Source organism: Chanodichthys erythropterus, chromosome 3 (assembly GCF_024489055.1).
Source record: "Chanodichthys erythropterus isolate Z2021 chromosome 3, ASM2448905v1, whole genome shotgun sequence".
In the NCBI taxonomy this organism is placed as follows: Eukaryota; Metazoa; Chordata; class Actinopteri; order Cypriniformes; family Xenocyprididae; genus Chanodichthys; species Chanodichthys erythropterus.
In genome coordinates this window covers 41,585,722-41,657,810 of record NC_090223.1, presented here as the reverse complement: position 1 = coordinate 41,657,810, position 72,089 = coordinate 41,585,722, and the positions used below count along the sequence as shown (strand labels likewise).

Sequence of the window (72,089 nt, the reverse complement as noted above, 5' to 3'; positions counted from 1 at the left end):
GACAGTGATATGTACAAGATAGATTATTTCTTGTTAGGAGCATTCCTGTTTTGTGATTTTGGAACACAGACATATATTTTGAGAAATGTTACAATTGAAATCAAAACATTAACTTTCATTGTATAGACAAAAAAGCATTTAGACAGTTCTTAAAATGTCGTTTTATGTTCCATAGAAGAAATAAATACAGGTTTAGGATGACATGAGGGTGAGTAAATGATGACAGAATTTTCATTTTTGGGTGAACTATGCCTTTAAATAAGTAGGTCATGTATTTTCATAAATATTATTTTCTGTTGCTTAGCAAATGTCCTTTATCCATAATGGCTTACATAGTTTTACATTGATTACTGGTTTATGCGTTACCTATTGGAACACACACTGATGCTTAGCTCCTTTGCCTTGAGCAAGAACACATTTCTATGAATTTGCTACCTTATGTTTAGCTATGCACCCTTCTAGACCATCATATGAAATATCAAAGGAAGGAAAAAGAGAAATGCATTAGAACAGTGGAGTGTTTTCATTTTAAAAGACAGGGAGCAATATAATAAAAAGGTATTGTCTGAAATGTTTCTATGAGTGGGTGAGTTGGGGGGGTTGGGGGGGTACGATGGCACAGGGTAAGAATTTGGAATGTGAAATGAGTAATGTTATTGCTCAACCCACATCACAAAGCCACAGTGCCTGGAGCTATGACAAGCTGAGTGCATATCTCCATTCCTTCATCCATCCCTTCATTCCACCATCTCTCTGTACTTTCTACATTCTTTATCCTTTCATTTGTCTGACTCTCTATAATTATACTGTATCTGTTTTAAGTTAAAGATTTAATCTCTTAATATCTGCTGATATAATAATGCAGATAAGGGAATCGGTCCATATGGTAAAGCAGCAATGTTTATAAGAGCACTAATATACAGTTCAAAAGTAGCACTGTAACTTTCACTGTTTGTATCACTACACTTATCCATGTTTGCACGTTAAAGACAGATTATTTGTTTCTGTATTTTAGTGGTGGAGACTTGACTCTTTCTATCAGTTATATAGTTATGCCATACTGTCTTTACAAGACAGTCATTTGAATTATTCACTCAACTGATTCATTGAATGAACACTGATTCATTCAGGAAGGAAACACTGCTATGTGTGTTGTTCAGTGACGGGTCATTCTGCATTGATTTCCTTTGAAACTATTTTCATTGGTGGCAAAATATAAATAAAATAAATAGTCATAATAACTGCAAGTTAAAATGGAAGTTACTCAATGCTGAATTCTTGTTTATTTAATTGTTATATATAAGCATATATATATATATATATATATATATATATATATATATATATATATATATATATATATATATATATATATATGTCTTGACTGCAATATTGGTCTGAAAATGAGCATAGCTGTGATTACCCGCAGCATCATATCTGAGGCAGCTGTGCTTTCAGTGAGATAAAGTCGGCATGAAACGGAAGTTGCTATCATCTTCACTTCCTTATTGTGAGGTGTATCTGAGGCCCTGTACACACTGTAAGTTTCAGGAGTGACAACCGCATTTAAATACGGGAGTGAATCCCCTAAATTATCATTACATGTGTGTACGGAACATGACTCACTCTCGAAAATGCGATGATTGACAGCTTGGAAACCGTAACGACGTTCTGGCGTCTCTAGTGTTTGGTATCCGTTATTATGACCAAAGTAATATTACAGGGACAAAACACTCGTTATTTTCAGCAATTTAACTAAACACACTAACACAGTCGACGGAGGCGTCGTGTTTTGTTTATGCTTGTACAGCCTGTTTCACACAGAGCGCGCTCTTTCTGTGTTGCCATGATCACTCGTTATAAGCTCGTCTCATAAACGTGTTTATGGAGTTATTAAAGTGAGCAGACATGAATCGTGATATTTTGGTATTATTTTCAGCATAAAACATTTGGATTTATTTAGCTTTATCATGGGCTTATTCTTGTTCTCTGATTTTTCTAGCAAGATCTGGCAACTCGAATGAGAAAAGGCTCGCGCTTTCCCTGTGATTGACCGCTCATACAGAAGAGAGACACATCTCCGATGAAGGTTAAAAAACGTCATTAACAACTAGTTGTTGAGTTCCGTACACACTGCATTGAATTTCTGTAAATGCGGTTGTCACTAGGCTACCTGTATTTTGCGGGACTTAATTCGGTTGTAGGATATCGGTTGTCACTCCCGTATTTTACTGAACTGTGTGTGTACAGAAGGAGATTAAGCACTAAAAGGTGAATTGACAACCGAATTTAGCTGCAGTGTGTACGTGGCCTCAAATGACTTATTTAGAAAAAAATGTGCATCAGGAACTGATTGGATTGTTTAATGGTTGTGGTTTGCTATTGCTGTGAGATCATTTGAGTGACAGGTTGTCCTGCCCTCGCATCAGTAAACATATCCGAAGAGATGTTGCTGCAAGAGGAAGGGGAATTTATTTTGATTAAAGATTACGAGGGCATATGAATTGTAAAAAATGGATGTAGATGAATAAATGATTTACACTATGGACAAAAGTGTTAATTAATTGATAATTGACTTCAGGTGTTTCAATCAGGCCCATTGCCACAGGTGTAGCCTATGGAATCAAGCACCTAGCCATGCAGTCTGCATTTACAAACATTTGTGAAAAAGGGTTGTTTTGAAGTGCTCAATGAATTCAGACATGGTCCTGTGATAGGATGCCACCTTTGCAATAAGTCAGTTATTCATTCCTGAAATTTCATCCCTGCTAGATATTTTAAGGTCAATTATAAGTGGAATTATTGGAAAGTGGAAGTGTTTACGAGCAGCAGCAACTCGGCCACAAAGCAGAAGACCACGTAAAGTCATGGAGAGTTTTGGCATTCCTTTCGACTTTGTAAGTAGAATCTTCCTATTTTCTAAATAAAAGTCCCAAAATGTACACAACTTGAAAGAAATAACAATGTAAATAAGTCATAAGGTCATGGAAACTCATTCCATGAAGCTCTCACCTCAGTTTTTGAGCTGATATTAGTGTGTGTTTTAAAAAATGTATTTAGTTATCACTTGTAGCACACTATGGGTTCAGATGTACTAAGTGGTATCTAAATACATTTTTTAAATACAGAGATGGTATATTAAAAGCACAATTTAGTTCATATTTCATGGTGTCTCAAAATAACACAGTTGAGGACACTTAGCTGTTTTTAAGATTATCTTAAGAAGTACTAAAGAATATATTTTTAGTATAAAGTACAAAATTAGTGCACAAAATTATAGAAACATCCCTTTTTTTTTCACCTGGGGTACCACCATATTCATAAACCAGCTTGATGTTCCAATGGGCCAATATACTGTGCACAATCAGACCACTTCGTGGTCGACTCAGAGGGTACTTTACAGCTAAACATGCATGGTTTATACTGGTGACAATGGACTAATTTCAAATCTTGAACAGTTTTATAATAGCCGAGAAAAAAAGTGGAAGCATTTTTGTTGCGTTGTGGCTTGATTCCACAGTGTTGTTGTTTTTATATTTGCTTTTTGTTTTTTTTTGTTTTTTGTTGTGCAAAAATGGGCCACCTTTCTGTTATTTCTGCTATTATGAGTGCCTCGACCATGCATAGGCGAAGACTTACTTGTACTCGTACTCCTATATTCACTGTGAAACACCCATTCAGCGCTATTGCTTCAAATGGACCAGCCCACAATGCATTACATGCTACAAAACCATAATACATAAATACGATAATTGTATTTATGTATTATGGTTTTGTAGAACAGTGTGAAATGGGCTTGAAAATTAACAGCAATTGCTTACCATGCAAAATATTGCCCAGAATGCATTGTTTTTAATGGCATCCGCTGTAAAAAAAAAAAAAAAGCTCCTAGATCAACTGTAAATCAAAACATGATCATAAAATTAACAAATTAAGCTGTAAACAAAAGTTGGATTGGATTACATTGAATTTTGTTTGAAAATAAAAATCGGGTTGACGTCTTGACTCAACGTTTGTTTGATACAAAGGTCCAACGTTAGGCAGATGTTGAATTTTGGTTGGAATAAACACCAACAAAAAAAAAAAAACTGAAATCCATGGCAATACAGGGTGTCAAACGTTTACCATTAATGGAACTAATGATTGAAGACGTTACAACTGACTTCAGCCACAGCCTTAGATGAAATCAACCAAAGATAAACGAAGACATTAATTACTAACAAGATTGACCTGATTTCTGTCAGATCCTACAGAAGTTCTAATTGAGAATTAGGTTTAAATTATGTTCTGTTTAAAAAGTTTAGTTTGAAGTCACCATCATAATTAAAAATTATATAATTTTAAAGAATCCTAGATGACACCAGCCAACTATACACTGATTGTATCTTCTTTATCAAGTAGACGACACCATCAGCTTCCACAACAAACACAGTCAAGCAGCCAAAGTACAACTAAGGCCTGGGACACTGACTAGACTATTATCAAATCTTAATAACACATTTTAAATCTGTGGGAGACCACAGACATAGTTTCAGCCGATTTTTAGCATTTTAATCCTCTGAACGAACGCTAGATGATTCAACCGGACCGCAACACCACACACCTGTTGACTGCGGAACGATATCACGGAGACTCGAGACATCAAACGTGAGAAAAACAAATGGAGGACAAACGATGTTGTCAGCAGGCTTCTGTAACACGTTGTGCTTTACAATGAAAAATAAAAGAATATGGGTGGTCTTCTTTCTCGTTACTATACTTTCGTGGAATGTTTGTGGCTGCCCAGAGCCATGGCTCTGTGGCTGCCAAGCACGCAACATCCGGTAGGTGACACTTGCTTGCTCTCATTGGCTATCGCGGTTATCACGTCAGCGGCAGCCCGCTTATTTGAGATCTGGGACGTTCAGTCTCGTTTGGGAGCAGTTAAATAATCGTAGTGACACCACACAATAGAGGATTTTTTTTTGGACAAAAAAATCGTTTGCGATAATCCTCGAATCTAGCCATTCGACGTTTGCAACATTCATTATGTAATATATCACATTATATTTTGCAGTATATATTCCCATATATTTTTGCAACATACGAGGTCTATGAAGCCCTGCACACCCACTGAAGCTAATAGGGTTGAGTCCGGTCTATATCTGGGTGGGAGACCTCCCCCAAACTGCTCATAAAATTTTCTTGTGCGTGGATGCGCGAGGCGAGTGCTCTGTAAAAGAATGTGTATATGCGCATGCGCATAGTCTTTATTTACAAAGTGACATCGCCAACTACTTCTCTGGCATGCGCAATACAGCATTTTATTCGTTTGCGTGGATCCATGTGAATGGGGATTTTTGATAATGTTGTCGTCTGTACAAAGAAAAAAATGTTTTTAGTACATAGTTGTCGTGTAAACATACCTTTAGTGTTTGTTTTTTCTCTTGCTGCTGAAATTGTTAACTATGGCACAAATAGCAAGGGAAAAAGTAATGTTGACAACATGATGATGAAGAGGTTGTCATCATCTAGTCATCTCATCTTACACAGTGTTTTTTTTTTTTTTTTTTATCATGTAGATGCAGTTAATTTCAACTTAATAATAGTCTGTTAAAGAATACATCGCGGCATCAAGCATGTCACCATTGTTGAGATTTGTATTCAATGTAAAAGGTTATAAAAGAGTTGGAAAAGCTGTTTGAGGAGCCTTGCAGCGGTCAACCTGAAGCTTTCACCTGCACACCCACTGAAGCTAAGCAGGGTTGAGCCCAGTTTCTATCTGGGTAGCTGCGGGAAGAGGTGTTAGAAAGGCCAGCAGGTCTGATCAACCTGTAGGCTGAGTGGGTCCTAATGCCCCGGTACAGTCGCAATAAGCTGTACTGTATAAAGGGTGTCACCCTGGTGTAAAATAGTCCACACATCACATACCGCCCAAAGCCCCCGTACAGTCGCCATAAACTGTACTGATAAAAGGGTTAAAATAAACCCCAGAAAATAAGGGGTGTAACCCTGGGGCAAAAAATAATCCCTACATTATTTTCATATCACAAATGGTTCTTACATTTTTTTTTTTTCATTACTATTTTTAATGTTTTTGAAAGAACTCTCATATGCTCATCAAGCCTGCATTTATTTGACTAAAAATACAGAAAAAAGTAATATTGTGAAATATTAATAATATTAGTAATATTGTGTTTTTCTTTTTTAATATACTTTAAAATACTTATTTCTTTGATGCAAAGCTGAATTTTAATATATATTTAATATTTATTTAATATTTTTTGGAACCTGTGATTTTTTTTTTTTTTTTTTTTTTTTTGTAGGAGGAGTAGGATTTGTATGGTAGAAAATGGAAAATTTGGTATCATAGAACTCTGCATAAGCCAACAAATCTAACAATGTAAGTTAAATGACAATATGCTGAATTTTTCATATGTTAAAAGCATTTTCATAATTTTCATTATATCTCTTAACCACTAGGGTGTTATGTGCTCACAAGAACGGATTGGCCGATCAAAGCTTTTAATAACTTTTTGCCTGAAGTGTGAGTAGATGCTATATAGCAAATTTTGTGCAAATTGGACAAATGCTCTAGAAGTTAGAAAAAGGTTTTTCAGAAAATTCAAAATGGTAGAAACATTTTAATGATGGAAATTATATCATAGCATTCAAATCAGCATGAGCCATGGAATCAGAGGAAAAAATAATTTTGTTTGTAGGAATTAACGTGTCAAAAGCATAAACATGAGTGAATCTTTGAACTGTTGGTGGCGCTAGAGGGTTTGAGGTAGAGTCTCCAAATTTGCTATGGTAACATTTCAGACTGTTCTCTATCTGTGGCCCTTTTTAAAAATTTTACCATATTGTTCTATGGGCTGCCATAGACTCAAGAGCGGAAGAATAATATTAAGAAAACTAACAATTTAGTCCCTTCCCTTTAGTCCCTTTGATCGCTACAGTGAAAGTGCCCTTTACGGTCACATCACGGTGCTCCCGCATTCCCATTTCATTGAAAACTGACAGTCATTGAAATCTAATAACCGAATAAAACCGACCATCATTGAAATCTCGTAGTGGAAAAAAAAAACAACTGTCATTAAAATCTCATTAAAGAAGAAAACGTACCGTCATTGAGATCTCGATCTCATTGCAATCTGACAGTCATTGAAATCTCGTAACCAAACAAAACTGACTGTCATTGAAATCTCGTAATGAAAAAAAAAACAACTGTCATTAAAATCTCATTAAAGAACAAAACATACCATCATTAAGATCACAATCTCGATCTCATTGAAAACTGACAGTGATTGAAATCTCGTAACCAAATAAAACCAACCATCACTGAAATGTTGTAAAAGAACAAAACTGACTGTTATTAATCTTGTAAAGGAACAAAACTGATTGCTATTGAGGTCTCCTAAAGGAAGAAAACCTGAACCATTAAAATATCGTAAAAGAACAAAACATTCCACATTCCATCTTGATCTCAATCTCACTGAAAACTGACAGTCATTGAAATCTTGTATCTGAACAAAACCAACAGTCACTTAAATCTTGTAAAAGAACAAAACTGACTGTCATTGAAAACTCATAACCCAGCAAAACTGACCGTTATTGAAATCTCGTAACTGAACAAAATCGTCATTGAAATCAACTTAATGACAGTTAAAGACAACCCAGCAAAACCGACCATCATTGAAATCTCGTAACAAAAAAAGTCATTAAAATCTCATTAAAGAACAAAATATACCGTCATTGAGATCACGATCTTGATCTCATAAACTGACACTGATTGAAATCTTGTAACCGAACAAAATCAACCATAACTGAAATCTTGTAAAGGAATGAAACTGACTGCTATTGAGTTCTCCTAAAGTAATAAAACCTACCATGAATAAATATTGTAAAAGAATAAAACATAGTGTATTGAGATCTTGATCTCATTGAAAAGTGACAGTCATTGAAATCTCATAACCGAATAAAACCGACCGTCATTGAAATCTCGTAATGGGAAAAAAAAAACAACTGTCATTAAAATCTCAAAGAACAAAACATACCGTATTGAGATCTCGATCTCGACCTCATAGAAAACTGACAGTGACTGTTCGTTGAAATCTCACAAAGGAATAAACCCTTCCATCATTGACCATCCATCTCGTAATGGAAAAAAACAATTGTCATTAAAATATCCTAAAGAACAAAACATACCGTATTGAGATCTCGATCTGGATCTCATTGCAAACTGACAGTCATTGAAATCTCGTAACCGAACTAAAACAACGGTCACTGAAATCTCGTAAAAGAACAAAACCGACTGTCATTCAAATCTCATGACCGAATAAAACCGATCGCCATTGAAATCTCGTAATAGAAAAAAAAAACTGTCATTAAAATCTCATTAAAGAACAAAACATACCGTCATTGAGATCACAATCTCGATCTCATAGAAAATTGACAGTGATTGAAATCTCATAAAAGAACAAAATCAACTGTCATTGATATCTCGTAAAGAACAAAACAAACTGTATTGAGATCTTGATCTCATTGCAAACTGACTGTCATTGAAATCTCAACCCAGCAAAACCGACCTTCATTAAAATCTCATTAAAGAACAAGACATACCGTCATTGAGATCACGATCTCAATGTCATAGAAAACTGACAGTGATTGAAAACTTGTAACCCATCAAAACCATCCATCACTGAAATGTTGTAAAAAAACGAAACTGACTGCTGTTAAGATCTTCTAAAGTAAGAAAACCAACCATGACTAAAATATTGTAAAAGAACAAAACATAGTGTATTGAGATCTCGATCTCATTGAAAACTGACGGTCACTGAAGTCTCGTAAAAGAACAAAACCGACTGTCATTGAATCTCATAACCCAGCAAAACTGACCGTCATTGAAATCTCACAAAGGAACAAACGATTGTCGTTGAAATATCGTAAAAGAACAAAACATACCGTATTGAGATCTCTATCTCATTGCAAACTGACAGTCATTAAAATCTCGTAACCAAACAAAAGCAATGGTCACTGAAATCTCGTAAAAGAACAAAACATACCTGCATTGAGATTACAATCTCGATCTCATTGAAAACTGACAGTGATTGAAATCTTGCAACTAAACAAAACCAACCGTCACTGAAATGTTGTAAAAGAACAAAACCGACTGTAATTGAAATCTTATAAATGAATGACACTACTTAAATATCCAAAGCTTGTTCTAGTTTGTTGTAGATCATTAAACTGTCACGCCGCCTCAGAAGTCTGTCTGACCGCTCATTTAAGATCTGGGACGTTCAGTCTCATTTGGGCACAGTTAAATAATTGTAGTGACACCATAGAGAAGATTTTTTGGGACAAAAAATCGTTTGCGATAATCCTCGAATCTAGCCATTCGAGGTATGCAACATTCATTATGTAATATATCACATTATATTTTGCAGTATTCCCATATATTTTTGCTACATACGAGGTCTATGAAGCCCTGCACACCCACTGAAGCTAAGCAGGGTTGAGCCCGGTCTATATCTGGGTGGGAGACCTCCCCCAAACTGGGCTCATAAAATCTTCATGTGCGTGGATCCATGTGAATGGGGATTTTTGATAATGTTGTCGTCTGTACAAAGAAAAAAATGTTTTTAGTACATAGTTGTCGTGTAAACATACCTTTAGTGTTAGTTTTTTCTCTTGCTGCTGAAATTGTTAACTATGGCACAAATAGCAAGGGAAAAAGTAATGTTGACAACATGATGATGAAGAGGTTGTCATCATCTAGTCATCTCATCTTACACAGTGTTTTTTTTTTTTTTTTTTTTTTATCATGTAGATGCAGTTAATTTCAACTTAATAATAGTCTGTTAAAGAATACATCGCGGCATCAAGCATGTCACCATTGTTGAGATTTGTATTCAATGTAAAAGGTTATAAAAGAGTTGGAAAAGCTGTTTGAGGAGCCTTGCAGCGGTCAACCTGAAGCTTTCACCTGCACACCCACTGAAGCTAAGCAGGGTTGAGCCCAGTTTCTATCTGGGTAGCTGCGGGAAGAGGTGTTAGAAAGGCCAGCAGGTCTGATCAACCTGTAGGCTGAGTGGGTCCTAATGCCCCGGTACAGTCGCAATAAGCTGTACTGTATAAAGGGTGTCACCCTGGTGTAAAATAGTCCACACATCACATACCGCCCAAAGCCCCCGTACAGTCGCCATAAACTGTACTGATAAAAGGGTTAAAATAAACCCCAGAAAATAAGGGGTGTAACCCTGGGGCAAAAAATAATCCCTACATTATTTTCATATCACAAATGGTTCTTACATTTTTTTTTTTTCATTACTATTTTTAATGTTTTTGAAAGAACTCTCATATGCTCATCAAGCCTGCATTTATTTGACTAAAAATACAGAAAAAAGTAATATTGTGAAATATTAATAATATTAGTAATATTGTGTTTTTCTTTTTTAATATACTTTAAAATACTTATTTCTTTGATGCAAAGCTGAATTTTAATATATATTTAATATTTATTTAATATTTTTTGGAACTTGTGATTTTTTTTTTTTTTTTTTTTTGTAGGAGGAGTAGGATTTGTATGGTAGAAAATGGAAAATTTGGTATCATAGAACTCTGCATAAGCCAACAAATCTAACAATGTAAGTTAAATGACAATATGCTGAATTTTTCATATGTTAAAAGCATTTTCATAATTTTCATTATATCTCTTAACCACTAGGGTGTTATGTGCTCACAAGAACGGATTGGCCGATCAAAGCTTTTAATAACTTTTTGCCTGAAGTGTGAGTAGATGCTATATAGCAAATTTTGTGCAAATTGGACAAATGCTCTAGAAGTTAGAAAAAGGTTTTTCAGAAAATTCAAAATGGTAGAAACATTTTAATGATGGAAATTATATCATAGCATTCAAATCAGCATGAGCCATGGAATCAGAGGAAAAAATAATTTTGTTTGTAGGAATTAACGTGTCAAAAGCATAAACATGAGTGAATCTTTGAACTGTTGGTGGCGCTAGAGGGTTTGAGGTAGAGTCTCCAAATTTGCTATGGTAACATTTCAGACTGTTCTCTATCTGTGGCCCTTTTTAAAAATTTTACCATATTGTTCTATGGGCTGCCATAGACTCAAGAGCGGAAGAATAATATTAAGAAAACTAACAATTTAGTCCCTTCCCTTTGGTCCCTTTGATCACATCACGTCACGGTGCTCCCGCATTCCCATTTCATTGAAAACTGACAGTCATTGAAATCTAATAACCGAATAAAACCGACCATCATTGAAATCTCGTAGTGGAAAAAAAAAACAACTGTCATTAAAATCTCATTAAAGAAGAAAACGTACCGTCATTGAGATCTCGATCTCATTGCAATCTGACAGTCATTGAAATCTCGTAACCAAACAAAACTGACTGTCATTGAAATCTCGTAATGAAAAAAAAAACAACTGTCATTAAAATCTCATTAAAGAACAAAACATACCATCATTAAGATCACAATCTCGATCTCATTGAAAACTGACAGTGATTGAAATCTATCGAAATAACCAAATAAAACCAACCATCACTGAAATGTTGTAAAAGAACAAAACTGACTGTTATTAATCTTGTAAAGGAACAAAACTGATTGCTATTGAGGTCTCCTAAAGGAAGAAAACCTGAACCATTAAAATATCGTAAAAGAACAAAACATTCCACATTCCATCTTGATCTCAATCTCACTGAAAACTGACAGTCATTGAAATCTTGTATCTGAACAAAACCAACAGTCACTTAAATCTTGTAAAAGAACAAAACTGACTGTCATTGAAAACTCATAACCCAGCAAAACTGACCGTTATTGAAATCTCGTAACTGAACAAAATCGTCATTGAAATCAACTTAATGACAGTTAAAGACAACCCAGCAAAACCGACCATCACTGAAATCTCGTAACAAAAAAAGTCATTAAAATCTCATTAAAGAACAAAATATACCGTCATTGAGATCACGATCTTGATCTCATAAACTGACACTGATTGAAATCTTGTAACCGAACAAAATCAACCATAACTGAAATCTTTGACTGCTATTGAGTTCTCCTAAAGTAATAAAACCTACCATGAATAAATATTGTAAAAGAATAAAACATAGTGTATTGAGATCTTGATCTCATTGAAAAGTGACAGTCATTGAAATCTCATAACCGAATAAAACCGACCGTCATCGAAATCTCGTAATGGGAAAAAAAACCCAACTGTCATTAAAATCTCAAAGAACAAAACATACCGTATTGAGATCTCGATCTCGACGTCATAGAAAACTGACAGTGACTGTTCGTTGAAATCTCACAAAGGAATAAACCCTTCCATCATTGACCATCCATCTCGTAATGGAAAAAAACAATTGTCATTAAAATATCCTAAAGAACAAAACATACCGTATTGAGATCTCGATCTGGATCTCATTGCAAACTGACAGTCATTGAAATCTCGTAACCGAACTAAACCAACGGTCACTGAAATCTCGTAAAAGAACAAAACCGACTGTCATTCAAATCTCATGACCGAATAAAACCGATCGCCATTGAAATCTCGTAATAGAAAAAAAAAACTGTCATTAAAATCTCATTAAAGAACAAAACATACCGTCATTGAGATCACAATCTCGATCTCATAGAAAATTGACAGTGATTGAAATCTCATAAAAGAACAAAATCAACTGTCATTGATATCTCGTAAAGAACAAAACAAACTGTATTGAGATCTTGATCTCATTGCAAACTGACTGTCATTGAAATCTCAACCCAGCAAAACCGACCTTCATTAAAATCTCATTAAAGAACAAGACATACCGTCATTGAGATCACGATCTCAATGTCATAGAAAACTGACAGTGATTGAAAACTTGTAACCCATCAAAACCATCCATCACTGAAATGTTGTAAAAAAACGAAACTGACTGCTGTTAAGATCTTCTAAAGTAAGAAAACCAACCATGACTAAAATATTGTAAAAGAACAAAACATAGTGTATTGAGATCTCAATCTCATTGAAAACTGACGGTCACTGAAGTCTCGTAAAAGAACAAAACCGACTGTCATTGAATCTCATAACCCAGCAAAACTGACCGTCATTGAAATCTCACAAAGGAACAAACGATTGTCGTTGAAATATCGTAAAAGAACAAAACATACCGTATTGAGATCTCTATCTCATTGCAAACTGACAGTCATTAAAATCTCGTAACCAAACAAAAGCAATGGTCACTGAAATCTCGTAACCGAACAAAACCGACTGTCATTGAAATCAACTTAATGACAGTTAAAGACAACTCATTAAATAAATCTCATTAAAGAACAAAACATACCGTCATTGAGATTACAATCTCGATCTCATTGAAAACTGACAGTGATTGAAATCTTGCAACTAAACAAAACCAACCGTCACTGAAATGTTGTAAAAGAACAAAACCGACTGTAATTGAAATCTTATAAAGGAATGACACTACTTAAATATCCAAAGCTTGTTCTAGTTTGTTGTAGATCATTAAACTGTCACGCCGCCTCAGAAGTCTGTCTGACCGCTCATTTGAGATCTGGGACGTTCAGTCTCATTTGGGCACAGTTAAATAATCGTAGTGACACCATAGAGAAGATTTTTTGGGACAAAAAATCGTTTGCGATAATCCTCGAATCTAGCCATTCGAGGTATGCAACATTCATTATGTAATATATCACATTATATTTTGCAGTATTCCCATATATTTTTGCTACATACGAGGTCTATGAAGCCCTGCACACCCACTGAAGCTAAGCAGGGTTGAGCCCGGTCTATATCTGGGTGGGAGACCTCCCCCAAACTGCTCATAAAATCTTCATGTGCGTGGATCCATGTGAATGGGGATTTTTGATAATGTTGTCATCTGTACAAAGAAAAAAATGTTTTTAGTACATAGTTGTTGTGTAAACATACCTTTAGTGTTAGTTTTTTCTCTTGCTGCTGAAATTGTTAACTATGGCACAAATAGCAAGGGAAAAAGTAATGTTGACAACATGATGATAAAGAGGTTGTCATCATCTAGTCATCTCATCTTACACAGTGTTTTTTTTTTTTTTTTTTAATCATGTAGATGCAGTTAATTTCAACTTAATAATAGTCTGTTAAAGAAGACATCGCGGCATCAAGCATGTCACCATTGTTGAGATTTGTATTCAATGTAAAAGGTTATAAAAGAGTTGGAAAAGCTGTTTGAGGAGCCTTGCAGCGGTCAACCTGAAGCTTTCACCTGCACACCCACTGAAGCTAAGCAGGGTTGAGCCCAGTTTCTATCTGGGTAGCTGCGGGAAGAGGTGTTAGAAAGGCCAGCAGGTCTGATCAACCTGTAGGCTGAGTGGGTCCTAATGCCCCGGTACAGTCGCAATAAGCTGTACTGTATAAAGGGTGTCACCCTGGTGTAAAATAGTCCACACATCACATACCGCCCAAAGCCCCCGTACAGTCGCCATAAACTGTACTGATAAAAGGGTTAAAATAAACCCCAGAAAATAAGGGGTGTAACCCTGGGGCAAAAAATAATCCCTACATTATTTTCATATCACAAATGGTTCTTACATTTTTTTTTTTTCATTACTATTTTTAATGTTTTTGAAAGAACTCTCATATGCTCATCAAGCCTGCATTTATTTGACTAAAAATACAGAAAAAAGTAATATTGTGAAATATTAATAATATTAGTAATATTGTGTTTTTCTTTTTTAATATACTTTAAAATACTTATTTCTTTGATGCAAAGCTGAATTTTAATATATATTTAATATTTATTTAATATTTTTTGGAACCTGTGATTTTTTTTTTTTTTTTTTTTTTTGTAGGAGGAGTAGGATTTGTATGGTAGAAAATGGAAAATTTGGTATCATAGAACTCTGCATAAGCCAACAAATCTAACAATGTAAGTTAAATGACAATATGCTGAATTTTTCATATGTTAAAAGCATTTTCATAATTTTCATTATATCTCTTAACCACTAGGGTGTTATGTGCTCACAAGAACGGATTGGCCGATCAAAGCTTTTAATAACTTTTTGCCTGAAGTGTGAGTAGATGCTATATAGCAAATTTTGTGCAAATTGGACAAATGCTCTAGAAGTTAGAAAAAGGTTTTTCAGAAAATTCAAAATGGTAGAAACATTTTAATGATGGAAATTATATCATAGCATTCAAATCAGCATGAGCCATGGAATCAGAGGAAAAAATAATTTTGTTTGTAGGAATTAACGTGTCAAAAGCATAAACATGAGTGAATCTTTGAACTGTTGGTGGCGCTAGAGGGTTTGAGGTAGAGTCTCGAAATTTGCTATGGTAACATTTCAGACTGTTCTCTATCTGTGGCCCTTTTTAAAAATTTTACCATATTGTTCTATGGGCTGCCATAGACTCAAGAGCGGAAGAATAATATTAAGAAAACTAACAATTTAGTCCCTTCCCTTTAGTCCCTTTGATCGCTACAGTGAAAGTGCCCTTTACGGTCACATCACGGTGCTCCCGCATTCCCATTTCATTGAAAACTGACAGTCATTGAAATCTAATAACCGAATAAAACCGACCATCATTGAAATCTCGTAGTGGAAAAAAAAAACAACTGTCATTAAAATCTCATTAAAGAAGAAAACGTACCGTCATTGAGATCTCGATCTCATTGCAATCTGACAGTCATTGAAATCTCTTAAAAGAACAAAACCGACTGTCATTGAAATCTTATAAAGAACAAAACATACCGTCATTGAGATCTCGATCCCATAGAAAATTGACAGTAATTGAAATCTCGCAAAGGATTAAAACCGACTGTCATTGAAATCTATCGAAATAACCGAACAAAACCAACCATCACTGAAAAGTTGCAAAAGAACAAAACATAGTGTATTGAGATCTCAATCTCATTGAAAACTGACAGTCATTGAAATCTTATAAAAGAAAAAAAACTGACCATCATTGAGATCTTGTAACCAAGCAAAACTGGCTGTCACTGAAATCTTACAACCCAATAAAACAGACATAAATTAAATATTGTAACCGGGTTAAAGTGACCCTGATTGAGATCTTGTAACTGAACAAAACCGACCATCTTTGAAATCTTGCAAAGGAACAAAACTATTATCCATCTATTTTCTAAATGCATGTTATTGATCTTATTGTGAACGATCGATTTAATGCATTTTTTTTGTCCTCTTAAACCCCATCACTTTCTAACAATCAACCTCAAACTTGCATTCAATATTTCTCAATATTTTTCAGTAGCCCTGATTTTTCAATCAGATGTACAGTATATCACAATATGAGTGATAAGATCTGTCGCTACTTCTGTTTCAGAGTAAGTGAGTGTGTGAGTATAAAGTGAATGATGAGGTTGTCTCTTTGAATGATGCTATTGTGAGATATTCGGAGGGTGAAGGGGGTGGGTGTTTTTGTCTACAGACATAAACTCACTTTCTCTCACACATGTACACTTTACACAAGTAACTGTGTGTGATTTCTTCTACAAAGACCACAAGGATAAACAAAAAAATGAAACACCTTTCTCAACCTGTTGTTCGCCCTTGCAATATAAGCACACTTACCAGGGATTCATCTCCTCATGATCCTGACTGGGTGGCTTAGGGCTGGGAAAACTGTGAGGGAGGATTTCCCATGAGCCTTGCCATGGTGTTAAAGAAACACCTGTAGGGTTAAAACTCAAAGCCACTTAGGATAACTTTCATTCCACACATATCTTATACTACACTGCTTGACAAGCACAAAAATATCCTGTACAACCAAAGATATAACTAAAGATCACAAAACATCATAATTATTCGGTACCTGTGTTACTAGATCCAGACTTGGATCTGACCTCCATTAGCAATGGAAACAATAGTTTCCCAGACTGATCAACAAGTGCACTGAAGATAACGACAGATAGGAGGCAGGAGCAGCCTTCACTCCTCTTCTCTTCACATCAACATTCTCTCTGTTTCATACACATACAAGACATGTGTTCACCTAAACATGTAGTGTGATTAGAGTTTTTTGTGTGCTCCCTTTCTTTCCCAAGCCTATCTGTAATGCAACCATCTGTAGTCTTTCTGTGGACGGCCAGCCATCTGCACACTGAAAACTCTATTACACGAACAAGGATATGAAACATTCTTAGTGTTCATGTATCAAATTCTGCTATGTTCATGACTTCACACAAGGTGCTTATTGCAAAGTTAGGGGTGATTTATACGGAATGCATTTTTGTGTTAAAAAAAAAGGAAAAAAGGGGGGTGAAAAAACACTAAAGTCTGTAAAGATGAACCTTTAACTTGAGTGCTGCATTATAATGTTGTGTTGTGCACAAGATGCTGCAAAGATGCAAGTGCAGCAGTCAAACATGTGGAAAAGTGCTGTGGAATGCAAAAATGCATTTTGAATTAATGGCCGCTTAAGGCCTGTTCACACCAATGATGATAACAATAACAGGGGAACAATGTCATTGAAATCACTTTCAGAAAGATTTTTAAAAATCTAAATGTAGCCTTAAGGTTATGAATAAGTTGGTCTCTCATTTCCACTAAAATAGATCACGGATTTTCATGACATCACCGCAGACTTCAGCTTCTCATCAGATCTTCTACCCAATCAAATGCTCTCTAGAATCTAAAGCGTCCCGCCCCCTACATTATAAATAGACACTGAATCTGTGGCTGAAATCGGTCACTTGTTCACACATTTACTATTTTCTACATGGTGAATGGCACATAGTGCACTATATACTGTAGGAGACAGGGAATGATTAAGACAGTGTAAATATATGCTTTCCATTGAGGCGAATGAAGTCTGGTTTCACGTTAGTGTCACGTGAACCGCCGCAGCGTGAACACAGTCTGCTCTGGTCCAGAGACACGATAGCGCAGAGTGGATCATATCTGTGAGTCAGCTCAGACCACAAAATGTATTGGACCTATTTGAATTCGGCACAGAACCCTACAAACATGCCCCTGCGGGGCCCATGCTGGCTTTTTGCGGGCACAGTTGGCTAGGGCCAGCCCACATCAAACCTAAACGGGCCCAGTGCGGGCTTGCCCAGGCGAGGCCCACAGCTTTGGGCTCACTGCGCCCTCTCTGTGAGCAGTCCACACTAGCGAACTGCCCACATTAAGCTCATGATGGCCCAGTGTGGGCCAGCCTGTTCGGGGCCCAGAGCAACTTTTGTACCTTTGGGCCCATGCAGGTTTTGTGTAGGCAGCCCATTTCCCATGCTCTGTTTGGCTGTATTTTTATACAGTATTTTCTTTTTTCTTAAATTACATACAAATGTATGTAAAATTACAAAAATTAATACGATTACAAAACAGTTAGATGATAAAACGGTCAAATTTTTAAAGTAAAAGTAAAGTAAAATCTCCTTATTTAAATAAGCTGAAAACACTGTCACATGACCAGCAGCAACAGAACATTAAATGCTAACAGATCTGTCTAGATCTCAGCATCTTTACTTAGTACAATGCAGTTTGACTATTTCTTTCATACAAAACTTTTAGATGTTGATGTTTTATTGAAAATAGTAAATTTTTTGAAGTCACCGTTATGGAGGTGAGCAGTTGCTTTAGTTGGGCTCTTGACCCTTACGTTATCAGCATCAGTTGTTCTCTGATTGTAATAACTGTGTGATTCTGAAGCACATTTGTTTTAGCAAATTTTGCTTATGGTTAGATGAAGTTGGTTACTTATTGATGACTCAGTCATCATGTAGTGGTCCGAATCGAAGAGATTTACATTTTACAAAGTATGATTTAGGGAATATTTGAGTGGCAGATGCCCCTACCAGTCATTGATGAATATTCTTTTTTTTAACAATCATTAACTGTTATTTTTATGAATGGTAAATGTGAGGCACTCTGTGCTGCCAGATTTATTGTTGTAGATTAATAGTGTGGGCCTAGTGAGGGCTGCCCGTGCAGAGCCAGCGCTAAGGGGTCAACGTTTTGTCAGTGAGCAAATTCTCAGGGGCCCTGCGCTGGCAGCCTGCTGGGGGCCTGTAAAGGGCCAGTGCAGGCTTGTTTGCAAGGAATGCCTTTTTAAAGACATATGGAGTAGATGAGGATGAGAAACGGTTAGAGATTAGAAGAAAACAGCGGTTTTACCGAGCTCAACGGCTCTGGCCGAGCTGTGATATAAACAAAACGCTATTGGCTGTTTTAAAGAAGGGGAGGAGCTGTTCGATATGCCCCGCCCTGTCTTCCTGTTTCAGCTGAAATTACGTCAACACATTGAATAATGTTGCATGTTCCAAGGCACTTCAGTGGGCTTTAATAAAACTTTGACAACCAATCAAAATGCATTCTGCTTTAAAGAGCTTGAGCTTTCAAAACAGCAGCTATGGCATAACTGTTTATATCTACAGAATGTTATTGTGCATTAGTGTAGATGTTAAATCTGCTGTCCGCGATTTTTGGCCCTCTAGCGGTTAATAAACAGAACTGCATGCGTCTTGTGGAGGGACATTCTAGCCGAAGCTATTTTTCTCCGTGTTTGTCTATGGCGATTCACGCAGTTACTGTGATACTCTGCGGCGAGTCCTACCAGTCTGGTCTGAAATAGTCAGAATATAAACACTTAGTATAAGTGTACCATAATGATTCAGGATAAGACAAAAACACGGTTTGGAAAATGGATTCATGTTGTATATTCTCATTATATAAGTTTTGTACATTTTTAACACAAAAAAGTTGCGGACTGCAGCTTTAAATAATATACAGTAGTTATTGCTATACTGAAAATCCTCATTTTGGATTTTATATGCAATTCAAATACATAAATCTCAAATTCAGGCATAAATATTTGAGTGTGCCCAATGCTGAAGAACCCATTTACAAACACAGAGGAAAAAGCACAAAGCCTTACAGGTTTTTATTTGATCTCAGTAACCTCTCATCAGCTGAAACACAAGTGCTTTATTCTTTTTCTCAAAGTAAAGACAGTTCAGAAAACAAGAAAAAAAAAAACAAAAAAAAACAGACGTCTGGCATCCAAACATTTCTACCCCTGGAGCGATTTCAGCACCATTCATGATCTTCATCATGACATCATAGATTGCCACCTTTACCTGCTGTGCTGTCAAGTTAAAAGACACCGACTGCAGTTCTTTCCACCAAACATTAAGTGGCTTAATAACATATTATTTTCTCTTTATGCGTGAAAAAGACACAAGAACACCTCGTGTTGTATATTTATGTCCACAGAACAGCAGTGTTGTTGCTATGGTGCCTGATGTAATGCAGACAAAATAGACAATTAACCTGTTTATTTTGTAGTCATTCTATTAGTTTCTTAGCAAAACAGGTCATCGGGGGCATTCACAAATCACCAGCACCTGACAAAAACCCCTGCCTCTGGTTCACAGGTGCGTGAGTTTGTGTGATGGCAGAAGGTTGAATGATGCTCTGTCGCTTGAGGACAGATTGCTTTGACATGTGTAACCTCTGAAAATATGATCGAAAACATCATCTAGCCTCATTGCTCTCTTATCTACTTCCTCTTCCCAGAATAATCATCCCTGTTTCTCCCCACCTCCATTTCTCTTGACTCCTGTCTGCTTATTCCTGTGAAAGTCTCCCTCCCTCTCTCTTTCCCTGAATATCCCTCTTGGCCTCAGGAGGTGTTATGACAGTAAGGATGGAGTGTGTGAAGAGCAAGAAGGAGCATGAAGAGAGATCGTGCTGGGGGCGAGCTGGATGGAGGGTAGACGGGAGTTAAAAAAGGGGCACTGTTTCAGAAAAGTAGCCTGGAGAGACAGACATCAACCACCATTTGGCTTCCATTCAGACCTGCCCGTCTCACCCACAACACTAATGGTTTGGGGGGGAACACATAACATCTTGAGTAACACATAAACACACATGCACACACACACACACACGTACGCATGCACACGTCTGGTTTGCTTTCTCTTTGGGGACTCTCCATAGACATAATGGTTTTTATACTGTACAAACTGTATATTCTGTCCCCTTACACTAACCCTACTCCTAAACCTACTCATCACATTTTTACATTTTCAAAAAAACTCATTCTGCATGATTTATAAGCTTGTTTAGGTCAAGCCTCAATTTAGGTCCCCACGGTGACAGGAGTCTCATCTTTGTAGGGACATTTTGATGCAGGAGGTAATACACTCGCCATTCCCTCATAATGTTGGGAATACCAGGTACACACACACACATACACACCTGTCTATAGAGAATTCAGTGATGAAATTGTTGAGGTTTAACCACAGGGCAAAAAAAACCCAGTGTAGCAAAATCAATGTCACTTTTATCCACTCTGTAATGAACAGGTCAGCAAACAACCACCTCGTCTGTCTGTCTCTCTTGTGGAAATTTTGATATCATTATTTTTGTGTCTGTGTCTCCAGGCATGGGAGGCACTAGATCTGACTAGTGTTTTCTGATACAGGGCTGCGGAATCCAACATAATTAGACAAAACCGGGATGAGCGAAAGGAGTTGACAAAATCTAGCCCCAAGAAGTTTTGTCATTATGTTCTTCCTGTCACTGACGCTCCATCAAGGGATGAAAGTTGACACATCTTCCCCCAGGCCTTAAGCTGTTACCATACTATAAGAGTGATGATATTTGCTTTCATAAAACTACAATTGTTGCATGATTCATGTTTCACATTAATGATGAATGGGATTTGGGATTAATGTATTGAGGTTTACATTAATAGCTGCCATTTAAAGGGCTTTATGGAGCAGATTTCTGAATGCAGAGATCTATGGGAAAAATAGCCTATTAAGATTAAAGCTGGTTACTAATTGCGGTTCACATTATAATATAAACATTCAGCTCTTCCTTACAAAAACTAAACGCTGTGGTTATAGTTTCCACCAACATACAGGGCATTATTTTTGCACGGGACACAATTTTATGAGCCACACAATACTTCAACGCAGTGTTTATCAATCAGTTGATGTTTTATGTCTCGTCTTCATTAAATTCGATCACTTTTAGCATTTTATAATATCTATATTATTCTGTTATTAGAAATGAATAGTGTCTGTAGGAGAAATGCCTTTTCATTTAGAAGTTCATGAACTGTAGGCTAAGAGAAAAAGTAAAATATTTTTGTCAAATTTGATTCACGGATATCTGTATTCCTTACAGACTATATTAGGATTAATGAACACCATTTTTGTTTTATGTCCCCTCAAAAATAAAACAAATTATTAATTTATTTTAGCCTAACTTTAATTTTCGCTAAATATCATATAGCCCAAATAAAGTGCTATAGTAAAACCATACCCTTGTTTTTGATCCTTGAACAACAGATTAAAATATGTATCAGGACTATTCTTCAATCAGATATATGGACATGCCTGTAGGCTATGTTTTCTTTTGTTTATATGATTGCAGTTCTGAATGTAATTTGACTTTGTTTGGTCTGTTGTACCATGAATGAATGAATGAATGAATGAATGAATGAATGAATAATACGATGTTGAATACCATTCGCCAGAGCTGGCGCTGTTCTCTCGTCTAGTGTTTTTTTTTTTTACAGTCAGGCGGTTGAGAGGGCGCCTGAAAGAGGTCCTTTTACTTGGTGACGTGTATGCTAGACAGCGATATGTGAAACTAAACGAAACGGATGATAAAACATTGCATAACTTTCGATTAGAGGCTTTTAAATTGTATTTTTTACCGTGTTTTTGGTGGCGCCTTCAACCGTCACTGAAGATGGAGATGCTTTACCATCAGACCAATAAGTGAGTTTGTTCATTCTTATTTCAAAACTATCAGAAATTAGCTGGCTTACCAGTAAACTGAACTATTAAATGCTGAATGTTTTCATAAGTTAGGTACAACATGTAACAAATTAAAGGGTCTTTCAAATCTGTTGTGTGGAAATGTGATAAGCTGTTTGGTCTGACAGCATCCGTTAAATGAAGATAATGTTGCTTTGCCTTCTCTTTTTTTTTCTTCCTGTTTATGAATCCATTTTTATTTTTTTGTTGATATTATGCTTAATTATGGTCTCAGATGTTTAGTACGCAAAAAATGAGGTTAAACTATAAGGTAAAGCATGTATAATGCTATCATCTGTCTGACAGCACAGACGTCACACTAGATAGCGGGACATCCACATGAACCTGAAGTACCCTAATAAGTACCCTAATGTCTCCAACAACAGAGAATAATGACTTTCTTAATGTAGTGTGTTTAACCCTCTCTCTCTTCTCACACACCCGTGTCTTTCACTGCCAGACAAATTCAGGAGGTTCAGTCTCAAATGGGACGACTGGAGACAACAGACCGACAGTCAGTCCACTGTAAGTCTGTGTGTTTAATGTGTGTGTGTGTGTGTGTGTGTGTGTGTGCTTACAATAGCTTGAATAAAGATCCTCATTCCCACAGAGACGATAGGATACAAATAAGACACATATCTTTAAACATTATGGCCCGGTTTCACAGACAGGGCTTAGACTAAGCCAGGATTAGGCCTTAGTTCAGTTAAGGTATTTAAGTAGCTTTTATAAACATACCCTATAAAAAACATTACTGGTGTGCATCTTGAGACAAAACAATGACACAGACTTATTTTAAGAAATGTCAGTACAAGTTGCTTTCAGTTAGGACCGCTCAAACATGCATTTTAGTTCAAGACTAGCTTAAGCCTTGTCTGTGAAACTGGGCCAATAATAGTCAGAGCTGGGCAGTTTGGTTTATGAATATGAATTTCATCTAAAAGCTTCATTATTTGTATTGTGTCTACCAGGTACATACATTGTTCTCTCTCTCTCTCTCTCTCTCTCTCTCTCTCTGAAATATATATATATATATATATATATATGTATATATGTATGTATGTATGTATGTATATATGTATATATGTATGTATGTATGTATATATGTATATATATGTATATATGTATATATGTATATATATGTATATATATGTATATATGTATATATATGTAGATATGTATATATATGTATATATGTATATATATGTATATATGTATATATATGTATATATGTATATATATGTATATATGTATATATATGTATATATGTATATATATGTATATATGTATATATATGTATATATATATATATATGTGTATATATATATATATATATATATATATATGTGTATATGTGTGTATATATATATATATATATATATATATATATATATATATATATATATATATATATATATATATATATATATATATATATATATATATATATATATATATATATATATATATATATATATGTGTATATACATACACATCAGTGTTAATTTCGTTGACGAATAATTTTCGTCAACGAAAACAAGACGATGACTAAATAAAAATGCATTTTTAATGACTGCAACTATGACTAAAATCTACTCTAATTTTCGTCAATGAATAAAAACGAGATGAAAATGAAAAGTACTGAATTTTGCTTTTCGTGTCTTTTTGCAACCGTCCGCTTTGGCGAGCAAAGTACAGTTGGGTGAACATAAACAGTTTGGGGAATATCAGATTTTCCTATATCAGTGTATAGGATCTGAGAGAAAATGCTTAATGCATTACAATTTAACTAAATTAGATTTTAGTCAACTAAATCGACTAAAGCCCATTCCGATGACTAAAATATGACTAAAACTATATTTAGTCAACTAAAACTAGACTAAAAAATCAAACAATTTCCGATGACTAAAATATGACTAAAACTAAACTACGACTATAAGGCATTAAGATATTATAAACATTAACGTCATGAGTTTTTTGTAAATGCTTTTGAAAATTGACTTGACTTTTAAATCTGGACATGACCAAGAATATACCAGTTGTTGTATAGGCCATACCAGGAATTTATTGTACCAGAATGTCAATATTGTAGCTCTAAATTGACTGTAAAACACATTTTTGGTCTGCCCAATGTCATTAGATAACGATTTTTGAAACTTATTTCGTATCTTCCTACTCTGAACTGTTTGATGGTCTGCACTCAGAAATTAGTTGTTTCTGTGGCAGTGCTCATAACTGAGCCCATTTTTTGTTTATATTTTAATCCCTACATAAATTCACATCTTTATTCTCTTGCATATCGAAGAACTGAGAAATCGCACTGGGTAACACCAGTTATAATAATGTGACATATAACCAGTCCCGATCAGCAGCGGTCCTAGGCCTTGTTTTCACCTGTGTACCGATTTAACTTCATTTAAAAAATGTAAATAAAAAAAATGGTTACATGTGTTTTCCACAACTTCCTAATGTAATTTAAAAAATGTATTGACCCCATTCACACAAGTATTTTCCACTTATGATTGGATAACCTAGATGTAAAACCACATGTAAACTAGGTCCAGCTGATCTAAGTCATTTTTGGTGCCACTGACCAGCTGATTGTTCTGTGGAGGTGGAGCTCATGCACAGAGCCAGGATGGTGCCATGGCAGGAAGGACAGGGAGGAGTGATGGGGTGGGGGGCATGGAGAATGGATGCTTGACAGGAGGGCGAGAAGTGTGGAGTGGTGTGGTTTGTGTGTGTTTGAGGTGGTGTTGTGGCTCTGTAGTGAGTCTGAATAAGATAACTGTCTCCTACCCATACTGATGACATCATATGAGATGTCATAGGCGGGAAGGATGCGTAACGTATGCATATGTTAGTCTGTGAGAGAGCGACTGTGAGATTGCATTGTCTCAGTGGGTGGGGGTCAGGGCAGACTGTTTGATAAAACTTTCCCACCAGTCAGTGGTTCTCTCCAAGCAATCTGCACTCATTCCCAATCTGTGGATCTGCATGTCAGTGCTCGATTCCACCTGTACCTGTTACTTATTTAGTGAACAATATGGCAATTCCAGACCGAGGCTCTGTCTTCACAGCTGAGGCTCGAGCCTTACTTCTGATTATGGAAAATATTGAGAAGGGTCAAGAACGGGACTTTTTTATTGCCTCTGACTCAAGATCATGTCTTCAAGCACTTGAATCCCTAAAGGCTGATCGCCCCATAATTGTTGAAATTTTAACGAAATTAGATCTTTTAAAGAAGGAAAACTTTAATATTATTTTTTGCTGGGTTCCAAGTCACATTAGACTGACTGGTAATGAGAGAGCGGACACAGCTGCCAGGGATGCGCTTAACCTGAAAATATTTGACTGTCAAATACCACCTTCTGATTTTAAACCAGTAATTCATTTATACATCACTAACAAGTGGCAGAAAGAATGGGATGAAAATAAAAATAAAAAGCTCTATGAAATAAACCCCAGTATAAAAAGAAGTACCTTCAAGCATGATCAAATCATCTACACTAGGTGTAGACTGGGTCACTCAAGACTTACCCATGGGTTTTTATTAATAGGTGAAGTTCCTCCTTTATGTCTCTCATGTCAAGTTCTTTTGACTATTAAGCATATTCTGTTGAATTGTCATTTTTATGATGCTGCTAGAAAACGCTTCTATTTCATATTTCAAAATGTATCGCCTGAATGTATTTTAGATTTTCTATCTGATATCAAGTTGAAATGTGTTATATAATAACATAAATTTTTATTGATGGATTTAAAAATTTAAACAAACAACCAACTTATTTAGTGCTATATTTGCATGTATTTACATTTGTAGCATTTAAAATGGCTAATTTTAGCTTTTAGTGTTTTGACTTTAAATTTATTTAGACAAAATAATGTAGAAATTTAATATCTGCCTTTTATCCTTATCAGACATAACATGATTATCAATATTGGCCAATTTAAATATTTGTGAATCCTTAGTTTATATATAATATAATATATATTTTATTTATATTTGAAACTCATTATGAAACATTGAGTAAAAATTTGTTTCATAAATATTCATTGTTTCATAAATATTTGTATCGTATATATATTTGGTAACAGTATTTTATTTATTTATTTCATTTTATGCGTTAAATTGATGTAAATTGACATTTAGACGTTTATTTACAATGTTTTTATTTCAACCAGTCAAGAACTACTGTTTGAACTTTTTGTTCAACAAAAAAAAATCTTGAAAAAAATGTATCATGTTTTCTGCAACTGTTTTCAACATTGATAATAATAATAAATGTTTATTGAGCATCAAATCATAATATTAGAATGATTTCTGAAGGATCATGTGACACTGAAGACTGGAGTAATGATGCTGAAAATTCATTAAAAAAATACATTTTAATATATATTAAAATAGAAAATAGTAGTAATTTAATATAAAAGAATAGTAATTATATTTCAGAATATTATAGTTTTTACTGTATTTTTGATCAACTTGAATGGTAACGTATGTGAAGTAATTTTGTGATGTACTGTTTTGTGTACTTATATTTTCTGATGCTTGTGTTTCTTGCAGTACTTGAGAATGAACTTCAAGCCAGAATTGATCAGATCTTTAATCAGCTGGAGCGACTCGAGATACTAGCCAGTAAAGAGCCACCAAACCGACGCCAAAATGCCAAACTGTGAGTGCATCAGTAAAAATATCCACTATGGCCTTCTTGAATCCAGTCCTCATCTTGATCAGAGGTTGGTTTCTAAAGAATTGTAAACTAGAGCAAAATATCCTTCCTGTCAGAAGTTTAAATTGGAATCCAATTTGATCATTAACCACACACCGATAGCAGTCCAGTATGAGAGTAAGTGGAAGCTGGACTATAGACTACCTCAACGTTGTAGGTTCAAAGATCAGAAAATTCATAAACTACTGCAACGTGTCCACCATGGGAAGCCAAGTTGCTCTTGGAGGATTTTCCCTGTAGTAAATACATAATGTAAGTTGCTTTGAATAAGAAAGCCACTGCCAAATGAAGAATAATGTGATGTGATGTGAGGTGATGACGGTTAGGAGTGTTTGTGTTGTGTGCGTGCCCCGTGGCAATGAGATCCAGTGAAAACATTCCGTCTGCAGTCACGTCATCACCAACATTCCAGTCGTGTGTGGCAAAGCCTGGCTAAAGCACTGCACAAACACACCTGAGGCCAACACACCTGTTACACTCACTCACAAAACACTGAATATCATACAAACACTTCCTGAAGAGTGCCTGTATGACAATGTGTATGCATGACCTCAAACACTCTACACAGAAACAACATAATCTTCTCACAATCCAGCTTAATGTTGGTAAGTTGGTCTAACAATGGGAATCCTTGTTGTAACGGAGGGAGTTTCTGTAATTTAAGTGATTGTTAGACCTATATCTTTTCTAATACATGCATGTTTTTCTGTATTTGGTCAAAATAAGTGAACAATAAGGGTTTTGTCTGTTGGCCCCGTCAGCCCATTAGTTCATTTTCATTTTATTTTTTTTTTTTTTTAATAATTAAAAATATATAAAAAATTGAATTGTAATGAATGAATACATTTTATTTTGAGCATATTTACTTTTATCTTATCATATATATATATATATATATATATATATATATATATATATATATATATATATATATATATATATATATATATATATATATATATATATATATATAAAATAATAATTTTTATTATATTAAAACAATAATTTAATTTTTATTTACATTAATTTAAAATATATATCTATATATATGTGTGTTACTTTTTTATTATTTTAAATGTATATAAAAGAATAATTAAAAAATGTAAAATTGTTACTATATATATGTATATGTATTAATATATATATATATATATAACAATTTTACAATTTTTTTTAATTTTTAGCTTAGCAGTGTGATGATTATTATTAGAAATGCTAATTTATTAATTTTATTAATAATGTTAATATTAATATAAAGTTAACTTTAATAGTATTTTTTATAATTGAATGAATTTTAACAGTCATTAAAACAGTCCATGTAAAAATCTAAAAAATCTTTTTATATTTATTAGTGATGATTTTGTATATTAACTTTCAATAATAGCTGGCCTGAAATTCTCTTACACTAGCCTTGAGCTTTTGTATCATCCTTACCGCTTAGCCCTGAGTGGTGTAAATAAAATGTGAACATTTTGATTCAAAACTCATTTTTAGCTGTTACTGAGAGCAAAATCTCTTTATACTTAAATGAGCTGGAACTTTACAGCTATTGCATCACTAGACAATCCCTGCTGGCTGCTGTGTGGTCCAAAAGACACTCACTGTGTTTTTCTTTCTGTAGGCGTGTTGATCAGCTAAAGTATGATGTGCAGCATCTTCAGACAGCCCTGAGGAACTTCCAGCACAGACGTTACGCTCGCGAGGCTCAGGATAGAGAAAGAGAGGAGCTCTTGAGCCGAAGCTTCACAACAAACGTCAGTAGACCACACACATTCTTCTACATACTTTTTGCCCAAACTGTTTCATTATCACTCATCAGTCTATAAACATAACCTCACACTACAAAGAAGGCATGATTTTTTTCACAGTGCTGTGTGCTTTTTTTTGTGTAGGATGCAGACACCTCCATCCCTATTGATGAAACCCTGCAGTTTAATAGCAGTCTACAAAACGCTCACAGAGGAATGGATGACCTGCTGGGCTCAGGCTCCAGCATCCTTAATGGCCTGAGAGACCAGAGGAGCACGCTTAAGGTCTGTGTGACACAGAATACAGGGCGGATTTCATCGGAGACCAGGAAGGGGAATTTTTTTTTTTTTTTATCCTCTTATCAGGGTGTTTCTAAACATTTCAAATAGTGCTTGACTGATTGCTGGTAAAGTGCCGATGGCAGTTTAATGATAGCCAAATGAAGTGTATACAAGATTGAGGAAAAACAATACATCTATTGATCCATTTAAAATTAAATAACAATTGTTTAACAGTAGGTGTTTGAGGCAGTGATATTTTAGTGTTATTTATATACTATTATATTAGTTATTCACATTTTGAATTGTTAGTTTATGCTTTTGTAATTTTATTATTATTTTTTTTTCTAAATTTCTATTTAGATTTATTTTATTATTTAAGTTTTTCATCTAATATTTATTATATAATTTTATTTCAGTGCAGGGTTCCTACGCAGTATGGAGTTTGACTTGCGTAATTTCCAGGTCTGGAAAAGTATAGAAAAAAGAAAACAGTGTAGGGAAAAATATTTGTTTCTTCAGACTATTGCCCTTATTCAGTTTTTGACATATAATATGAAGAATTTCTAAAAATAAATGTATCATACAAGCAGAGTGTTTAGTGATTAATCAGGCAGTAAATAATCAAGCAGGTTTCTTTTGAACTTCTCTAAAAGGATGTGATTGTGCCTCTCAAACCAGCAAACAATCATCTAAATCAGAGTACTTTGCTGTTTGGTGATTGTGCAACATCAAATCACGATTACAGTATCAAACTGATGTGTTAGAGGTGAATATATGCAGGTTATAAAGCGTTTAAGGTTCCTTCTCATCATGTAAATGTCATCACTTCGAGAAAACCAATGAAAAAAAAAAAAAACTGTATAAAAATATTTACCGATGACTGCTATATTCCAAAAATAATGCTGTATGAACCATATTTGTTAAATATGGTCTGAAAAATTGTGTGGAAGGGAGTTTGTAAATTTGAGTATGGAATTTTGAAATGGAAAATGTGAGGAACCCTGTCAATTAATGAAAACGTTTGAGTTAACGATAACAACACTGGTTTGAGGTCATGCATGCACATACAGACGATGACTGTGTGTTTCCAGGGAGGAGTATGTGCTCTTCCTGAAGCTCCTCTGATTATCACGGAGCGTGAGAGACCGTCTCTGATGGTGGTTTTTGGGGAAATGGGGGGTGAGGTGTACCTCAGATGTTTTACTGAGTGAATGGATGTGTCTGTTGCTCACTTGTGTTAAAAAAACTGCAGATTCTTGGTAAGATCTTTCACCTTCTTCTTTTTTTTTTTCATAGGGTACCCATAAAAAGATGTTGGATGTCGCAAACATGTTGGGTTTGTCGAACACGGTCATGCGTTTGATTGAGAAACGAGCAACACAGGACAAGTTCATCATGATGGCTGGAATGCTGGCTACTTGCTTTGTCATGTTCCTGGTGGTTAAATACCTTAGCTGAACTTTCCCAGCTTTAGCCAACCTTGCTCCTTGATCCCGTCAGTGGCTCATTCCGGTTTTCATGGCACATGCATCACATCTGTGAAAATTGCAGATGTGTGCTGAAGGAAGTCTGCTTCTTTGCAGGATGACTGTCAGTATCTTTTGTGTCTCTATTTCTTCATCTAATGTACTTTAAAAGACATTGAATTATTTCATAACTTTCTGCTCAGCTGATTTTCAAACAAGCAGCTAAAAAAACACATTAGTCTCTGCTAGTCTGAACTAAAAAGATCAGTCCTCCTGTAGTTCAATTTGGCTGTTGCTGATGGTGTCAGAGCAAATAGTCATTAAAATGTACTTTAAAATGGTCTGTTATCTGGCTCTTCATCGCCATCTTTTGGAGAACAAACCATAAATGTTTGGTTATTTAATACTGATTTTGTACTGTATTATTCCTAACACTTCAAACCTGTAAATATAGATTATTGGATGTTTTTGTGCAATAAACTCATCGCCCATATACATCCAGCTGTCCTAAAATATAAAACTTGTTTCATACTGTTAAACTGTCTACGCCTGGATCTAAGCAGGAGCCACAGCCCCCGGCAAACAGGAAATGAGACGTCTTATTGGACATCTGCTGCATGGATCTTGACGCTCTGTGTGCGCACATTCACACACGCTCAGGACCCCAGCAGCAGAATCCTCAACAATGTTCTCCTGCAACAGTCGTATATCATTTATGTTTTTGCCACTGTTGCTGAAATTCATGTGCTGTTGAACAAGATACCATAAAGCTCCTAATATAGACTTAATCGCAGTTTATTTTAATTATTTGTTCATAGTAATGCTCAATCATGATTTGTGTGTGTGTGTGTGTGTGTGTGTGTGTGTGTGAAAATGAGATAAAAATGTCACCTGCAGTTCTTTTCCAATATAGCTTAGGATAGGATTAGAAAGTCAAATGCGCAGTTAATGCTTATATTTGCTCAAACACTTATTTTAAGGTATTAAAACCCCGCCTCTGTAATCCGACAAGCAGGCCGCAATTGTAATTGAAAGATAATGACATTTAATATAGATAATTCTTCCTATATATAATTCCTGGTGAAAACTTTGCAACAAGACTCGATCTACGGCGAGTGAAGTACCATCCAACAGTGCCATCTAGTGTTTGAAACCAACAGCTGTAAAATTGACATGTCATTTGGGTGAACTTCATTGTGGCGTTAAATTTAGGGTTTGTTTTACCAAACTCTTAGTAAATATATCACTAAAATCTGCCTACAATAAAGATAACATTGTTACAAGTTCAAGTTAATTTATATGGATTGAAAAAAATTCGGAGCTATACTTGCTCAAAAGGGTCGTTCCACAGTAAGGTAAACAATCCCAGAAGGAAAGCTCTTTGTGTGGGTTTTGATCTTAGTGTACAAAAATAGTTCAAACACTTTTAGTACAAAATTTTAAATGCCCTTTGTTTGACTAGTAACACTGAAAAAAGGTTATTAATCAGTAACTGGACATGTCCAATATAACCTTTTGTAATGGGTCAGGATACACATCAATAGGCTACTTTTATTGTCATGTGACTGGCTAAACATTTTATCAGGTTATTTCTACATATAGCACAGATGATCTTGCAATTTGATTCACTTGTTGCCATTTTCTGATGGCTTGCAGCTGGTTTTGCTCTTCCTGGGGTTCACCACTAAACAGTGAGGGACAGGTCATGGTGGTTTGCAAAACAAAATAGCCTGATGTTAAAGTGCAATTTTATTTATTTGCATTTCTATATCTTACTGTTGTTTTAAGTGCAAACTTCATGTCCTGCTGATGTTCAAAAGGCTGTTTTGGAATGTTATTTTAAGTTAACCTAAAATCTTAATGCAAAGTTATGCAGCTGTAATATAAGGTCGTTATGGGCGCTTTGCTTTAGGAACATTTTTATTCAATGAAAAAAGGTTTTAGTACTACTTCATATAAACATGGATTAAAAAAAAATAATCATACCTGTACACCAGAATTACAAGTCAAAGTTTTTATTTGCTGATGCATCAAGGAGGAATAAAAAAGCTAATGTCATTGCTGCCATTTACAGTACGTCACCAAAAGTTGCCACATTCTGTCCCCTCCACTGTCCAAACACACTCCTGACCTCTGTAGTACCAGCCCTGATTCATGTTTACATATGCTTTTTTCCCCCATTTTTAATTTCATTATTTTTTTATTAGCATTTTAAATGGGTGTTACAAACCTTTATTTTACAGTTTCACTACGTTAACTTATTTACATTTAACTAATTGTACAGAAAGAAAACATTTTCCAAAAACAAAAAAAATAATTTAAAATCAAATAGAAAATAAAATTATTGCAGAATACTACAATCATACAGTTGTTACAAGATGCAAAAACAGCATCTCAATGTACATTTTTCAGTGCAAGATTTCACAATTTCAATAAGGGATGGGAACCTTCAAATCCCAAAGTGTAACTTGTTATACAGTTTCAACTGCCTGTGACATTATAAAACTTTTGACATCAACGTGTGATGTCTGTTTCGTCCACTATTTTCAGATCATTTATATTGATTTACAACCAATCAGCAAAAATAGCTTAACACTGTTGAGTGCAGAGTATGGCTTTTATTTGAATCATCTTGTTCATGTTTCGTGATACCCTTTGATCAGAGTATAGTACAATGGTTTTTGATGATTGGTGTGCTGAAAATTACCAAATATGATAATCCTACAGCAAACCAATCATCAGTTTATCACAGCCTGGTTTTTAAATAGCAGGCTTAAGTGTATCTTTGCATATTCATACAATGTGTTAATTCTTAAACTCTGCAGCTTTCATGAATGCTTAGTACGCAGAAAAACAAAATCTCCAAAAGTGACCCTTAAAGAGACCACCCATTATCAACTGTATACAACCATGCTAAAAGCCCACAACAAAGATCTTGATTATGGCTTCAGCAAGTGAGCTTCTGGATACAAGAAACACGTCAGGGAAAAAAAAAAAAAAAAATGACATACCATACAAAATGAAACAATACGTCAGTGGTTTCCTAGTTGTAAGATCCATGTCTTGGCCTATATACCAACTCATACTCCTTGTGTTACATACCTTAACCAACCAACCTAGCTCCTGGTTCAGGACATACATTTTCATAACATTGCAATCTCAAAAGGCAGACAAGATCTTATTCTGTCCTCAATTTAAATGCACCCCTAAACAGCCTTATTGAGGTCACTCTAAGGTAGCAGAGGACGTAGAGGACAGAGGAGGACTATGGGTCACCAGACTGAGCCACCCATTGGCTAAAACTCTTCAGCTTTACACGCTGCTTGGCCAGGCCTTCTCTTTGAGAGAAGCCGGACTTTCAGGAGCCATGGTTTGGAGGGTGCTGAAGGTCCTGCCCTGAGAAGATAGGATGCAGAAGTGGGTGTAGCTGTAGGGCAGCCGCTGCCGCAGCAGAGGCTGGCCGAGGGGCGAAAAGCGTTGGGTAGAGGGCAGCATGGGGGATGTGGTGTAGAGCAAGAGGGGTGTGATGAAGGGCAGAGGCTGGTATAATATGTATGGGCTGGCCTGAAAGGAAGGCAGTGTGGTGGGCTGGAATCAGGCCAGTGTGTCCTAAAGAGTGACCCAGTGAATGGCCCAAAGAATGGCCCAGTGGTGACAAGGAGATAGGAGTTAGATGATGTTGAGGTATGTGGTGCACCTGGGCTAGCTGGGCATGGTGGGGATGATGTGGGTTATGGGGATGAAGGCCCATGGCAGCAGCGTGGTGCTGCAGGATGGCGTGCTGCACTGTGGTAATAGAGGTAGCAGAAGCTGCAGAAACTGTAGGTTGCTGGATGTGGATAGGCTGCAGTGCAGCTGGTGGTGGCGGCGGTGCAGGGGCAAGGTTAGCCGCTGCTGCCAAGTTAGCTGCGGCTGCAGCAGCTGCAGCTGAGGGGAAGCTCTTCACCTGCTTGGCCAACAGTTGCTGTTGAATGTGCTGTTGAGCTGCTTGCTGCAACTTGCTGTATTTCTCCATTTCCTCTGGGGTAAAGGTAATTGGTTGACTTTCTAAAGGTGCAAGACCATCCTCTTCAGCTTCCATGCCCATGTCCCCATCCTCCATTGTGGGAGGGGGGTAACCAGGGTAGGCATGCATAGAAGGCTGCGGTCCCATCTCGGGGCCCATTAGATGCCCGTCCAAAATGGGGTTACTGGGGTCTTGTCTTGGCTCACCTTGGTATTGTGATATCATCATTGCTGGATCCTGCTCATATTGTGGCTGAGACTCATGAAGGGCTGGAGGGTCTGAGGGTGGATGTCTAGTCTCCTCGGGCACTACAGCATTTGATACAGCCTCCTCCAATTGCTGCTTTTGTTGTTGTTGCTGCTGTTGTTGAACTGGTGGCTGAGGTGGAGGAGGAGGTGGGGGAAACTCACGAATGGGTTCTACCAGGATCACTTCATTACTATCGGAATTTTTCCCCTGTTCAGACTTTTCACTCTCGGTTAAACGTGTAAGAGGAAGTAATGGTGGCTTCTTTCCTGCTTGGAGCTTGCCAAACAGAGACAACATACTTTTGTTTCCAAGGGCAGGGGGGAGCTTGGGCCCAAAGTATCCCTGTGGAGGGTCCTTGATCTTGATGCCCGTCTTAGTGCCAGTACCAGATTCATCTCCTCCTTTTCTAGATTGGATTTTCTCCAAGAGTTGTCGAGCTGTGAATGAATTTCTATGTTCTGCAGCACCTCCACTCTCCTTTGAGGAAGCTCCACCACCACCTCTAGTTCCTTGTACAGATGAAGAATTGCTGTTTCGGGATTGTGTGCGGGAAGAAGACCTAGGAGACTGGGAACGGTAGATTCGCGATCGGTTGAAATCCCGTCGCCGTGTTGAGCTGTCAGATCGCCGGCTGTGACCATGTCGATGTGGAGAGCCCTTGGTGGAGCTAGATGAACGACTGGCAGAGCTACGGCTGCGACTGTAGCTGCTGCGTCTGTAGGAACGGGCACTGCTACTTCTACTACTACGACTGGAGCTGCGACTACTGCTCCGTTGGTGTCTCCGCCGATGATGTTTCCTGCGGCTATGTGATCGTGAACGTGAACGCGAGTCTTCCTCTGAAGAAGATGAGGAGTAATGTCGCCTGTGAGATCGCCCACTATCACGCCTCTCATAGTCTGAGTCTGAGGAGGGTATTCTTGATCTGTGGCGACGTTCTTCATCACTGTAGTCACTGTAGCTGTCTGAGTAGCTATGGCTACGGCGACTGTAAGCACTGCTACCTGCTGAGGAACGCTCTGAGCTACTTGAGTAGGATCGACTGCGTGACTTTTGTCCTCTGTGGCGTCTATGGTTGTGGTCTCCTCGACGAGATGACCTACTACGTGATCGTCCAGAATCATCACTGCGGTGTCTGCGCTGCTCACGTGGTGGTGTGGAACGACGGTGAGCTGGTCGAGAACGTTGAGAGGATGATCCTCCATCCTCCTCACTGTCACTGCTTGGAGGTCGACCTCCACTTAAGCTCTTTTGGGCTGAGGCAGAGCAGGAGGCAGCAGGTGCATTGGTGTCAGATTTAAGACGTTTAGTACCATTGTGTTCCTCTTTAGAGCTAGGTTTTCCTGCACTGCCTTCCTCAACCCCAGACAACTGAGACAATTTGTGGGACCGTTTTCTCTTTCCTCCCTCAAGGGATGTGCTTACTCCTGATGACTGAGCAGTGGATACTCCATCTTTGTCATCCTTGTCTTTCTCTTTTTCCTTACTGCCACCTCCCTCTACTTCAATTTCATCAGTGCCACGTGCTTTATTTTTGCTTTTCTTTCTTTTATGTTTCTTTTTCTTTTTTGCTTTCTCTCCTGGTGTCTCATTCTCCAACTCCCCCTCCACTGCTGCTTTTTCTTTACGTTTGGAATGCTTGCTTGATTTCTTGTGTTTCTTCTTCTTTTTCTTTTTCTTAGACCCTGCAGACACATCTTCATTACTTTGTAATTTCTGCTCATTGTTCTCGCTTTCAGCACCCTCCCCTTTTAATAAAGATTGTTCTTTTTGAACAGTACTGGGTCCTGCAACCGATGTAGCAGTGCAAGTCTCTCCACTAGTGTCAGGAGTCCTGTCTGTGTTTTCAGGCTTAGGCCCCTCTTGTCCATCAGTGCTAACGGCCTTGGCAGGTTTGCTGTTTTTGCTAGCCCAGTTTCCTTTGTTTCTTGACAGTTTGAAGTCAAAGTAAAGAGGATTACAACTGTAGGAGAGAGATGGCTGAGCCTTAGTAAATTCCAACAATTCAGAAGGCCATTGCAAGGTAGTGCTTTCATCCTTACTTAGCACAGGAAAGAAAGGCCCAGTTGGCATGCGGGGACCTGTGTCTGGAGACTCTGATATCCCTTGCTTGGCATCAGCTGGTTGGTTCGAGCTAACTACTACTGCTGTATCAATTTGCCCTGCAGCTGTACTACCCGATTCTTCCTCTGTGTTCACTTTAGCTAATGTGGGAGAGGGATTTGAGTTTTGTGCCTGTGCAGGTTCATTCTCAGCATCTTTTTCAGATGTGCAGCTGCTGACTTTGATATGTTTTTGCTCTCCAACATTACCTGTTGCTGCCTTCTCATCTTTCGCTCCATCCTCATCCTCCTTGCTATCACACTGGTCTGTAGCCTTCATGAAAAGCAGAAACTGGAAATGGGGCTTGACCCGACAATGTGCAGGAGGTACGTAATGGTAATACTGTGGCTCCTGTCCAGAGTAACCTTCTTCCTTTTTCATCATCATCTTCAACTTGTTCAAAGTGGAGGCCAGGGCGGCTCCATCATCTGGTTGTGACTGCTCTTCTTCACCCTCACCCCCCCCACCAACATCTCCTCCTCCTCCTCCTCCTCCTCCTCCTCCTCCACCACCACCACCTCCTCCTCCTCCTGATGCTGCTTGGGGGATATCAGTGGTAGATGCTACACCTATATCATCTCCTCCAGTCTTTTCTCCTCCCTCTTCCTGACCTTCTTCTCCTTCCACTGTCTCTTCGCCAGGGTCTGCAAAGAAAGCTGCAGCTGTCTCAAGTTTGACTGGAGCTTTCTTAGCAAAAGAGAAGGAGACACTGACTTTGGGAGCCTGTGAGCCTCCAGAGGGTGTTGGAGAAGAGCTAGTCTTGTTAAACCCAAAGCTGATGGTAGGGCCTGTTCTAGGGGAGCCTTGACCACTAACACTACAGACTCCCTTATCTTCAATAACCTCTGTGTTGGTATCCACTGTCATAGGCACACCATCCATGGAGTCTTCCCCCTTTTCTCCATCTACTGCCACTGTGGTGGTTTTAAACATAGGGCCACTACCAGGGACACTGTAAAAATAAATTAAAGAATGAGACCATTTGCTATAACTGCCAACACTTAGAAGACAGACTCAGAATTTTACTTACTGGTCTTGCTGTTTCCTCTGTTCGGCCAGTTCATGAAGCCGCCGCAGCATCCGCTCCTGTTTTCTGCAATCCTTTTTGGAACGAGAAGACACATTCCGAGCATACTCTCTCTGCTTCAGCTCCTTCAGTCTCTGTAGGATTAGATAGAGAGGAATAAAAACTTACTGAAAGTGTTACAATCTGGAGCTGCACATATGAAAAAAGACTAATGTGAAGAAAATTGATGTTCAAATATTGTTCAGTATAGTCATGCCTATGTGAATCCCTCCTACCTGCTTGTGTGCATGATCGTAGGAGTTGATATGATTGTCAAACTCCTGATGTTTCTGGTATTGCTTATCACACAGTTCACAGTAGAAGTTGGCCCTCAGTTCCTCTAGAGCTTTAGCAATGGCTTTTTCCTTCTCTGCATAATCCTACAAAACACAGAACAACATATCATGAAACATTAATGGAATCAGGTTGACTGGGTGTGGAAAACTGGCTTGCATAGGCAACTTTTGGCATTTTGGGGAATGGTATATCAACATGTTAATTTACTGTACATGTAGGATAGTTTGTCAGGAGAAAGAGACAAATTAATTATAAGCATGCTTATAACCTCAAATGGCTTCAGAGAGAGACACAATCCACTTATGTTACCCACAGTTAACTTCAGTTATCTTTTTGTATGTTTGTTTGTATGTATGTGGTTGAGCTCCAGTGGAACAAGAGAAGCTTTGTATCCATCCAAGGCAAGTGACTGTGACAAATCGATCTCAAACATTCACTGAATTTTAACTAGATGAGACTTGCATTTAATCTACTACAAATTAGGGAATTGGGAAGAACTTTAAGGAAAGAGAAATTGTGTGTGTAGGTTTGACAGAAATACTAACAGAAAAAGGCAATGAACCTTGTTGCTGTCATAGAATTTCACCTTGTATTTCTGACGCAGTTCCTCTGTGTCTTCTTTTTCAATTTCCAACACCCGGCGCTTCTCTGTGGCATCTTCTGCATAGTCCAGCTGTGGGCACATGTGCACACGGAGGTTAGAGGAGCAGACATTAAAATGAACATTCATTATGAAAAGAAAGTACAAACAACAATGTTCTCACCTCCATTTCCATTCGCCCCATTCCCATGACGTCATATTTGAGGACGATGGGCACTGGGTCAGTTCGTCCTATGAGGTTGGGGGCGAGAGGCAGAGAGAGAGACATAGGACAGAGGTTAGACTTTTGTTCAGATTAAAGAGAAAACTCGGGGGCGGGACAGCCTGCTTAGAGCACAGGGTGCTGGGTTAGAGAGACTGCCTTCAAGTGCAAGAGACCAGAAAGCTACAGTGAACCAAACTCTAGCCATTCTCACAGCTTCATGTGCAGCTCTCCCCTTTAAAAGGCCATTCCAGGTGCTGCAATATGACTAACTAAAGCTAGTTTAATCGTTTACTGTTTGAGTTTGCTGCCAATTTATTTTGTAATCAACTGCATACACTGAAAAAAATACAAGCTGCTTCCACTGAAAGAAGCAAGGGACAGAAAACAAGAAGGGGAATGTTGGATTGAAGATTTCACTGAATTTGCCGCAGTGTCCCTACAGTGGCCTGCTTAAGGGCCTGTCTTATTTCTCACTTACTTTCCTCCTCACTTTCTGTTATCACCCTCCCTCTCTTTTTAGCCAAGTCTCAATGCAGTATGGACTGTGTTCAGTCCAACTCATGTTTTTAATGTTGGGTTGCCAGGAGTATTTAAGAGAGGGAGGAGATATCAGCATTCACTGCATCTTTTCACAGTACTGCGACAACACTGGCTACCAGATCCAAAGTGTGTTTCTCACAATATTCTCCTCTTTACACCCATTTATCTAGGTCTAAACCCTTTCTGAGCTGCTCAACTTTCCTACCTGGCTGCAGGCCACACCTGGATGCAAATGAGGTTTATGTCCCATATGATATCCTGAGATAGTACTTTCTTTTACTGATAGTCATAGCCTGTCATATGTTTTATATATGCAAGCTGTGAAAAGACCTAGATCAGAGGAAAAGTAACATCAGAAAAAATGAACACAAATCAGAATGAAACAAAAGAAAAAAAGACAATCAAAACTACATTGAAGATTGACACATAATTGCTTAATCCACTCATAACCAGCCAAACGAAGCAGAGAGAGAGAGAGAGTGAGAGAAAGAAAGAGAGACACAGGGAGTGAAAGACGGAGAACAGAGAGAATAAGGACACAAGCACTGAGCTACAGCAGCAGAGTGACGTCAAAGGCCAGAGGTTGCCATGGTGACAGTGCAGGGTTGGGGAAAGGATGTACTTACCTGGGAGAGTGTGGGGATGGGGTGGGGGTGGCAAACATACAGACACAGAGACAGGAAAGGGTGGGGGGTTTCAAATAAAGGAGAAAAGGCACAACAACAGAAGTAATACTAATTTGCGGCTGCACAGGCTAGCACCATGGTCACAGTCAATCAGACTCCAATCAATCGTTTGGATTTCAGTTTTTTTTTTTCTGTCAGTCTTCCTCTTTTTTGTCATTTTTTTTGGGGGAAGTTGTTCAAGTTTTAAAAGCAGGATCAGTTCATACCCTTGGGCTGATGTAAATGACAAAAGGCAAGAAAAAATTGTGAATAACATCTGGAGCCACTTAAATGTAATAAAGGGCTAGGAATTTAACATATTTTTTATATATATATATATATATATATATATATATATATATATATATATATATATATATATATATATATATATATATATATATATATATGCGATTTTTTTTTTTTTTACAATTATTTAACCATTACCCATGTACATTACAATTACGTGATGCCTAAATGCCTTTAAGCATTGAAATGCTGATTTGAAACTGACAATTTTTTTTTTTTTTTAAGACAAAATGGTATGCATTTTTAAATATTAGCCATACCATGAAAATATTTTTCAGTCCATTAGTATTGGCCATAATTTTAATATCAGTTCATTCATATTTTATTTAATCATATTTTATTATCAGTTTAAAGATAAATAACCTTTGCCTATTAATTGTTTGAGAAACTTTCAAAACAATGTAAAAGAAGAAAGTATAGTTGACTTTATTCTCACCCTGCTGAACTAACAAAAGAATATGCCTTTCAAATTTCTCTAAATAAAAGGAATTAAGGCATCAGTAGTGCAAATACATTTTGAGAAATCTGTGTTTGAGTCAAGAAAGATAACACATTAAGTCCTAGCCCTTGAGCAGAAAGAGATGCATTAAAGTTTGGATACTTGAGACTGTCTAATTTGTGGCAGAGAGGATTGGAGCTTCAGCCCAGTGGTATAATTGTTCCTGTAATAAAGTGATAAAGGAGCATGTATGGAACGAAAAGGGCCTGAAGGGATTCCAGCCCCCACCAGAGTCTCCAGGAAAGTGCACTGAGGTATACATACTACCACCAGGGTGCACAAGAGAGTTTATTAAAAAAACAGAGAATCTGTATAAAACAAATGAGCTTCATTTGAATTAGATACTTAAACAATATTTATGTATCTGGCTAGTGTCTTAACATTCTACCACATATAATCAGAAACATGGAATGTCTTAGATGTTCCTGTAATGATTAGCACTGATTATCTCAGAGGTTAGAATATGTCTGAGAATTTTCCCTAAAAGGTAGGGGGGAATCCCAAAATCAGGCCCAAAAATCAACTAATCCTTTCCCTTCCCAAACAATCAGTCGTTGGGAACAATGTGAGGTCAAGACTAGCATTATGCATTCCAGTGAAAGAACATAACGAGACTGGACGAAAAGGGTGCAATGCAACAAAAAAGGGGAAGTGAATCTAAATATCCCCCAAAAAACTGAAAACAAACAGAATGAGAGTGTTCTAGAAGAGTGCATATTGAACACTAAGAGACGGGCAGCAGAATGAAGACTAATACAAAGAGAGGTAGAGACAGTTTAAGCCTATTAAACACTGGTGCTCTGATGATGAGAGTCATATCAAAACAAGAAATGGGGGAAGTAAAATCAAACAAAACAAAAACAAAACAAAAAAATAAAAAAATGAAAGAATAAATCAAAATAAAATAACCAATTCAATCAGGGGTAAAAATAACATTTACCACTAAGTTTACCATCAGCACAACATGGCCAGGATCATAATGCTGCAAAAAAGAAACACCAATTGGTTAAGCAGGAAGATTGAGGCACAAAGAGAGCGTTCAGGGGTAAGGGGTAAAGGGTTAGGGGTTGGGTTTGGGGGCAGGGGCTTTGGTGTACCCCCTACCAATGGGCCTGGGTGATTACAGAGATACCCTCTCACCATCCCTGACTCTCCTCCTCTTTACTGCTCATTTCTGGTACTATAATTTCAGGCTTTTGGGTTCCCCCATGACAAAGCAGGGAGGAGTTTCCCCTCTCTTTGATGATTGTCTTTCAACAGAAATGTATCAAACCATCACTCAATCCAAAAAGGAGCACTCCACTCCCCGTTTCCCCCTTTCTCCAATCCCCATGCGGGTCCAAGTCTCCACGTGAATGTGTTTCTGAGACAGAGAGGCAGTTATATACATACTTCATCACGCAGCTGTACGAGCTATGAGAAGCATACGCTGTGAGTGAGCTTTTAGCAGCGCATTGTTCTTATCGGACTTATTTAGAGGACTAGATCTGTTTCATAGCCATTTTCATCTCACCATTTATCTAGAATCAACTCCAATCAGTTTTGTGGTCTCTTGCGTTGCTTAAAACTCAGTTTCACAAGACTGTGTCTCTACAGCCAGCATGCTCTGCAGGAGAGGGGGAAGGAGATGGGTCAGGTCAGGTGAGGCTTTCACAAGTAAGTACATTTATAAGAGGAGAAGTGGGATGCAGGTGGGATGGTGTGAAGACTTCTCCCTGCAAGCTAAAACACCTGAGCCCCCACCCCATGTTTTGGTGACACATACACACACTCAACACATACAATTTCCACTCCCACATGTACCACATGTGTACATTCACTTCACAAAAGTGGACGCAGGCAGATAGACCGATCGAAGGCGGAAGGAAGGGGAGAATGGGCGGGAGATTGAGGCTCATTCTGGCAAGCCATTCAGGGGAATCATGGGAAAGAGGCAGAATCATGTTCACAGCCAATCAGAGGGCCCCATCTCATGTTCTCAGCCAATCAAAACACCCCCATCGCAGCCAAACAAACATTAAACTAATATATACAAGTACTATTCTAACATGGGTGAATTCTGAACAATCAAGAGGAAAAAAAAAAAAAGGGCAATTAATTTCTACAAAATGTTCACTGATTCCATTTTGGTATGAGTTTCAAATCGTAGCGCTGGTATTTTGAGCAGAGAGCGTTTAGTGATTGTAAGCATATATAGAAAAGAACTAAGAGAGGCCGTTAGGCTACACTGTAAAAGGGGGAGAGTTATTTTGTATTATTTACAAGAAAAAAACATCCACACGCACACACACTCTTACTCAAACATACACACAAACATACAGTGGGGGAGGTCCTACAAACCTTACCTAAAAAACAAGAGTAAAAAAAAGAAAGAAGAGTAAAAAAACAGAGTCAATACAATGGAAACTCAAAGCATTTGGGGAGACATTTCAGTAAATTCACACTCAGTACCAAGGCTCTTTCCAAAAGATAGAGAGAAAAGGAAAAAGATAAGGTTCAAACACCATGGCATGAGCACCAGAATGGGTGAACAGGCGTGTGTGTTTGTTTGTTTGTTTGTTTGTTTGTGTGTGGGTTTGTGTATTTATGCAGCCAAGTCCTTTGCACTAAGAGCGAGTGTTTTCAAATAATTCCCAACATGGCCACTTGACTGGGTCAAAACACACATACGCATGGTCACTTTCTTCTGAGAAACCTTGAGTCAGTTTCTCTGAGGATTCCACAAAAGCAATCTGCCATGTAATTTGGTGTACATTGCTTTCCACAAGCTCTCACTCTACCCCTCCCCTGATTTCTCTCCTGCAAGATGGAACTAATCTACTTCCTAAAGCCTGCTAGAAGCTCCAGGATTTTATCTGATCTGGAAAATCTCTTTCACTGCAAACAAACTTCAGACACTCTGTCTGCTCTGTGTATTAAACACAAACAGCATGATGACAGGAAGACGACAACCAAGAAAGGACAAAACTCTGATCTTTGGAGTGTTTTGCCAACAGATGGGCGGTGCTGGGGAGCACTGGAAACATTCCTAATCTGTCACACACTTGACTTGGCTGGGATGACAACCTCTGGCTATGGCTACTTCCTCTGGGTTCTCCGCAGTGCGAGTTCTAAGAAAGCAACTCACACCAATGGAGTGCGAGTTTCTACGGCAAAGGCCAAAAAGAAAGCTGTTGTTCTGGTTTCTGCAGTCACTGCTTAGGGAAATGCTGACTCTGTGTGAAGTAGTGCTGGCAATATAAAATTAATCAATATGGTGAACATCACAATGATTTTATTGTGATTTTATAGGCCCATTAAAGCTTCCTAATGGGCAAATAACCTCTTTCTACTGATTAAGAGAGCGAAATGGAGATATTTTGAAATTGCCTCCGACTTAAACCACAGTAGCAAAAATAGCTATGCAAAAAAAAAAAAAAAAAGTTAAGCCATTTCAGAGCAAATATATATTTTAAACAATATCCTTACAGTGTGTACACCACTCAAATGTTTGTAATCTGTTTTTTAAAAAGTTTTTAAAAGAAGTCTCTAATGCTTAACAAGGCTGCATTTATTTTAATCAAAAATACTGTAAAAACAGTAAAATATTATTACAACATTTTATAACAATTTAAATGTCTTTACTGCCACTTAATGCATCATTGCTACATAAAAGTATTAAAAAAAAATCCTGCTATTTTGTTATAACATGGGATGTTGAGGGAAGCTGTCACTGAGAGAAATGAAAACCGATATGATGCCTTTCCCATTTATGCGCACTGATAACTGGATTAAGATCTTGGGCTTTTACACAACACTGACTTTAGTACTTGAATAGCAGAGCTTAACAGCTGCAGGGCAGTGGTCTAGAGTGTATGTGTGCGCATGTGCAAATTTGTGCAATAAAAGCAATCTCTAGGGAGAGACTCACATGCTTGCCTGACGGGCCAAATGACCTTGCAAAAGTTAGCTGACAAAAAACCTTCACTGTTTACTTTCAATAGAGGTAGAGAGAGAGACATTATTATTCCTATCATTGATTTGTGTGAGCAATTTCTTTCAAATCAAAACCTTTCTGCTGAAAAGATTTGTAAATGTCATTTTAACAAGGCAGCATGTCAGAAAGGTGTCAGCTGGGTTTGCCTTCTTTCACCTCGTTGAGAGTATATTGTACTGATTTACATGTGGGCAGATCAATTTACATGTTTCTGTGCAAACAAAACCTCTCATGCACTCAGAAGTTGCAATGAGGACTAAAGGGAAAGAACAAAAAAAACTTTTGAAATGTGCTCAGAAATATCAACATTCTTTCAGACTATAATACACTACATTTTGATCTGATGCACTAGGAGGATGACACATACTAGCATTCCTCACTGTGTGCTTTATTTCCTGCAGGCTTTGCAGCGTGACTGCTGCACATATGCATCCTGCTGGGGTGATAAGATGTTTGTGTGTGTCTCAGAAACTGCTGGTCAGTTTCTACATAGATTTCAGTCTTCCAACAAATGTATCAGCCTGAAGTAATGACCAAAATCAGAGCCTTTATAAAGCTAACTTTACTCTCTGTCTTGGGAAAAATCTTAACGTCTACTCTGTCCGTCCATGAAAAGAAACTCCCTTCTAAGTAATTGTGTTTCCTTACTCAGTGTTTGAAGTCCCAAAATGAAACAAGTACATTTTTCTTAAGACAAGTCAACATGAAATCTAACACTCTATACATCTCTGCTCTTTGCACAATGAGAGAAAAAGTGATCTTTTTCAGGGAAGAATGGCTCATATGCATATTATTCTACTCCGTCACACGCATGCAAGCCAAATGACCACTGAACTCAGACAACAAGACTGCATCAATACAGCATCTCTGCAGGCCATAAGTCAAGTGCAGGGGAAAAAGTAGAGAGGGAACTGGGAGAGGACAGAGGGATGGAGAAAGAAATGAAAGAGTTGATCTTCCTTAGCAAAAGCACTACAAAAGAACACCGTGAATAGGTTTATCTGGTGTGACACAGAGGATCATATGAGTGTGTTTCGGTTTCTCACTGATTCTGGGTTGCATGAGTGTTAGGGTGTGACTGTCCATATCAGGGTTGTGCATGAGTAAGTACTCCTCCTACACCAATACAAACACTATTTAGACTAATGCAAATTCATTTACACTTTCCTACTCAATTTTAAGCCTTTAATTATATCAAAATGTTATTGCTTTAATGGTTTTGTGAAAATGCATTTTTGAGTGTGAGGTTTTGACACCATTATTTTTAAATTGTGATGTAACAATTGTAAATGAAAAAAATATAAGCTTCAATTGAACATTTTTGGTAAGGTTTTTTTCCTACTTGCTCAGTCGGGCCGGTTCCGAATTTTACCTTCCCTGCTGTTTTTGTTGTTTTTGAACCATGTAACATTGTAAAAGTGCTTTAAGATTTTCAGGTAGGTCTAAATATACAGAAATTGAAAATTAGGCACTGCGCAGACTTCACTGCATAAATTATAAATTAAATAAGATCAATCCTTATTAAAGCTAAAGAGAAGTGTGTGATTTTCTCATTGTCTTTTTTTCTTTGATTATCATTTATGAAACAGACAGCAGGAGGTTTATTAGGCTGCTATCACTTTAAGACTTGACGCACATAACGCGGATCTGACACACCACTCTTTACGTTCATTCAACACTTTTTAACTCATTTAAGACTGCGCTTATGAGGATACTCGACAAAGCGGGAATTCTGACAATTTCGCGTGGAGCGGAACTATGTGCATGCGTTTCAGGTTTTTGTTCACAGAGAGCCACTTCAAAGACAGTAGGCTACAGATTTTGTTTTTTTTTTGTGTCTTATCATGTTTGAATGGTTTAATAGCACTTGAATGAATGATAGCGTGATCATATACTGTAGCGCAGCCAAAGAACAACAGAAAAAAAACAGATGCTGCATTAATTTTTTACAGCGTTAAACTGAGTAAATTAAATCACAAAATTAGTGTGTTAATTTTGACAGCCCTGACAGAAATATAACAAAAAAACTAAAACGGGCCATTTTTGACTATTTTCAAATTTCAGAGGCATTCTAACTGCATTATAATATGCCATATCACACAATAAAAGTGTGCAGTCTCAAGCCATGTTTCTTCTTGCTTTTTTTGCAAACTGAGTGAAAATGCAAACTCCCACATATTTAAAACAATTACAATATCATAATATAAATCATAAAAAAATCTTTTTATTTTTACAGAACTGCAAAATTACTCAAATACCCATCTCTTGTCCATATCTACTCTAGACTATAATGACCATAGAAAAGCTAGTGCTTATCTGATGTCACCTCATGCCATTCTACCAACTCCTTCCTGTCTATCCATCTCACCCTGTCTTCCCCCATTCACTGTATCAACACTAGTCCAAACAAATTCATTCCTCACAGACACATCCACTAATGTCAGTACAAATGAAAAATACAAATGGGTGTGCTGGAACAGAATAGAGAGAGAGAGAGATCAGAAATGAAAGAAAACATTTTTACAACTGATCAAACCATAGAGCATTGATGCTGTTGGGTGGAAATCAAGAGAGAGTAAGAGTGGGAGAGATTGAGCTTGATAGAGAAAGGTGCTTGCTTACCCTGCATGGTTTTGCCCAGGCCTTGTCCCAACTTCCAGCCATGTTTCTGAAGGAGCCGGTGCCCAATGTTATCCTGATGTGAGGAAGAAAGGAAAGAAAGACCACAATATTCCAATAATAAGAAGCGCTTTCCTCACACACACACTCACACCGAGTCACGAGTACACATGGTAGCCAGACAACTGTCAAAACATCTTCACTCACTGTCATCAACATTAGCAACATCTGCTACACCTTTAAACTCCTTGTAAGATGGGGAGCGGAAGGGAGAGAGAGGGAGGAAGAGCAGAGGGAGATAGATAGAAAGAACAAGAGGAGGAAAAGTCATTGGGCTCTGTAAAAAAGGCACATATCTGAAGCCTTTACTCTAGTGTTTGTTGTGGAGGAGTAATTGAACCCAACTTCATACTAAAGTCTATAGTCTAACATTTAATCTATAGCTTAAAAGGGGCATTCCTCAAATTAACTAGTGAAGGTAACAGCTAAAAGGGATGTAAGTTTACGCTACCAACCTCTGAGTTTACGAACTCACTTTCAGTCTCAAAGGAAGGAGGGAGGAACGTACGGTTATATACGTATCATGACACACAAATACATATATAAACCATCTCAGGGAGAAAGATTAATGCACAAACAACTAAGGGGGAAGGAACGGCACAGACATGAGCTTGCATACACAAAAACCAAAAACTTTCACAAGCTTTTTGTGAGTTCATCATCATGACAACAGAGCCACCACAAAAAAACAAAAACAAAAAAAACATACAGTATGTAGCTGTAACGAGAGCGAAAGGAGGAGATCAGGGAGTGAGACAGTCAGAGAGGTAGATTGATAGATTTATGGAGAGACAAAAAAGAAAAATGGAGAGAGAGGGAGGCCTCGGTTACCATTGAGAGGCCCGATCTGCATGTGTGTGAGTGTGTGTTCGCATTTTATAGACTGATCTGATGCTTCAAAAAATAAAATAAAATAAAATAATAATAAATAGAAAGAAAAAAGATAAACAGAAGTTACTAAAATACATGAAATGCAAGAATATATATTTATAAAAAAAAAAAACAAGCTTAAAAGTCACAACAGCTTTAATCTGATCCAAGCATAAAGAAAAAATAATAATATAAGGATTAAAAATTTGAGCACTGAAAGAAAAAGAATATCTACACACACACACCACAAATAAAGGCCAATACGAAAAAAAAAAAAAAAAAAAAAAGGTGAAAACCAAAACCATTAACCAGCATGCAGCTTTTTGTTAAACTTTTTTTAACAAAAAGAGACGGCGGTGTTAGTCATATCTGTATAATAGTAACTTAAGCATATACAGGGAAGGAGAGGGCAGCAGAGAGCTCAGGATGTTGTTAGAGATGAGGGCAAGCATATTACAGTGATTATGCACAAGGTCATCTAAACAGATGTTACAACCTACAGAGCGTGAGCATAAGATGGAGCAGCCATGAGTGGTGTGTGAGAGGCAAGGAGTGGAGCAAGAACAAGGTTAGAGCATTATGGGTAGGTAGGGAGGGTTTACCCCCACAAGACACACCTGCTTTCCATTTGCTCTGCCGATTGTTTGCCACGCCCACGCAATGGTTTGACCAATTTGGATACTGAACTGACAGCCCTAAATATACATTTTATAAATATAAAGCCATTAGTCTGACAGTCTGTTATCAGAGATCCATGAGGCTTGTTTTTAATAGTGCTTCAAATAGCTACTCCATTTCTTTTCATTACTTTGGTGTTAAGACTGCTACTGGGATTTGATCATATTTTTCCATTTATTTAATGGGGTTATTGCAACAGACCTCCTGAGACATCCCATAGGTGTTGGGTTGATGAGAAAACCTATGGCAAATTTGAGAAGACCATTCAATTCACACTTTTCTGCTTTCTCTATGGGTTTCTTAAGAATAGTGCCAATAACGGTATTAAACGCAAGTACGTTAAACGGAAAACAGTGTTCAAAGGAAAAGAAACTGACCTGTTTGAATAAATTCATTTTATTTGTCAATTTGCGTTTGCATATACACTAATGTTCAAAAGATTGGGGTTGGTAAGATTTTTTTGAAAATCTCTACACGACACTGCTGCATTTATTTGATCAAAAATACAATACAAAAAAAATTAAATTAAATAATATTGTGAAATATCATTACTATTACTTCATATGAAGTGTCACAATATGACTGAATAATAATAATAGGCTACAATTTCTTATTTAAAAAACATTTGTGCTGCTGTTTATGGATTATTTGATAAAAAAAAAAAAAAGTTAAAAAGAACAGCAATTATTTGAAATTGATTTTTTTTTTAATTTTCAACAATGCCTTTAAGTTTTGAAAAAACAAAACAAAAAAAAACTTTTGACCCCAGACTTTTGAATGGTATTGTATATCTTAAAACAACTATAGCAATACTATTGTTGTTATTCAAAATTGTATTATTTGTATCAAAATGCAGAGCTAAAAATAATTTAAAAATCAGTTCTGCTTCTTGGTTATCATACCCATACAAAAACAATAGGTATCATATCGGCCATACAAAATGAATATTGGCCGATCTCTCCTTTTATATACGTTATAATAAGTTACACAAAATAATCATGTTAAATCTTCAGTTCACTTACATCTTAGCTTGGAGAGTTTGTGTGTGTGTGTGTGTGGTGATATGGAAACGCTTTCTCCAGATGGTTTGCGCATGGGGAGCTGCACTAATGCTCATCTTGTACAAAATCCCCTTTGGGCCTCTGGACATCCAAACAGCTATGTGCATGTTCTTCCGTTCAAATTACAGGGATGAAAAAAAAGGAACAAGAGCGTGGGATAACGATCATTTCCTTTTCTGTATTTATAGTCAGCAGAGGAGGCCACAGAACGCACATCAAAACCAGCAAAAGGCCAACTGCAGCTTGCATGTACCTCTAAAGAAATGATGATAGTACAACATAATTAATCATAAGACAAGCTCGTGTACAGATGTGAGGACAGACCGCACGATCAAGAGAGCATGTCCCAGGATCTTTCATTTATCAGCAGTGCAGATGCGCCTGCAGTAAGCCCAACCCAAAAGGCCTGCAATGCAGTGGCTCTGCAGCATCCTCTGCTAACAACACACAGCATTTCATCATTCTGAAGACTCAAGGAGCATCTAAACAGGGTGCGCATTGAGCTGACCTAACATTAACTCTTCCTGCTGAGTGGAGCACTTTACATAGCAAACCTGAACTTCTCTTTCCCAAACAGGAGACCATTAGATCAAGAGAACAGAACGTGTCTTTGTTTAGTATAATTGTTCATACGAGCCAATCAGAATCAGGCACATGTGGCCCAGATCCACTGGCCCTGTGGATGGTGTGTCAGGCAGACGTGGGAGGCGGATGGGTTTTGTGGGGGCAAATGGATGAATGCACTAAAATTAAACAGACAGATGAAGAGCAAAAACGCCGAAGAATCCAACAGCAGTGCAAGTGGAGTGAAAACATGTCCATACGAACCTGGCTTTTAAACCCTGGGCTGTCAAAAGAACAGTCAAACGTCACACAAACTGAAGAAACTGGCCAATCTCTACAGCTTTCTACTGGTCACACTGTCTCTTTGATCCACTACATTACCACAGTGAATTCACACATCTACACATCCACTAACTGGCAGTTAATTCATATAAATGATTAAAAAAAAACAACAAAATGTTATATTGTCCAAACATATACACTCCCACAAGGTAAGAGTGATAGAGAGTGATGTTATCAACAAAGTAAAAGCAGGAAGTGAGAGAGGGAGTGGAAGGTGGGATTAAAATAAAACAGGAGAGAGATGTGCAGAGCAGTGAGTGGTTTTACAGTGTTTAGGGCTTTATTAGCGGTTTGTGACCGCTTCATTAAGACCAACTTAAAAATTGAGAATGAGTTCACACTAAATTTGATGTTTTATATTGTGTACATCAATACTGAAACATGGAAAATTCACAGTACCGCCGTTATAAAAACATAAATAAAATGTAAATAAACACACCTCTATTTCTTGAAATGTGAAATGTAAATATGAAAATAGAAAGGACAATTATGCTGATACGCTGGAAATAAAAAACATAGGAACTAGGAATTGATGGTCTCAGAGACCAATGGAAATGTCAAATCAAAGAACTATAAAGGCTGTGACACACCAAGACGTTAGTCGGCCACCGGTGCGCATCCGTTAGGCTGGTTTTCGCAGTGCATCCTACACATCGGCTCTAGCAGTGCTCACAACGGTGCTCACCAGATTCAGCATGTTGAAATGCCGTCGGCGAGAAAGATCGCTTCGAATGGCTGCTTAGTTTAGCGAACGAGTCAGTGCATGAGAATAAAAGCAAAAGTGATGAAAACGAGCAAAGTCAAGACGGCACAGACAGAAGGCCTTTTTAATTTTACATCATCTTACCTGAGCATTCCAATATTTTCATAAAATGAGCTTGCTAGAATGAAGGAAGTGAACAGCATGATTGATATTCAAAATGGTAAGAAAGAGCTGCTTTGTTTTTACGGTTTGTATATCTGCAGTCCTATATTCGGTTTCCCTTTTTGAATGATGAATATAGACTATTGATACCTGCTGATATAGACAGTTATTTCCTTTCACGCAGATGCAGAGCTCATGTGCTAGTTGACAGTCGCCTGTAGTCCTTTTGATGTGTTCAAGCGCAGCTTTATGCCTCAGACGCAGTGGCAACAACAGTCGGCTTCTGTTACCGGTAGTTCTTTGACATTGGCTTGGTGTGTCACGGCATTAAGAACCAGTGAGTGGTGGTTGATGAAGAAACCATTTATGAGATGACAGTGTTCCTGCTGACCTTCATGCTCTGTAGCTGGTTGCCAAAAATGCTTTAAACAGATAGATGACCAACAAGAGCAAGAGACATCAGAGCAGGAAAGTGTTGTCAAGTTAAGGTGGGGTAATGGGCCAGACAAAGTTTTTTAGGTGAGGGTGTATGTTTGTTAGGGGACCTTGACAGCTGTTGTTGCATCAGTGTGCTTATGGAAAAGAGAGAGCGAGAGAAATCGAACATTACTTATTGCTTTTGCTTAAAAATTGAACCGTTTCTGAATTCATTCCACTTTGTTTGATATTTGGTTCTCTAATGCTCTAACATCAAGTATGGCTCAAGAGTCCAAACACATTTTGATGACACTGAGTTCCTTGGAAAGTCCTGGTATTCAGTGTTAATTTAAAAAAAAAAAAAGGAAGGAAGGAAGAGGAAGACTGAACACAGATGATGGAAAAGACACCTCGGCTATAGGGTCGCAACTACAGGTCAGGGTCTTTTGAAATGGCAAACCTTGACCTTTCTATCATAACATTCCTCGGTTTATATTTCACACAGAAGAACATCAAGACCTTCATTAAGAGAATATGTGTGCATGTGGCTGCAAACTTAAACTGTATGAACAATGTTTTGAAGAATGCAAGTGCCAATTTTCAAGTCTATTAGGTTATAAACTGTTGTACCAGTGAGAGACATTATGTATAATACTTACTGTATCTCATAGTCACTCATGGGCTTTGTTTACACAGTCAGCGTTTGAGTTTACAATCATTTATTCATACTGTTGGCATGAATAAATAACCAAAGCCAAGCTTTTTTTATACAGTGACTGAAGCAAATTAAAATGGGGACCTGCAGAACACCGGAAAGTCTTATGTATAATAAATATGTCCAATCAAGGTGCACATTTCTCCCTTCAATTTTGATTTAACGGATAGAAGCTTTGAAAGCTTTTTTAAAATTTATATTTAAGTGTAGAAGGCAATGCTTGGGTCTTACCAGATCACAAAACCGATGCGAGCAGTGACGGCGGAACGGTGGCTGGACCTAAACCTTCAGATATCAAACAGCTCATATAACCATCTCTGTGAATTACCAGAACCCCAAAAGAAAACACACTCAAGACACTGACTGTATGACGTGACAGACGACTATTTTTCCCGTGTGACTGTGTTCACACAGCACAGGTTTACTGTTGCCTTGAACGTTTAAGGGAGTGATGTTGGTCATAAATGCTTTTGTGACTCGAGTTAATGAACAAATTGTGAGAAAATAACCATATTTAGCAGGGCAAAACAGGACTGACAATTGTATTGCCAGTCATTATGCATTCTGAGTTTCCTACATTATTCAAAGTAAAGCCTCTAGGGAAGCCAGTTACACAATCAAATCTATAATGTGTGTGATTTATGTGATGTCTGTCATTTGACTTGATCACTGCCCTGTGCACATCTCCTTGGGTTGGGGGGGCAAGAAAAGGAAGATGAGAATTAGGGTACATAGTAGGATGAAGGGGAGTGTGTGTGAAAGAGATGCACTAATGAGAGAACTAATGCTATTGACTTAACATGCAAACAGACAAACAAAGGTGTTAAGAGAGCAAGAAAGAAGGAATAAGTAGATAAAAAGCATATGGGAAAAATAAGAGAAGATCCCGATTACCACAAACCTCTAGCTGCCTACAGATCACACACAATGATTGGCAGAGGAGAGGCATGGGAAACACGAGCATGACAAACACAGCGCTCGAACACAAGACGCACACACATACATGCAGCGATGGCTGTCACTGTCCACCCAGACCAGCTGCTAGGAGTTCTTCGATATAAATACACCACTGGTGTTTGGTGGAAATAGCCCTGACACACTAGATCTAGAACAGGAAAACAGGGGGCAAATAAACCAAAGCTCAGATGTTGCTGTGCGTTTGTGTGATTGAGGAAACATTATGCACTGTATACTATGCTCTGAGTGTAAAAAATGAATCGACAGTGATAGCCATTGCTTCCTGAGGTGTGTAACGTCTCTGCTCTTCACGAACACTGCGTGTGGCAGTTCTGCTCTCCACACCCCTCCATAGACAATAGTGCAGGAGCAGGAATCATTTGGTTCAGGCAGGCAGCCAGGCCACCTCTCCTGCTCTCTCTCGTATCCTTCTGACCCGCACTCTGGGACGGTGGCTGCTCCAAACAATACCAAATAGATGTGACCAAGAGACATCTTGATGAAAAAAAAAAAAATAATAAATCTGCCCCTAGACATATGAAAACATACTTCTACAGCTTGTTAAAAAAAATATTGGACATGAATACATGACTCAAAGTCATACTTACAGTAATAAAAGCTTTTACCATAGTACAGAAATATATATAATTTAATTTACTTTTGACATTCAATTCACCATGTCAGTATCACACTCAACAATAAGGATTTTTTCCCCAATGTTTTTAGCAAGTGTAATTGCATTCAATATTTGAAAATTCCCTTTACCACAAAACAAAATAAAATAAAACAATAAATAAAAAAAATGTATATAATTTAATATGTTTAAAATGTCCAATATGGCTGGGGATGCTCTCACACTGTGCCATCCTTATTGTTGAGCCCTGATACTAATGTCAACACATGGAAAAGTAGTCTTTTCAATACAAAATGGTGTTTTTTTAATAAAATCGATGACCTGCTTTTAAAGACAGGACTGCAGATGTTTTATATAGCTTGATTTTCATGTATTAAAAAAAGAGAAAAAAGAGAGAGAGCGATATTAAGTAATATAATAGAATTATACACTTGAGAATCTGATTTTAGAGAATTTACCCTACAATAAAGTGTAATTGGAGCAGAGAGGACAACATGGAGAGGAGGAGAGGCATCCGGCATGCAAACCTCTGAAATACAGAGCGAACCAGAGGAACAAGACAGAGAGACAGAGACGAGAGCTGCCTGCGATATTATCTACATGCCTAGTCAGCGAAAAATGCAGTCCCAGTTGCACAAGCACCATGCCAGCACATAATGACAGAGGGTACTGTACACCGAATCACTGTGTTGGAGAGACAGAAAGAAGGACAGAATGATGAGAGAGAGAGAGAGAGAGAGAGAGAGAGAGAGACAGAAAGAGGGAGCAAAAGAGTGAGAGACAGAGAGAGAGAGAGAGAGAGAGAGAGAGAGAGAGAGAGAGAGAGTGAGAAAGCGTTACAAGGAGCCCCTAAAGAGACAGGAGGAGGAGAGCAGAGCGTGCAGATACAAACCGGGTCAGAGCTGCTTAGCTAATTGGGGCCAATTCGCTGCAGGAGAGAAATGTCGAACACCCCAAGTTGTGTACAATACTGAAAATATCTGAAATGAACTGTCCTACACAAACACTAACACAAAAAACAAAAACACACAAGATACTGGGCACTAGTGTGCTCATACACACATACACCACATTCCCTCTAGCTCTCTGCTATGTGAGGTGGACGACACACTGAATGGTTCATATCTAAATCAGGTCAGTCTAATTTGAATCAAATGGAGCAGACACACAGACCAGTTGTGTAATTCAATTGGCGGCGTATTAAGAGGTGTGCCTCTAAGTCTGTCAAATCTCACTGACTAAGAGTGAATGCATTGACGGAAAGCTTTAATTAAACCACTAAATGTCTGTGTGAATAAATGAATTATTCTAGCTCTGTGAATTAATGCATATGCACGTCTTCTAAAGAGGCCGTTTGTTTTTTTGTTCTATATGCTTAAAAGACATTTGCATCACAAGTTCATTTATGTATTTGTACAAAAATACTGAGAAAAATACTCATTTTTTTTTGCAACGCATTCCAAAGTTTAATGCCATGATAATATATTTAATACTTTCTGCTCTGATTTAAGACCTTTTCAGGGTTCCCACTCATTTTCACCGATCATTTTCCAGGACAGTTTCAATTTTACTATGGCAGGAATAAAAGACAGGGATCACGCCCTAAAGTAATATATTACTCTCTAAGTCTTTAAAAGGCGTATAGTTTATTGCCATGACTTAACTATAAAATCGTTTTTTAATATGAGCTCTTAATCATACATTGACTATGGAAGCTTGTTTCCACCACAGAATAAAAAGAAAAAAAAAATTGCAATTACCTTTTTTGTATCTCACTATTCAGACTTTTTTCCCCCCTCGCAACTGTAAGTTTATATCACAGTTATGCAATTTATAATTTTGACTTCATAACATAATTGCGAGTTTATATCACAATTATGTAAGCTCAGAATTTAGAATTTTGAGATAAAAAGTTGCAGTTACCTTTTTTATTTTTTATTCAGCAGCAGACACTTCCATAGTTTACTGCCATGACTTAACTATAAAATTAGTTTTTAATATGAGCTCTTAATCATACATTATGACAAATTGTTCTCGTTACCAGTGTACATATCATAGCAAAAAATAGTGGAACTATTTTAATGTCTTGTTTAACTATTTGAAAATAAAAATATTAGTCAAAGACAAAGTCGATGGACAACAAAGAAACCAATAACACGTAACAGAATATGTGGCAGGTCTATTAGTTATTTCTGTCCCGTCCAATGCTGGTTATCATCATGTCAATGAATATAATTTTGGATTCAATCCTGCATTTAAATAAATTAGTCATTCCCAAAACTTTGCAGTGTGTATACTTAGCAGCATGAAATTATTATCGCATCAAAATGATTAGTTAGAAAGTTACTGAATTAGGTAGCTGCTTACTAATTAACATTTTCTGCATACATCTAAGCAGTTAATAGCATTAGCTTACTACTGCAAATGGCAACACAAGAACAAACATAATCACTGAAAATACTATGTCAAAACTCAGCATTCCCGAACATCGCACTTTCTGCAACTAACGGTAGTTGTTTTTGGCCAGTAATAAACTTTTTGTTCTCGACTAAAGAAAAACCTAAGAACTTTTTAAAAAATTATTTTCAAGAACAACAAGATTTTCCAGGACATTTTTCATTTTCTTTAATTTTCCAGGACTGGAAATGACAGGACTATCATCAATTTTCCAGGTTTTCCAGGATGAGTGGGAACCCTGCTTTTTAAGGCCTTAATTTTTGCAAGGACGAATTAAGACTTTTTAAGACCTGCAGAAAGCCTGTATAAAATTTTAATTTATTCCTGTGATGCAAAGCTGAATTTTCAGCACCATTACTCCAGTCTTCAGTGTCACATGATCCTTCAGAAATCATTTAAAATGCTGATTTGGTGCTCAAGAAACATTTTTTTATCATTATCAATGTTGAAAACATTTGTGCTGCATAATATTTTTGTGGAAACCATGATGCATATTTTTTAGATTTTTGTAACATTTTAATTTACTTTATCACTTTTGATCAATAAAACGTGTCTCTGAATATAAAGCATTCACTTCTTTCAAAACAAAAAAATAGTGGTAGTATCTACATGTATACTTTAATGGTTTTTGTGGAGGGCCTTTGGCTTCCTCCCACACTGAAGCTGAATGAAGCTCATCCAGGACAACAGCCAGAGGAGCCTACTTATGTACAAGAGGACAAACACTCCAGGTCTGCACGTTGAAACGGCCTTGGATAAGGCAGTGCAACAATTGAGCAATCATGGATAATAGATCAAAATTTGTTGATGTTGATCAAAAAGTCTGGCCAATGTTGAATTATATATTGTACATGCATGACGTTGCATGTCTGTTTCTATCTTTTACCTTTTCCACAGTGTGCCATCCACTTCACATTTCAAACAAATGTCAAAAACTCATTTTATTCAGGAAAACCATCTAACATCCACACAAACACATCCATCCTCACTCATCTGTGATCAAACAAATAAAAAAAAAAAATAGCAAGCTGATCACAGTGATTGGTACAATCCAACAGATCTGCTTCACCTGTGTCTTCATTATACAGTCACACAGGTGAGGACACCAGATGTGTTCACTGAAGGCCGAAGTGGAGAACAAGGAAGGGGGTCTACGGTGGCCTCCAGAAAGGGAGTGCTGACTTATTTACCAAAAAGGATGTGATTTGACTATCTCTAAAATAAGGGTAGGGGCTGACCATAGAGGTGGTGTGGCTATCCCTGACTGGACCAATCATTCTCACTCTCACACACAGGAAGCAGCTGTTCTATTCAACAGTACCAAGTGAGGTGTTTGGCCTTACCGGTTCTATGGGCTTGTCCAAAGAGGCCTGTTCCAACTCCAACTGACCTTCCTCATACTGGTCAAAGTGATTTCCACCCTGAGAGGAGAAAGGGAAATGAAAAGAGACAAGGAAGATGGTAAATTAAAGCAGAGCAAACATTCCCTGTAAAATTATTTGTGTGTTAAAATGAAGGATGTCCCTCAACGTTTCCCCCAATAAAAATGCAACTGCATACAAAACAAACAGATGTTCCATTCTTAAAGGAAATGAGCAAACAGTACTGGAACTGATCCACTGATTCTTGGTTTCATGGTCAGTGCCAAAAATCTAGACAAACCGGATCATTCATCTACCTCGATTCCGACAGCAAGAATTTAATCAGATGAGAAAAACGAGGTCAGCTTGAAAGGGAGGAGGGGTGATTTCCAATCCACCTGCTCATCTTTTTCTCTATGAAAGATAGGTCAGTCAGTCTAGCCGTTTTTGTTCTATTGTTATTTATATCTTTTGCCACTCGCTACTGAATTGAGAGGAAATTTGCAGGCACAAGAATGAGAGTGGGCTGGAATCAAAACTGTGTCTGTAATATGAGTTTCACAGCTCAAAGCCTAACCATTAACCAACCGTCTTGGCTTTGACCTCTTTAGCATTTTAAACATGTGATCATTGGAACTATTACAACAAACCAGGGACCAGTCTAAAAGTAAGTTTGTGTAAGACAACAACGGAAGTAGATCTTTTCTTCCATATTGTGATCTACATCCTAAGGTATTGAGAAAAAAAGTGGGACGGGGACTTGGATTTATTTGCTGATCTGAATGTGAGCATGAGGTCGATTGTAAGAAAGTTGTAGGTTTTAATGATTGGAGAAGTCCAGGCATGTCACCAGAGAGTAGAGATCGACCGATGTTACCTTTTTTCCTACCGATATTTTCCTCAATATTTAAGCATTTTACCATAATCAGATATCGATTTTGTAATATCGGATTAACCGATGAACGCTGCCATCTTGTGGGTGTTTAGAGAATTGCGCGCAGGATCGCCATTACAGCGGGAGACGAGACAACGACGTACACAGGTAAAGTATATTTACCTGCTTTTCTTTAATTAGTGAAATTTAACATAACAGCCATTAATGCACAAATTAGATGCGTTACATAAATGCCTGAAATGTAGCTAGTTTATGCAGCTTGTCTCCAAGAAATGGAGACAAGCTCATGGAGTGGCGTAAGAGCATCCATCAAGTCCTGTCCCAATAAAGATGTAACTTTGCATGAATTAAATAATACAGCCATGAATGAGCACATGTTGGAAATAAAAGCGCTGAATTTAATTCTCGCTCTGTTGTCTATGCTCATCATTAGTCTCATCAAGTCGTCTGCATTTTGATGTTGATGCTCCAGCACGGGTTGATGCTCCAGCACAGCCACCGCATGTAACTTTTAACAAGAGTCACTTGTTTAAAACACCGTAATTATAAGCATTTACTATATAACCATTAATTCGCTAATAAACATCCAAGTAAACGCAACTCTATGGAAATTAATTTATTATCTCCGTGAGCGATCGCAGTTTGAGTATAGTTCTGTGTAAATGCAGATAAACAGCACTTTGTCAGCAGATATTTCATAATCTAAAATGAAAAAAATATTATTAATAATTCTGATATAACATACCAGTTGAGAAATGCAATAAAATAAAATGTTTTGTTTGTTATATTCCAATATTCCAGAGATTATTCAGTTATTTAACATTATCCAGAGAATTATTCTTCAGGCTTTACTTTAGCCTATTAAACAGCTTATAAATCTACTAAAACTGTAGTTTAAAATGAAGTATTACATTTCTGCAAAGTTGATATGACTCCTCTCTTTAATTTATTTACTCCATTTGAAAACATTAGACATTCTACATTTATTTTGCTTATTGTTAACATTAGTGTTTCTGCTGATGCTTTATATAAATAAAATTATTTTTGACATATTAAGATTAAAATTAACATGAAAGACTACTAATTTTCAACAAAAACAGTTTAGTAACTGCACTTTTTTATTTTTTGCACTTTCATACCCCTCTATTTCTTGGTGTATAAATAAGATTGATTTGTTTTCTTTGCAAGGAGTGAGTGATTGTTATAAATAAAATAGTTTGTTCAGTTTAGTGGTGTTGTAATTGTGTCAAAAGCAGAAGTATAACAGTAAATAAATATCGGTTCTGCATATCGGTTATCGGGCACATAAACACACAATATCGGTTCTAAAAAAACAAATCGATATTGGTCGATCACTACCAGAGAGGTTTGTCTTCTTGTTCACTGGAAGATTGAGCAATTTTGATTAAAAATAATGAGAAAAAAGAAAACATAAAAAAAAAAAATAATTAAAATAAAAATGGATGAATCATTTACAATAAAATGCATTTAGAAAATGGACCGGGTGAATTTATATTTCATGCTGCCTTAAAGCTTTGATTTCACTTCTTTAAACTATTGATCTTAATAATCAAAGCACAGGATCATGGCAAATGAGTAGACAGAAAATAGATTTAATACGAACAGAAAAAAGACTGACAGCAGCTAAAACTGTTTAAGCTGTCAGCTGTTTTTGTACACCGCCATCACTCTCCAGCTCTGTGTGCCATCAGAAGCCTCTGCTACAGTCAACGCGTCCCAATGACAGGCCAATGACAAACCCACACCCACCCACATACAAAGAGTTTAAACTGCCCACAACAACACACTGAAGAACATCTATAAATTCACTCAACACAGCTTTTGCACTTGACATTTAGCTCTTTTTATGAACATTCAACAGCAGACACCCACATACATCCAATGGGACTACTGTGTGCTCTTACGCATGCAAACAAAGGAAAACTTGCTCTCAGCAGGGTCACGATTTGACACGCTCCTGCCCTCTGACACAGATCAGAGTGTTGTGGCAGCAGGACTGCAACACTGAGATAGAGACGAGAGATTTGTAGGCAGAAGGGTTATGCAGAGGAGCAACTGATGCAACCTCACATATGACAGATGCATGTGGTGTGGTGCGTTCCCCAAAGGATGGATGAGGGTGTTTATTTCCTCTTATCTAACCAGCGGCTCTATGGCTGTCTTTGTTTAAACTCTGACCCAAGTCACTGCTTAAAGCTGTTAGGCATGAAACCGCACCTGTTCTGAGAATTTACACTCCCCACTCACATCTACACAAAAAACACTCAGCTAAACAACAGGGGTGCAGCAGCCGCCCCCGATAGCTTGCTTTGCGTTCACCCGAACAGCTGAAGACAAGGGTCAAGCTCATTATAGGAGGTCTGTATGATCCCACTGCTTTATCTCTTACTGATGATAATGTGAACAAGTAAGGTTGTGCTCATTTATTACATGGTTCTCTGGAATACTTGATTCTGATTGGTCAGTTGCTGCACTAAGCAACTGAGCAATCAAATATGACCAATGAAAGTAAATATTTCACTGCTGTCCATTGCAACATATCACAGATACTTTAATGTCTCTCATGACTTTGCAGTTAGCAAAAAAAATAAAGGACCTAATTAGTGACATTTTGAGAGACTGTATGAGAGAAACATGTGACTGCAGATGAATGTTAGCTTACTAGTCTAGGGCTGTAACTATCTATTATTTTTACGATTAATCTATTTATATCCTTATCAGTCAATTATTCCTTTAGTTACCTACCAATACAAAATAACCATAACTTCTCTTTCAATGTTTTATTCAAACATTTTCACATAAAATACAAATTTAACCAAAAAAAAGTGCCAAAAATCAAGGCATCTATCAGTAATACAAATGTCCATGATGGTTGCATTCATAGTCACTGTTTGTGATTGACAGCAAGGCACGAGTCTTGAAATGTTTCATTCATCCAGCAGAGTAAAGTATCAGCTTGAAGCCATATCTATATTATTTAGGGCTGCACGCTATCGATTTTAGCATCGAAATCGCATCCGTGATAGTCACATCGTAGGATGTGTGATGTCTAGTATAGGACTGTTAATCCTTATGGACCAGACACCATGGTTCAAAACGCATTTGATTCTCTGATTTGTTTGACCATCATACAATGAAAGTTTATCATTTGAACGTGTTTTAGGTTCTATCAGTTTAAACATTCAAGAGATTTTAAACCATTTAAGAACTCAATTCTGAATGTGTAGCTGTTTTATGTGCGCACACACACAGTTGCACGTGGACACCGAATGTCGTTCTCTTCCGCGTCTATTTGTGCCTGAACGGACACATACATGCAAAATTGTCAAAATGCATGTAAAAGAATGATTATCCTCAAAAAAAAAAAGACAAAACAAAAAAAATTATTTTTCTAACAGACTAATTATGTTTCATTTATACAGTGAGACTATGCATTGTTATTTTACATTTGATTATTCAATTTCGGTACCTGAACACTGTTAATGAACTTTGTTCTATTATATTTATCTATGCTTGTAATTTGTTCATTATTTTATGCACTGTAGCACAATACTACGATATTTCATCAAAAGCAGATTGTGGAGACATTTTAATCATTCACATTCTAAAATCATGATATCATACATCCCTAAGATGTGCACATGGACGATGCATTGGTTGTGGATTGGATGGAGGCAGATCTGAATGAGAGCATTTGATTATAAGAAAGGGCAGGGTTTAAGTGGACTAAATGATTGGAGTATACAGCAAACATCACCAGAGAGTGATGATAATCATGAACTTCCCACTTGTATTTACGACATTGTGGTGGCGTATATGTGCGTTCAGCTCGTAAATACGATCTTTCCGACATGAATTGGATTACATATGTTGCACATTGTTACTTTTGACCCTGTCCGTGGGGACGAAAGTAACACAAGTGGGTCAAAAGTAACAACAATACAAGCTAGATTTTTTGTGTTACTCTTGTTTTTATGAAATATACCGGACTATGACCTTGTTAATATGTAACTTCAAATATATTTGTATTTGTATAGCTGTGACGTAGTTAATCTTGTTTATTTTTGGCTGGTAGAAGTTCTGAATGGCCGGTAAAATAAAAATTTTGTAGCCAAATTGGCCGGTGAGTGAAAAAGTTCATTTCAAACCCTGATCGCAATGTCATTTTTTTCCAGTGTCGTCATGTCACATAGGCTAACCAGTCTCTGAAGTGGAAACAGTCTTTGCCCAGAATCTGTGTTGTAACAGGGCAATTCCAGCGTTATGGACGTGACATTTGCAGTCAAAACTTGAAATATAAATTCTCAGAGCATTTAATGCCAACATATTGAACCATCTGTTTATATATTCATAGTCCCTTATTAAAGGAGTCCAGACATTAGAAAAATGTCAGTCTATTCAATCGTTTTATATTTCAGATGAGGGAAATGTGTGTGTTACGGACGTGACAAAAAGTCACCAAGTTTTAGTGGTCAACATATTTTTTAGGAATTCTGTGAATTACACTGCCAAAATGCCCACAAAATGAAGAAGGGTTGATTTCTCACAGAACATAAAATACAACAAGGTCATATGCATATGATTTAATATGAAGCGTCCGTAATGGTCATGTCCATAACACTTATTAAGGTTGTTCAGAGCAACATAGTGAGATGATTTGTTGATCATAATAAGCATAAACATAATTTAGCTTTGTGTATAAAGTTGTTATTTGTATAATTGTTAGATGACAAACTTAATATTTAAAATGTTACAGATGTGACAGAGCACTGAAGCGTCCTGACCTCTTTATTATAGCCCTTATAAATTCAACAGGCAGTGCTGTTATGACAAAACGAGTGTATTTATTTCTCAGGCATGTCTCCATCTCTCTGCACAATGCTTACTGTTAAAATAAAGTTTAAAAAAAAAAAAAAGGGGTCTTCTTTGATCCCGTTTTTGAAAGCATGAAATATGGTTGGTTGAAAATGTAATTTAAGCATTGTTGCTTACCTCATATGTTGTGGATAAACAAGGCAATTTTCTTAAAATGTCTGTTAGAGCACATGAATATAGTATATTACAGACTAAATGGACAACTTAAAGGATTTTGTTCTTTTGGTTGAAAACATTTTTTTCATGGTAAGGATGACCTTTGTGTGGAATTACCCAACAAAAAACAAAGGACAATGAAAACAACGAGTTTGAGGACTCTTGAGGAGAGATTGTTCTCCACATTTATTCTGGAATAGAAAAAATAATAATACAATTTAAAGAGCCGGTGACAACCCCTCTGGGAGACCTTTCCCGGGAAATACATTTCCATTCCGCAAGCATTCTACCATCATCCCGTCTGCTGGTAGTGAAGACATCTGCCTGACGACAGCAGGATCAGTGACAGTTTGAGTCCAGTCCCCTCAGGAGCCAGAGCTGAACTCTTATCAGCAGAACTTTGACAGAAAGGACAACCACCGAGAGAGAATATGGCATGGGGCACATCGATATATATAATAAAATTTTGGTTTAAGCAGGAAAGAAGAGAAGCGGTTTTAAATGAACTTTAATTTTTTTGAATACACACAAAACCCTTGTTTAACTGCAGCCAAATGGCCAAAAAGATTATGACAATTACATTTTTCATATCAGTCGATATTAATAATTATCAGGATAAATATCAAATCTTGGTCTTCCATTAGTATTTGGATCATGCTAAATCCCAGGTAAAACTATGCATTGCACCTCACTACCATGGTAAAAAAGAAACTGTGTTGTTTCTATGGTATTTGTTAGGAAAACAGTGGCCTAAAGACATTTACAATACAAATGCACAAAAACAGCTATAGCCTATTAACAAAAAATATGGTTATATTTATATTAATTATATTTCATCACTCCTTTAATGCATTTAATGTCTTGTCTACATTAAAGCAGAACTAAGTAACTTTTCTTTTACTTTCATAAATAGTTTTCTTACGATGGTTAATTGACTTGTAGTGGTGCGCTTGGAGTGTTTACGACACTGTGATTCACTGAAGGAACTTGTAGGGGGAGCTTCGCAAATCTTACCGAATTCTGCTTTAATGTAATAATATAAAATTCAATTTAAATATCCCACATTTCTGCCACAATGATGTTTGTGACTTGTGGAGAGAAAAGCCTCTCACTGTATTATTTTGGCTAAATGTTTCTCCTGTTTTCTGTGTCAGTGTTTTGTTGGGAAAGTTAGTGCCTTTTCTAGTTTAAATCATAAGGCATTTGCGGTTTGTATGGGAGAAACATTAAATTTGGTGCATACGCAATAGAAATGGCAGCGCTTATCAGTTATTGCCACCAGTGCAGCGGTCTGCACTGACATGCATAGTGCATAAACATATCGAACTTTTGTTCTAATTTTATCGCCTATATGACGAACCCAGCCCTACAGCCAAGACAGGAGTACAATGCAAAAATGTGACTGACAGTTCTTCTGTTGTGGACAAACCAAGCAGATCATGCGACTCAGACCGTGCAGCATGACGTAAGCTGACCCCACAACCGAAGTTCTGCGAAACTGCGACTCATCTCAGAGATCCTGCACACATCTCAGTGCTACAGAAAACATAACCAAAAATGGACAAACAATCACAGCAAAGATAAATAATCCCTCTCCACCACCCAATAAAAGGCAAGCTGCAGAATACCATGCTAAAATGATCCACACATACTGCATGATGTGATGTCCAGTCTCGTACACAGATAAGCTTGAGTCTAACTCACACAACCACTATCTGGGAACGGTAGCATTACAATGAGAGTACAGAAAGTAGCGGTCTCGTTCTAGCCTAAACACAGACAACGATCAAATGCAGTGACCTTTAAACACTCCATGAAATTGCGTTTACTTAGCCTCTTCAGCTGAGATATTCACAAATAAATAAATGCACTGCTTTCAGTTGTTTGGTGAACACTGCAGGTAGAAAATGCTAATAGTCAATTAAATACAAGCCTTTATCACAGACTGTCAGACTGTATCTGATACAGAACAGGAAATATATAAATTTATAGAAACATACCTCATGAATAAAGATGGATCAAAGGCATAAAGGTCAAGCAAAAACACACAAAACAGACCACTCCATTAAGACCTTGAAGGAAAAATACACAGACCATGACATTGGTACGCTGACCAGAGTCACCAGGACGCATTGCTGTTCAAAGATAGACACAAAGCATATGAATTCATAATGCACTCTCACCCAAGACAAAGATGAGCAAAAAGTAAGCAGAAAAACCCATGGGAGAAGTAGAATGACCACAGCTATTCAGCTTTGAAAGTGACCTCAATGACGTCTAATAATATTTACTTTCAGCTTTCCAACATTTTGTGGGCTTTATAGTTATATTTCCCTTAACATAATCACAATGTGAAGTTTAAAGGGTTAGTTCACCCCAAAATGAAAATTATGTCATTAATTACTCACCCTAATGTTGTTCCAAACTCGTAAGACTTCCTTGTAAGATGCAAGTTCATCTTTGGAACACAAATGAAGATCTTTTTGATGAAATCTGAGAGATGTCTGTTCCTCCATTGACTGCCTTTGCAACAACCACTTTCGTGCTTCAAAAACTTCATTAAGAGATCGGAAAACTAATCAAGAAGAGACTCGATCGCTTTTTATGATGAACAGAATTTAATTTAGGCTTTCACTCGCATGTAAACATTGATCAGTAAACATAAACATAAACAGAACCTCAACCTAACCTCAATGGGACACAACAACAAACCTTTTCCGGAAGCTCAAACTAACTGCGTAACACACGAGAATGAACCTCATTGGTTACACAGCTAGTTAGAGCTTCCGGAAGAGGTTTGTTCTTGTGTGTCATTCATGTTAGGTTGAGCTTCTGCTCATGTTCACTGATCAATGTTTTTTTTTTGTTTTTTTTCCCAATCAAAATATCTTAATTTTTGTTCCGAAGGTGAATGAAAGTCTTACGAGTTTGGAATGACATGAGGGTGAGGAATTAACAGGGGTGGGGTGGGGGGAATGGTTACAGCATAGTATCGCGATACTTTCCGCAGCAATACTGTATCAATACACAGACGCCAAGTATCGATTTTTGGTAGAATAATAAAATCAATTTCTGGTGGTGTTGAGTTTTTTTTCCTGGTGTAGCATAGCAGTGCATACCTGTTTGCATAACATCGTGGAGCAAAGAGGACACTGACAACGCATTAACGGAAAAGACAGAGGGGGTTACTTTTGGTATGAAACAATGTCTTATGTTTCAAATTGACCTTTTTTTTTTTTTTAAAGAAATTCAAACGATAAACCGTTTTCGGTCTCTTTAATGTGTCGTGACAGATCACCGTAGCGCCTTGAGCACACGTAAACCGATCATCTCTTCCTAGTTATTGGACGAAATAAACATGAATGAACATCAGAAGGAATGTTGTTTCAACTGCAGAAAGACATCAATACACCTTTTCTCAAGTCAAGTCCACCGACGTTAATCTATTAACTCTCCTGTCTGGTTTGTTTGTCCGACAAAATGGCGGATTCAGCGTTATGATTGGTCAGATCGCCTGTTAATCAAACTCCCAGCAAAGGGTGAAGACTAGAGACTGTAATACAAATAGTTGAGTTTGCCAGGTGCATACAACATTTATGACAGGTTTTCACAAAAGTGTTGGTCAGTTTGTCTGCTTGACAATCCCATTTTGCAGCAATAAAATTGAAGTAAGATGAACAAACAGAAATGTATCTTTTTAGATAAAACAGATGTTGACAAAGTTTTCCTTTGTAATAAACTGCAATATATCGCAGAATATTGTAATATTTAAAATCGCAATAATATTGTATCGTGACACAAGTATCGTGGGGCCTCTGTTGATTCCTACCCCTAGTAATTAATGACAGAATTTTCAATTTGGGGTAAAGTAACTCTTTAACATGAACAACTATTTTAGGCCATGTTGGGGAAAAAAAGGAAGACTTTATCACTTATCACCATTCAAAAGAGGATCATAACCACCCCGTTACCAGTTGAACATGCTTAGAATAAAAAATGCTGAAATTTGATTCCAATGAACAAAGCAAAGCCAGAAATTCAAATATTATCAGCTGTTTGTTCAGACGTTCAATGGCACAATATCATTTTCTGAGAGCAGTTTGCAAGAGCTAACACTTTAAATGAACTAAGTAATACTCTGAGTTTAGTTTTCAGCAAATAAATGGTGTGTTGTTTAAACTGATATATTTTTTCAGGATTCTGATTAGTTAAAAAGAGCAGTTTTTATTTGAAAGAGTTAAACAGAATAGTATATTGAGTAAAATAATGCATTACAATTAACATGCATTATGTAATCAGATTACTTTTTGAAGTAATGAGTAAAGCATTACTAGTAACATGCATTACATAATCAGATTACTTTGTTGATGCAAATTACATTCAGTTAACACAAATACATTTATGTACAGCCGAAAAGGTTACTGCAGATGAAGTATGTTATTAAGAACAGTCACAGAAATAGTATGAATTGTAGCTGAAATATAACTAGTGATGCATGATATCCAATTTCGTGGATTAATCAGAATTCCCTCTTTAAAATCAATCCTTGGAAAATTTAACAATGATATGACTCTTTAGATGCTACAAGAGTCTCCTAGGACAGAAGGAATGGATGGATATTCCAGAGCAACTTGGCATTTCTGACCAGTCTTCAGCCATCTTTGTTTGGAGAAAAGAAAATTCCACATACAACTGCATGCCACTTGGTGGCAGTGTATAGGATGAGCACTAGAGTCCCGTGTAATGGTTGATGTGCTATCAAAACCCATGCATATGCAAGAAAATGGCTTTTTGAATAGCTGTCCGCTGTAGTGACCTCTATGCGTGAAAGGGTTAATTCTGTCGCCAGCTCTTGAAAAATTGCCAGTCAGATTGGCTGCTGCCTCTAATATAAACAGTGTTCGTCGCTTCACAATGTTCGTAGGCACTCTAATGAAAGCCTGTTTGTTCCTGTCAATACTTGATGTGCAGCCCAACTGCGCAGTTTTAGAAACCCTTCTTTCAGAATTAGGGCTGGACTCTTCTTTGACAACATGGCCCATCTGACTAAACACAGGGACAAAACTAACTCAGTCTCTAGTTAAATCAGAAAACCTTCCCAGAGGAACCATTAAGGATTATATTAAGAAACTCTCATGACAAGCAACATATCATTTGTCAAGACAAGAACAACATTCCTCATACATTTCTCAAGAGATGCACAGAACACATACACACACACTGACATCTGCATAATGCAATACACAATGGATCTCTTTTATAGCCTTGTGCCCAAGCATCAATACTTCAGACGCTGTAATTGAGGGTAAAGTGTTATTTATCAGCTGGCATAACTTGCAAATCAGGTATGCAAAATACAGCACAAACATGCCATTGTACTAGTCAAGGGTCAGTCTGAGACAAAAACAAATCAAACAGTGCCTGTATTATTCGCATATAGTCACAAACGCGAGCAGGCACAGGACATGATATCACGGCTAACGTCCTAGCAAAGTTAAACTGCACAAATTTGACTAGCTTTAACTACAAAACGCAGCATTAGATTTTGAAGTTTCGCAAGTAAAAGCGAACATTTTACATTCAACGCATATTAGAGTCAGGTAACCGCTAGTCGATTATATATTTGCTCATATTCTCCAGATTGAGGAGTTTATCTCTTAGTGCCAGGCCGGGCAGAGCCTGCGGTCATTATACCAGCGTCTCAAATTCACAACATACCCCTGTCAAACACAAGGGGTCAAATGACGACACTTCCCAAACTTCAGCGGCCATTTGGATGTTTTTTGGAGTTCTTAAAAATGTATGAGGTGAACTGGGAAGCGGCAAGGACACCTCAGTGGTCTCGAGCTTGTCAATGCTGAATTGGGACGATACCGCTGTTGTAGTGTCACAGTTGCAGCGCGAGCTCAGCGGCTCAATCAATTAACCCCAAATTGTACAAAGCACGACTCTCCAAAATAAACAATGAGCTAACATGTTCAGGATACGTGCAGTTTCCAACAGTTTTATTTACCTGGAAATCACGTTCTTCGTTGAATCTAGAGAATCTGTCGGCCATTTTCTCTGCTGTTCGCTTCGTCTCCTGCGTTCCGACTTGTTCCTCTGTTGATCGAAACGCCCAGTGAAGTAGGCGGATGAGCGATTGACCAATGACAGTGCGCCGTGGTTGATTGATGTGCTGGCTGTCCAATCATCTAAGCGCGTCGTGCTCCAAACGCACTGGCTTTGAAAGAGAGCGTTTTGAACCATCGCTGGTGTTTTTGTTATTCCCAGTATGGACGGTACAATGTACGGTCATTGATCGCAGGATTTTGGACAATTTTACCAATTTTACGTATACCTTTTAAAATGTGGCTTGCATTTGTCTACTAGACATCAAACCTGAATTAATGTATGAATGATGTAATAATACTTAAACTTGAATGACAGTATTTACTCAGTATGCTACTTAAGGTGTTTTAGTGTATATTGTATTTCATTATTTCTACGCATGTAACAATTATCATTCACGTGATTATTTTTAGCAGCTGTCCTTTGTTAGTTGCTGTGAGGGCCCCCTCTGGTGCCAGGATTAAAAACAACAGCATCCATTTGGCTCCAAAGCTTGCCAAAAAGTTAAAAAGCCTTTGAATCGAATGGAAAACTCCTGACTCTCAATTCTCCAGCCTATCCTTAGCCTACGGCAGTAGCTATAACAGCATTATGCAAAATTAAAATAAAAAGTAAGGAAACTTGTATTATAATATCCTCCTGGGACCCAGGAATAGACTTCTGTCCTTTGTAGTGGACATTATATTTTAGTGATTTTCTCTGACATCTTACATGTCACAGTTTTAAGTCTGGATGTCCTGTAAAGAGCACTTTCAGTGTTTTGCAGAGATATCAAATGTTCGGAGGTTTCACCGTGACCACTCCCTCTCCTTGGTCTTTAAACTTGACTGACATTGATTTAGTGATCAAATTTAACACCCTTATGGAAATATGATAATATTTTGTTATTATCATTAA

At 37.3% G+C, this 72,089-nt stretch overlaps 2 protein-coding genes across 16 annotated transcripts; one reads left to right on the top strand and one right to left on the bottom strand.

Moving 5' to 3' along the window:
• The first annotated feature begins 22,566 nt into the window (after nucleotides 1-22,566).
• Nucleotides 22,567-31,826, top strand: gosr2 (golgi SNAP receptor complex member 2). The gene is made up of 6 exons (XM_067382313.1): nucleotides 22,567-22,750; nucleotides 23,250-23,314; nucleotides 27,357-27,465; nucleotides 29,144-29,276; nucleotides 29,415-29,555; nucleotides 30,849-31,826. The coding sequence occupies exons 1-6, from the start codon at nucleotides 22,722-22,724 to the stop codon at nucleotides 31,008-31,010; spliced, it is 639 nt and encodes a 212-aa protein (XP_067238414.1). The 5' UTR covers nucleotides 22,567-22,721; the 3' UTR covers nucleotides 31,011-31,826.
• A 1,191-nt stretch (nucleotides 31,827-33,017) lies between these two features.
• Nucleotides 33,018-71,187, bottom strand: gpatch8 (G patch domain containing 8). 15 transcript variants are annotated; one of them, XM_067382311.1, is made up of 12 exons: nucleotides 71,095-71,157; nucleotides 59,117-59,194; nucleotides 56,209-56,244; nucleotides 54,627-55,177; nucleotides 51,651-51,669; nucleotides 48,157-48,229; nucleotides 42,499-42,540; nucleotides 39,504-39,571; nucleotides 39,326-39,412; nucleotides 38,679-38,822; nucleotides 38,407-38,537; nucleotides 33,018-38,328 (listed from the first exon to the last, which is right to left on the bottom strand). In XM_067382311.1, exons 8-12 carry the CDS (start codon nucleotides 39,528-39,530, stop codon nucleotides 34,377-34,379), a joined length of 4,341 nt encoding a protein of 1,446 aa, XP_067238412.1. In that variant the 5' UTR covers nucleotides 39,531-39,571; nucleotides 42,499-42,540; nucleotides 48,157-48,229; nucleotides 51,651-51,669; nucleotides 54,627-55,177; nucleotides 56,209-56,244; nucleotides 59,117-59,194; nucleotides 71,095-71,157; the 3' UTR covers nucleotides 33,018-34,376. The 15 variants fall into 15 exon arrangements, with proteins under 15 accessions (XP_067238412.1, XP_067238408.1, XP_067238410.1 ...); XM_067382307.1 differs by having other exon boundaries at nucleotides 48,361-55,177; XM_067382309.1 differs by having other exon boundaries at nucleotides 48,669-55,177.
• Nucleotides 71,188-72,089: the final 902 nt, after the last annotated feature.

What these genes read in the sequence shown, in the direction of transcription:
- gosr2 (XM_067382313.1), top strand. Translation starts at nt 22,722, where the DNA reads ATGGAGATGCTTTACCATCAGACCAATAA. An exon ending in AGACCGACAGTCAGTCCACT is followed by an intron (nt 23,315 to 27,356) that starts GTAAGTCTGTGT and finishes TGTTTCTTGCAG; the next exon opens with TACTTGAGAATGAACTTCAA. An exon ending in ACCAGAGGAGCACGCTTAAG is followed by an intron (nt 29,556 to 30,848) that starts GTCTGTGTGACA and finishes TTTTTTTCATAG; the next exon opens with GGTACCCATAAAAAGATGTT.
- gpatch8 (XM_067382296.1), bottom strand. Translation starts at nt 71,139, where the DNA reads ATGGCCGACAGATTCTCTAGATTCAACGAAGAACGTGATTTCCAG. An exon ending in CCTGGGCAAAACCATGCAGG is followed by an intron (nt 39,572 to 48,156) that starts GTAAGCAAGCAC and finishes CCAACCTCATAG; the next exon opens with GACGAACTGACCCAGTGCCC. An exon ending in TGGGGCGAATGGAAATGGAG is followed by an intron (nt 39,413 to 39,503) that starts GTGAGAACATTG and finishes ATGTGCCCACAG; the next exon opens with CTGGACTATGCAGAAGATGC.